Source organism: Onychomys torridus, chromosome 4 (assembly GCF_903995425.1).
Source record: "Onychomys torridus chromosome 4, mOncTor1.1, whole genome shotgun sequence".
Classification (NCBI taxonomy): domain Eukaryota; kingdom Metazoa; phylum Chordata; class Mammalia; order Rodentia; family Cricetidae; genus Onychomys; species Onychomys torridus.
Genome location: NC_050446.1, coordinates 131,650,289 through 131,721,748, shown reverse-complemented (window position 1 = coordinate 131,721,748; position 71,460 = coordinate 131,650,289). Strand labels below are relative to the sequence as shown.

The following is a 71,460-nucleotide window of genomic DNA, read 5'->3' as shown; positions in this document are numbered from 1 at the left end:
GCAGGAGGAGGCTTGCCTACTCCATGAGAGCAGCTAGGTCCCATCAGTGCTGGGGAGGAAGGAGCCACAAGTCACACAAACAATTGCAGAAGAAAACGACACAAAAGCCACCTCGTAAATATCACCAGGCTTGAACGTGACAGCTTGGCAGAGAGTAACTGTTCTGAAAAACAACTCCTGCTGGATGTAAGCCCCATGACAAATGCCCCCCATCCCTGTGCCCTCAGGCTTTATTATCGAGAACAGACATTGGCAGCTGTTACATCTTTAACCCAGGCACCAGAAACGCAAACTCAGAAGTGTTCCATCAAAAGAAGATGAACATTGTGGCGGCACCAGGAACACGCGTCCACGAAGCGCATCCCTTCATCAGTTCTGCTAGCTCAACTGCCATAGCTCACCTCATCTGAACTCCACTCTCAAGCAGGCCCACTCTGCTCGCCGCTGCTTCCCCATTAGCAACACAAGCCACAAGCTAATTGGTTTCTGAGCTGCCAGTCCCTTGTATTCATCACCCAGGCCCCTCAAGAGGCTCCAGACTGCCACACTGTGGACTCGTCTGGGCCCAGGAAAAAACTTTGTCCCCTTTTATTTGACAACCACTGTTAATTAGAAAATTACTTCGAAATTCATCTTTCCAAAACAGCTAAAGTCCAGACTAATTGCTGAAGGGCAGTTTAGTCTACAATGTCCCGACCGATTGCTGGCAAGAAGCCAGAGTACATTCCTCAGAAGGAAGTAGGCCTGATAGAAGGTTCTAGAGTAGGTCAAAGGTGTGTGGGAAGACAATTAGCAATATAGGCCAGAGTCCTCTACCTTCACGTCTGCCCCACAGAGGTTCTGGACCACCCAGTGTCACACAGACCATCAGCCAATGGCTGGGAGGATGCACTAGGAAGCTAGTCATCCATGCGTCACTGTGTGGTTGCCAGATGCTTCTGGTGGTCTTGGCATTTGAACTCTTGAGTCTGCTCCATTGATGAATGTCAGTCATACACCTTTTAAAGCTGGGGTGGGGGTTGACAAGATGACTAGACCTTGTCCCCTTGAGTCTGAACCCCAGGCAAGCTAAGAAGTCAGGCCAAAGACACACAGCACAGGTGAAGTAGAGGTCCCAACGTGGTCCCTGGCCACCATCTGAGGGACGGTAGGTCCCAGAACTGGACTTTACGAGCGGCATCTCTAAGCAAGGGAAAGGGCTGGAAGGTTGCCGTGGGAAGAGGGAGAACGAGACCCATCAGCTGCAGGACAGGCTGCTACTTACACTTGGGAGCTGGTGTAAATAACATGATGGGGAACGGGGGACTTGACATCTGTCCTCCTCACAGGTCAGATTTGCAAATCTGACGTGCAAAGAATGGCTTCCTTCACATCAACTTAGTTATGTCGAACAATAAAGACTGGCTTTGAACTCACTACCTAGGTTAGGCTGGCAGCAAAGTTTTCCTCAGAGAAATTTTAAAAAATTTAGTTTTATTTTTAATTTCATGTGTGTGTGTGTGTGTGTGTGTGTGTGTGTGTGTGTGTGTGTGTATTTACATACCAGTGTCTGTCCTTGAGTACTGGAGAATGGCTACAATCAGTTGTGATAATGTTATAATAGAATTATAATATTATACTTATAATAGGATAGAATATTTCTTGTGAGGTGCTGGGGAGATGGCTCAGTCAATAAAATGCTTATCATGCAAACAGGAGATCCCGAGTTCGAACACATAATCACATTTAAAAAGCCAGGCATGGTAGCATCTTTGTAATCCCAACACAGAGGAAGTAGACAAGTGGATCCCTAGGGCTCTGTAGTTCCTCCAGCCTTCCAAGCCAGCAAGAGTTGTATGTGGAGACTGTTCCTGAGGACATCCAGGGATATGATCTGTCCTACACACACACACACACACACACACACACACACACACACACACACGGCACAACCTGCCACCTAGTACATGGAACTGAAATTACCGGAGACGGTGGTGTTGTTCCTGTCCCCAACTTTGTGCTCTGCTGGGAGTGGACAGTTAGTGGGATAATGACCTAGATCCTTCAAGTCAGGGCCGATCAAGGCGGGTAGAAATCACAAAAGCCAACAGACCATTCCAGATGACTGGACAGGGAGAGGGCTGAGTCGGAGAACACCACACAGAGCCCTGGACCAGGACACAGCTCTGAGGTCACTGTGGATTGAGTCCAGGTAATGTCATCTGCTACCCAGACTCCAGACCTTGACCACACTATGCCCACCCCATACCCCAGGGGTTAAACCAAGGAAGCAGATCCCAGCATCCATTCAGCAAGCTGAAGAACACTGCACAATGTTAATCATTAAGGTTTCCAGAACTCTTACTTGGGAAAAGCAACGATTTAATGAATGACTAAAGTACTTCCAAATCCCACCACCTGGCTTCCTCCAGCTCTTCCTGTTCTGAGATCTAAAAAGACAAAATCTAAGGTCCATGATCAAGTATCCAGAACAGAGGTCACCTGCCGGCTCACACCAGATCTGCTCCGCATCCCTCTTGCTTGGTCGGCAAGAAAATTTGGCATTCTTTGACTTCTTTGCCAGTTTTAAACCACAGTGACTTGACTTCTGCACCCAGAAACACCTGCTGCAGTATACTGGCCCCGAGAACAAGTGTTGTGTGAACAAGACCCTGTCCTTCTCCAACCAAAGGCAGTGACTTGCCTAGACCCTCCAGGGAAGCTAATTGAAACCTTGATCTTGGATTTAGAACTACATCATCTATCCATAGCACAGGCTCCTTGTGGTGCCGCATTTAACCAGGCAGTGCAGCAGAACACTTAGGCCCCTGTTTGCAGTGAGAAGGGGATCAGACCAGAGGGACCGCAGGGCTTCTCTACCTGCGTGAGTGGGCCTCTCCACAGACACCCTGGGCTCTGGCCTTGAAGTGACATCTCAGATGATATTTGTCCCCCCTGCAGAAGCTTGGGCCCCAGTGACTGTGTGGAGCAGGACTTTGGAGTATCCTCAGGATTAAAGTCAGCGCTGTCTCTAGCAGCACCAGCATGAGCCAAGAGTTCTAGCACAGGGGCCCCAGGCCTGATAAGATGAGTGCAGGCCTCCTTGTGACTCTTTGGAAACACCCAGTGTTCTTTGTCAGATCCCAACCAGGTCCAGGGAGGGTCAGGTTTTGTGTCCTTCACTGGGATTGAGGAGGAGAATGGAGGTGGGCAGTGCAGGGCAACATAAGTCACGCTGTGGGGGCTGTTCTAAATTCTGACTGCTGGAGAGCCTTGAACACCCATGCCTCACAGCACTCCCCCAAGCCTATGTGTGCAACAGAGGGCCACTATACTGGGAGGCAGCCAGAGCAACTTTCTAGCTGTTTGCAGAGCTGCCCACCATCCCTTGGCCTGGCCTCTCTCCCTTTTTCTAAGTCAGTGTACACACACACACACACACACACACACACACACACACACACACTCAGAAAGAGAGGGAGGGGGATCTGATAAGTTCCTCTTCCTCATCTTTTTCTTTTTGAAACAGGGTCTCTTGTAGCCCAGGCTGGCCTGAAATTTACTATGTACCAGAGGATGACTGTGAACTTCAGATCCTCCTGTCTCCACCTCCTGAGTGCTGGGATTACAAGTGTGTACTACCACATCTGGCTTGCACAGTGCTAGCAATGGGAGCTGGAGATTTGTGCAAACTAAGCAAACCCTTTAGTAACTGAGCCACATCCCCAAGCCCACCTCTTCTCTAACACATAGTGATACAGCTGTCCAGAATCTCCATCAGGGTCCCCTTCCATCTGCCAGGAGCTCCTCAGGGCAGTTCCCTAAATTGGCACAGTTACATAGCCAAGGAAAGTTCAGAGGCAAGCCTCAGTGGGCCTCCTCTCTCCCTAAGAGGCATGGTCAGGCTCAGCAACACAGAGCCAGTTCCATGGCCTCTCCACCTCCCCTGTGGGCTTCCATCTTCCTGGCTGCTAGCCTCTTGCTCTTCCTTTTCTTCCCAACTTCCTGGCAAGGGTCTTGAAGAGACTCTAATCAGCCTGAGCATGGCAAACATGGCTCTGGCAGGCCTTGTCCTTCCTTCCCCTCCACTCTGCCTTGCTAAAAACAGATTACATTCCTAAAGCTAGCCACCTGTGGGAGCCCGTTTTCAGGTTCCTCATGGCTTTACCCAGCAGGTCCGCATAGAGGATGATTAGGGCCACAGGCCTGAGTGCAGGTGTCTGAAATGGTCTGCACTTGGCTGTGCTGGGCGAGGAAGTCTTTTGCTCCACTCCTTGGCGTCTCTTTAAATACCCTGGGGCAGAGACAGTCGGCCCCGTTGGAAAAGGTTCCAGGCCCTTTCGAGGCTATCCTTTATTTTCTATCTGTTTATCTTTGCAATATAAATCCTACTTAATATTTCCTACTGCTCACACCTCAAGAAAACTCTGGGGAGCTGTGGGGTTGGTGGGTAAACGCCCCACAGCCACCAAGCTCTGTTTCCTTATTTGGCCACTTCCTCCTCCTGAGGCTGACAACCAAGGTCCAGCTACCAAAATATTGAAGTCCAGCAATCAAAAACCTCTCTGCGGCTTACCCAGTTAACAAGCCCAGCTAAAATTAAACACCTCATCCTAGCATGGTGCTTCCCCCCACTTTTCCTTTTTTTTTTTTTTTTTTTTTTTTTTTTGGTTTTTCGAGACAGGGTTTCTCTGTAGCTTTGAAGCCTGTCCTGGATTAGCTCTGTAGACCAGGCTGGCCTCGAACTCACAAAGATCCACCTGCCTCTGCCTCCCGAGTGCTGGGATTACAGGCGTGTGCTATCACCGCCTGGCAGCCCCTTTTACCTTTACAAACTGCCATTTGCCTATGTCCCACATCTGTCTTCTATCCAGTTCTTTGTCGCCCCCTGCAACCAAAAATACCCTGCCCCTTCTCCCTCATCCTCTCTCTCCTGTCTTTGTCTCTTATTCCCTGCCCTTTGTCCCTCTGGGGCAAATACATCTCCTTTGTGCTGAGAACTTGGTCTTGGGGTGTCTTGAGCCTGTGCTGGTCCCTCAGGGTCTCATGAAAGAAAGCAGACAAAAGGCTATTTGCTGTCAGAAAGAATGTTGTTCCACAACCCTTATCCACCTGAATGTGTCCTGTGCAAGAGGTGAATTCTCTTCCCCCCTACCAAACTGGGGCTTGGGATTCTCCTCTACAACTGACTTTGGAACTCATGCCTATAAAAAGCCAAGAGTGCTTTCAAGAACTGGAGAGCTGGTTCAGTGGTTAAGAGCACTGGCTGCTCTTCCAAGGAATCTGTTCTTCCAAGGGATCTGCGATTGATTCCCAGGGCCCACACGGCTGCTCATAACTGTCCGTAACATTTCCATGGGATCCCTGCCCTCTTCTGGCCTCCACGGGCAGGCCCACACATGGCACACAGACATACATGCAGCCAAAACAGAGTGTGCTTTCAGCAGGAGAGGTTTGCCAAAAGCATGCTGGCAGCTTCTCCTTGGGAACCGGATTTTGCTCTGTTTGATTATGGCATACAGTCTTGTAACTTTTACAAGTCTGGAAGTTAAGATGCATATTACAATCAACTAACATAATATGCCCAACTAAGAGTACAGATAAGCCAGACCACCACACAGTCCAAGCCTCAGAGCCAGGATAGGCAGTGGAGTAGTTCGTGGTAGAGCACTTATGTATCATGTGTAAAGTTCTGACTCGATCCCTCATACTGAGAGACTGGAGTAGGAAAGCCACAGAGAACCAGGTTAAATGATTGCAGATGGCTGGGTATATACCTGTGATCTCAGCATGAGGGAGGCTGGGGCAGATGGATTAGAGGTGCGAGGGCGGCCTGGACTACAGAGCAAAATCCTGTCCCAAAACAAAACAACACAAAAGGTGATTGTGCCGCCCATGCCAGTGCTAACTCACTCAAACATCTGAGGACTGTCTCCTGTGCTTGGGCACTGACCTCGCACAGGAATGGCACACATGTCATCCAGATGTTACTGCCAGCAGAGTAGGAAGATTCCACCTTTTTGAGAAATGCCACTCGCTGCCCCTTAAGCACTGGCACTGTCCAAAACATAATGGAGGTTCCAGCTTCACTTCAGGGGGTTTGAGAAGGCCTTGGGAGGAGACGGGTGGCAAAAGATTTGCAGAAAATCAAAGAGCCAGTCTTGATACTCCGGGGACCACACCTTCCTGGATTGGAAGGAAAATCCAGAGCAGAGTTCCCCAGGGGACAGCAGGCCCGGGGGGTTCGGGAGAAACAAGGAGCCATGTGGAAGGGCAGGGCTGACCATGTGGACAATCATAAAGTCCAAAGGGAGAAGGGCGCTCCTTCAGCTCTCATGAGTTCTGCAGACTGCTAGGGGCCTCTACCTAGTGCATAACCGGAATGCAAAGGTGTGGCATGGTGCTGGCCAGATCTGGGTAGGAGCTGAGGAGTTAGGGTTAGGGTCCCAGATTCTGGGGAGATTTTTGTGAGATAGGTCCATTTGCTGCTGTAAGAGAAGGAAGAGTCTATAAGGTGTTTTCCAGAAGCATCTAGAAACATCTGAAAGGATCTTCACTGAGTACAATAGAAACCTGAAGAAGGCAGGATTTGGGGTGGGGCTGAAGAACTCTGCTAGACAGGCTACATTTGTACATTAAAGGACTTGAGCAAACCAAAGGGGTTAGCAGCCCCAACAGAAGCCACCCACATGGTTCACTGAAAGTACCAAGATGTGAGATCCCCAAGGGAAAAGCTGCAGAGGTTCAATCCAAGGAGCAAATCATGGGCCCTGCCTGGTGCATGCTAGGATGCTGGGAAGGAAAGCAGAAAGCAGGTGGGAGGCTGAGATAGCTCCCAAGGAGAGAACCAGGGGCATCAGGCTTTCAGATGCAAGTTGTACATGCGGTGTCTTCCTGCTCAGATTGGGTGGCTCTGGGACACACACACATAACCTCTACTGGTTCTGGACATCAACATTATAGAGTTGGTGAGCTGCATCCTTTCTCCAGGCTCTGGGGGCAGTCCCTTCCTTTGACTTTGTAAAAAAAAAAAAAAAAGAAGCTTCTAGAGTCTTCCCCTTCCTTGCTTGTAGCCCATCCCTCCATCTCCAAAGCCCAGAGCACATTACTCTTGAATCTCTTCCTCCATTTCCTCAGCTACATCTCCTTCTGACCATGACCATCCCCACCCCCACCCTGTCTCCCTCTTAAGGTCCTCTCAGTGACATCAGATCCGTTCAGGATAGTCTCATTTCAACGTCCTTACAGCACATCCATTTTTTTCCTTTGCACCAATCTATGCAAAGGAGAATGGGGACTCTGTCAGTATCAACATGAGCCCCTTGAGCACCTCGATACTGGAACTGTCTACCCGGTGTGGTCTGGAGAGTCCCTTTTAAAGCTACTTGTCATCAGGGTCCATTGGACTGAAGGAACAAGGCCTTCCCTCATTTACTAGATGTTTCTCCAACTGTCAGCAGGATAACAGAGGCTTTACTAATAAAGTTCTGGAGAGTTCTGGAAACCAAGGACATTTTTATGTAACAGTTCCTCTCTTGTGTACCGCCTCTGTGACTCATGATCTTTCCGGCTTTGAGAATCCTTTGCCTCGTTTGTCCCCAAACTCCCAATGAGCAGCCAAGTCCAAGGCAGTGCTGAGCTGCTCATGAAGTCAGTACATTCTTTCCATGATCATGTCAAAGTTCAAAGTATAATGATGGGTATAAAAACAATGCTTACCCAACAGGCCACTGACACGTGACAACACAGACATTCCTAGGCCACCTATTGGCTGAAATCAAGTGACCTCAGGAACATTTTGAACAAAAGCTATTTACTTTTTGTACAAATTATCTTCAACTCTTAGAAGGACCAAATTTTCCATGTAAATGTAAATTAAAAACAATCTACATGCCCATTGCTAACTCAGCTTCAGAGCAACAAGAAGTGGGTATAGCAGTGTCTAAAAATCGGGGCGCTTGACCTCCGGTTTTCATGTGTGATAAAGTGGCAGTCTGTCCATGCCAGCTCTTTCTGTAGATGCCAGCAGGTGACGAAGGCTGCATGCAGTATAGGCAGCACGAGCAAACTCCAGCCCAGACAGCTGCCTCCTCGTGTGTTAAATTCTTTCTACTTTGTATATATCCCAAGTACATCTTGGGGAATGGCACACACACAGGCCCAAGTTGAAAATTCTGGATGCCAGAGCTTACCTCATAAAAGACTTCTAGGTACCACTTTCCAATGATAAAAACTCTTAAAGCACACCCCAGGGTCATTGCAAACACCTAGAGTTGGACAAAGTCAAAAGCACTAGAAGGTTTCACCACTGTATGGCTTTTTTAGTTTTTGTTTGTTTCTTGGGTTTTTTTTTTTTTTTTTTTTTTGTGAGACAGGGTTTCTCTGTGAAGCTTTGCGCCTTTCCTGGACTCACTCTGTAGCCCAGGCGGGCCTCAAACTCACAGAGATTCATCAGGCTCTGCCTCCCGAGTGCCACCACTGCCTGGCTTTCACCACTGTATGGTAATAAGCGCATACCCACCATGACATCCTGTAAGCTTGTAGGATATGCAGATCACATGTTCTCTTCATGCATGTTAGCAAGGTGGCAAGGAAGAACCACCAGAGGACTGACTCTGGTGCCAAGCTTCTCCACCGACAACTCTCGGGGCAGTCCAGTAAGTGACAGACCCGCCCACCTGCAGCTTTCCACCCATCCTATGGCATAAACAGGGACCGTGCACAAATGCATACACATGACTATCACATGCAAATGTATTTACACATCATATGCAAATACAGACTTGAATTACCACATACAGGTATACATTTGCATATCATGTGCAGCTGTGTTTGTGTATCATGTGTATGAGTGTGCTAAATTATTTGTTTGTTTGTTTATTATGTATACAGTATTCTGCCTGCATGTGTCCCTACAGGCCAGAAGAGGGCACCAGATCTCATTACAGATGGTTGTGAGCCACCATGTGGTTACTGGGAATTGAACTCAGGACCTCTAGAAGAGCAGTTGGTGCTCTTAACCACTCAGTGGTACCTAGAAGTCTTTTAATCACTCTCCAGCCCGAGTGTGTTAAATTAAATATATAATGTTTAAACATTAAAAATACTTTTCTATAATATTCTTGGCAGTAAAAACAAGAAACAACTGAACATTACCCAGTGTTTAAGACAAAGATGCTGTGTCTGAAGGAGGCAGTAAGAGAGAATGGGGGTGCTGATTATAAACTGGGCTCACACCTCACTGTGCTAAGCTGTGTCTTGAGTTCTCAAGCCCTCCAGCAGGACACCAGCACAGCTTCAAGAGGGACCTCCCTCCAAATATCATCTCCACGACCACAAACAAAATCAGAACAGGGAAGTCTTACGACCACCTCCTCCCTGGGGGCCTCTTCACGTTCCTCTCCTGGGCCCAGCTTTCTCCTTTTATAAAACTCCCTCTCTACCCCTCCAAGTCTACCTCAGTTTCCCCTCCAGGTCCCTTCTTTCACTGGCCTGTTTCTCACTCATATATCTATGTCATCTGCACTTGAGCTGGGAATACTGGCACAAATGGGTGGTTTCAGCACTCAAGAAGTGGAGACAGGAGAATCAGCAGTTCAGGTCGTCCTCAAGTACATGGCCAATCTGGGCTACATGAAACTTATCTCCAAAAGGTGGCTCTGTGGCTAAGAACACTTGTTGCTGTTGCATTGGACCCAGGTTCAGTTTCCAGCACCCATATGGCAGCTCACAACTGTAACTCCAGTTCCAGGGATTCTGAAGCCCCACTCTGACCTCCTCAGGCACCAGGCACCCACAGGTACATATACATACATGCAGACGACACATGCACACATAAAATAAAATAAATAAATCCTTTTAAAAACAGGAAGAATTGTGGTGCTCCTGGCTGCAGGAGCAGGGCGGTCCCCCAAGCTTTGGCTGGTTCTTGGGAACCATTCCTCATGCTGGACCACCTTGCCCAGCCTGAGCACAGGGGGATGCTTGGTCTTATGGCAGCCTGATATGCCGTACTTTGCTGATGCCCATGGGAGGCCTGCCCCTTTCTGAGCGAATACAGAGGTGGGGTGGGTTAAGAGGGGGAGGGTAGAGGAGAAGAGGGCGGGGAAGCTGTGGTCAGGATGTAAAAGGAATACATTAATAATTCAAAAAACAAGGAGAAGAAAGGCAAGAAGAAAAAAGCTATTTTCTCTTCACTGTGTAGGTTTCAGGGATCAAAACTTCCCGGGCTGGCTTGGTGGCCAGCACCTTTACCTGCTGGGCCATTTTGCTGCCCCCCTGGAGCCACTTAAAAGAACAGAAGACCAGCCAGGCCACGTGGCAAATTCCTGTAATCCTAGCACCAGGACACTGAGACAGGAAGCTAGTGAAATCAAGCTAGCCTAGGCTACAAAGCAAGAGCCAGCTGAAAAGAAAACAAATCAGCTTTGAGCATAGCTCACTGGTGGACCATTTGCTTACCATGAACTGGTACCTGGATTCCATTGCCCTAAAACCTCAAAAATGTGAGTTTTCTGGATCCAGGGAGATTGAAGAAGGATTAGCACTTTAGGCCAGCCTGGGCTATATGAGACTGTTTCAAAACAACAAACAGAGCCGGGCGGTGGTGGCGCATGCCTTTAATCCCAGCACTTGGGAGGCAGAGCCAGGTGGATCTCTGTGAGTTCGAGGCCAGCCTGGTCTTCAGAGTGAGATCCAGGATAGGCATCAAAACTAGACAGAGAATCCCTGTCTCAAAAAACAAAAAAAAAAAAAAAAAAAAAAAAAAAAGAAAGGAAGGAAGGAAGGAAGGAAGGAAGGAAGGAAGAAAGGAAGGAAGAAAGGAAGGAAGGAAGAAAGGAAGAAAGAAAGGAAAGAAGAAAGGAAGAAAGAAAGGAAGGAAGGAAGAAAGAAAGAAGGAGTAATAATTAAAATAATTATGTTGGGGGCTGGAGAGATGGCTCAGTGGTTAGGAGCTCTGGCTGTTCTTGCAGAGGACCTGAGTTCAATTCCCAGCAACCACATGGGGGCTCACAACCATCAGTAATGAGATCTGGTCCCCTCTTCTGGCCTGCAGGCAGAACACTGTATACATAATAAATAAATCTTTAAAAACAACAACAACAACAACAAACAGACAAAGAGAAAACCCTGAGTGAACCACAGAGAGAAAGGGAGAGGCCACTGCAGGCCCTTCCCTCCACTAGGAGACCCTGTCTTAAAATAAATAAATAAAAATTTATAAACCTTAATGATATTTAAAAAATTAGAAAGAATGAAAAGAAAAACTAGTTCAGCCTGGACTACATAGTGGGCTCCAGGCTTGCCAGCCTGGGCTACCATCTCAAAACACAAGAGAAAGGTGCAGTGGGGAGTTTTAGAAGTTTTCCAACACCAATCTATAATATCTATCCGGAGAAAATCCTCTAGCTGCAAAATTACCCATGAAGATACTGGAAGGTGGCTATTGCTCAAGCAGAAAAATGTCATTTAAGTAATTTTTAAAATTCTAGTGGCTGGAGAGATGGCTCAAAGGTTAAGCACTGGCTGCTCTTCCAGAGGTCCTGAGTTCAATTCCCAGCACCCACATGGTGGCTCACAACCATCTGTAATGAGATCTGATGCCCTCTTCTGGCATTCAGGCATACATGCAGGAAGAACACTGTATACATAATAAATACATCTTTTTTAAAATAAAAGTTATATCATTGTTTTCACGGGGAACTCCAAATATTTATCTTCCCAGCTCAATCCCAGCTCGCTCTCTTTCTCTCTCTCTTTCACACACACACACACACACACACACACACACACACACACGCACATACACATGCACGTACACACACACAGAAATCTCAGGCATGAGGAGAAAGCCAGTGACCCAAGAATCTAATTCATGAATGGTGTGAGAGCTTCTGCTAGAACTGACGAGTTCCATCTGTTGCACTATTGAAATAAAAACCTGAGTTATACTATATGCAAATAAAAGACAAATAACTATGAGAAAGTGTGGAGAGAAAAGGCTAGCACAGCAAAGCCTTATGTGTGGACGTGGAAAATCCCGTGGCTACAGGTAGAAGGGAGTCCACACTGTGGTTCCTCAAGACTGCATAAAACGTAAGCTCACTTTCTCTTTTTAGAAGCCTGTTCCTCAAACTGTGTGCTCTCCTCCCAGACTTACCCCAACACACAAATGTGTTTATTCACAACTAGCTAACAAGATTACATTACACTTTTGAAATGTGTTAAATGCGGAGCACCATAAGCCAAACATTTAAAGAGGCAAAAGAAACACCTAGTTGTGGAAAAGCAAAGAACTCCAGGGAGTGGGAGGGGCGCCCAGGGAAGAAAGTGTCCCTCTGACCTTCTGGTTTTCCACTGTGCCCCCTTTCCACTCCTCTCCATCCACTTCCCTGCCCACCTGCCCACAAAGGATGCTCCTGTTGAGAACCTTATCGAGTGGAGAGAGCTGGAAGAGACCCACATCCCTCAGAGGTCCGGCCGCCTGCCTTCCATCATGGTACCTCTGCCCTGCCTCCACTCACTGGTTGAAGACAAGACAACACCTTAGAGACTCACATTTGACTTTTTTTTTAAGGTATGTTTTACAACTTTACAATGTTCCAAAATTTCAACAGAATGTTCTCGTTTTCTTCCAGCTCCCTGTGGCCTCCCGAGTCCTCTGCCTCCTCCTTTACACACCCCTGTGCTCCTTTACCACCCCTGTGCCCACATGGTTTGTGGCCCTCCATCTTACAACGCAAACCTCCCCCAAGCCCCATTCCACCACCCAGCGCCCTGCGCACGCACGCACGCACGCACGCACACGCGCCTCTGCCCTGCCAGGACCTTCCTCTTCAGCTCTCCGATGGTCCTCCCGCAGTCTTTCTCCCTTGCTTCAGCGCTCCCTCTCGACCCCTCTTCCACCTCCACCTGCCATGCCTCCAGCACCCGCTTCAGACCCTCCTCCTGTTCATCCTCACACCCTAGGCTTCAGCACCCTCCTCAGGAGGCTATTTATCACCCCACCCCAGCTCTCCAGCGCCCCCCTCAGGACTCCACCTCTCCCTCTCTGCCCATCACCCCACCCCGGCTCTCCAGCGCCCCCCTCAGGACTCCACCTCTCCCTCTCTGCCCATCACCGCCCCCCCGGCTCTCCAGCGCCCCCCTCAGGACTCCACCTCTCCCTCTCTGCCCATCACCGCCCCCCGGCTCTCCAGCGCCCCCCTCAGGACTCCACCTCTCCCTCTCTGCCCATCACCGCCCCCCGGCTCTCCAGCGCCCCCCTCAGGACTCCACCTCTCCCTCTCTGCCCATCACCGCCCCCCCGGCTCTCCAGCGCCCCCCTCAGGACTCCACCTCTCCCTCTCTGCCCATCACCGCCCCCCCGGCTCTCCAGCGCCCCCTTGGGGTCCTGTGCCCCCTTACTCCACTTCCCCATTTCCACGCTCTCCCTCTCCTAGGCTCCACCCCTTTCCCGCGGGCGTCTGCACACGGCCCGCTTCGGGGAGGTGGTGGCAGTGGCTGCGCACAAAGAGCCGCATAGCACGAGGTGACAAGGTGGCAGCCACGCGGTAGCCTGCCCAGGCTCCGCCTCCGTGGTAAGGCCCCGGGGTGCCTAGGCCTCCTGGGGAGCACCAGGGGGCATGGGTATGAGTGGGATGGGGTGGGGTGAGGCAAGCCGGAGCAGGACTGGCAGGTGCGAGCGTGGGTGGTGGGCATGGAGCCAGATGGGCCTTGTGCACGTGGCTGCTGAGAGCCACGAGGTCCAAAGAGAGGTTGCTCTACCCTGCAGATCTCGAATGTTGCACCAGGTTGGGGAGTGGGTGAGCCTTTGGAGACCTGTACACTGACCCAGGTCTTGCTCAGCCCTTGGCCATGCCAGCTCAGACCACCATCCTTAACCTTCGGGCACTCAGCCTGGGACTTCGAATGTTGGACTGTTGCCTAAGCCCGCTAGAGACTTTTGCAGGGGGTGGGGGGATGTTGAGACATGGCCTCACTACAGAGCCCAGACTGGCCTAGAATGTTGGCTCTGTCTTTTGCACCTTGATGAAAGCCTCTAGGCCTCAGCCCCTCTGCACCCCATAAAGATTGCATGCTCTCTTTCCTTTAGGGGACTTCACCATGGCTGCCGCTGAGGTCCCTGTCCCTTCTGAACACTTCACCCAAATCAAAGAGCAGAAGTTGAAACCTGGAGACCTGGAAAAGGAGGAGGGTGGGGTACAAAGAATGGAAGCCCAGGAGGGTGCTGTCGAGGCAGAGGCTGCACCTTGCCAGCTTCAGGGTGCCGGGCCTCAGAAAGATCAGCCTGAGCTGCCTTTGTGGGTCCCGTTGGAGAGCGATAGGCGGATCCTGACCCTGCAGGCAGTGCACCTGACCTCCCAGGAAGTGCACCTCCAGGGCCTCGGATGGCTGAGTGTGCCACACGCGGAGGAGTTTCCAGTGATGATGCCACAGGCAGAAAGCTTACTTCCATTGCCTTCTGTGCTGTGGCTGGAACAAGAGCCCCAGCCCAGCCTTCAGCACTGTGTGGCCATCAGCATCCCAGAAGAGCTGTACCCACCTGAGGAGGTGGAGCTGACGCATTTTCACCTGCTGCGGGACAGCGCCCCGGTGGCTGAGGAGGACCAAGAATTGACGCCAAACTTGGGTGAAAGCACAGCCCTGACCAAGGTATGGTTCATTCTTACAAACCGATGCCTCATGGGAGAGAGCAAAGAAAAACTGGTTTTTCTTAGATCAAGGCTTTGTGTGCTAGTATGTATGGACAAGATATTTTGAAGTTGGAAAATAAAGCACAGTAAAAATAATGAGAGACTATGCCATATAGTGTGTGTGTGTGTGTGTGTGTGTGTGTGTGTGTGTGTGTGTGTGTGTGAGAACCTTACTATGTATAAACACACACAAGTAGCTAGAAGTTTTCTCTGGTCTTGCCTGGCACCGCAGTCCCACAGCCGCTTATAAAATAATCACCCAGAGGCTTAATTACCAACTGTATGGCCTATGGCAGCCCTCTTGCTAACTATCTATTATATCTTAAATTAACACATTTCTATTAATCTCTAAATTGCGGGGGATTTAGCTCAGTGGTAGAGTGCTCACCTAGCAAGCGCAAGGCCCTGGGTTCGATCCCCAGCTTCAAAAAAAAAAAAAAGGAATCTCTAAGTTGCCTTTACCGGACTGCTGGCATCTTGCTGCTTCTTCAGTGGTGGCTGCATCTCTCCAGACTTCACCTTTCTGTTCTCTGTCTCCCTCCTTGGATTTCCTGCCTACCTCTCATCTGCATTGCCATAGGCCAAAGCAGCTTATTTATTAACCAATGGGAACAGCATATATTCACAGACAGAAAGACATCCCCCAGCACTTCCCCTTTTCTATCTAATCAAAAAGGAAGGTTTTATGCTGGATGGTGGTGGCACATGCCTTCAATCCCAGCACTCAGGAGGCAGAGCCAGGTGGATCTCTGTGAGTTCAAGGCCAGCCTGGTCTACAGACCAGGAGTCAGGACAGGCACCAAAACAACACAGAGAAACACTGTCTTGAAAAAAAAAAAAAAAAAGAAAGGGTTTAGCTTTAATATAGTAAAATTATATATAAAAAACAGTTATCAAGCAAGAAATAATGTTATAATATCTAGTCTATTTGTATTTGGCAAAATTAAAGAAAATATTTTATCATCTATCTATATTTGTGAATCTAAAGTTTCATATCTAATTTACCTTTTATCAACCAATGAAAACTATAATTATAACTATTTAGTCTTCAAGTCCATCAAAGACCTCAGAAGGATATAATATCTAAGTAAACAGGAAGTGAGTGCATTGTAAGCAATTTCCAAAAATCTAGAATGACAGAGACATCTGGCTGCCTGGACAGTCATCTAAAGTTCCTCTGCAACATTGGGGCATCCATCTTCAGCCTGTATGCCTAGAGTGTTTTAATCACTTCTCTCTGTGTCCTGTAGAGTGTCTGGCAGTCTCCTCTGCAAAGCAGGAACGTGACGGACCATCTTGCCTTACTTTGGCAAAATACAGTGGTCATTTTGCCATGGGTCCTGTATGTCCAGTCTATAAAACACACTGACAAGCAGACCAGCCAAGATCAGTTCTTTGTCCAGCAGGTCATTTTGTGCCAAGAAAAAGATAAATTCCATATGGAATGTTTTCAATGCCCATCTTCCTCTTTGAAGTAAATCGGTGCTGCCAGGAGCAGACATGTCTCACTGTCCAGAAAAGTCTAAGTTTTTAAAACATTTTAAATGTCATATTCTGTAAGTCTTTGAAGTGTTTAAGATTACCTACCTAATTGAAATATACCTTTATATGCCTAAAAAACTTAACTAACATGACTATAAATTTGATTATCCTAGCCTGGCTAATCTGTATTTCTTAATTATGCACTACAATTTTAAATGAGCTACATAAACATAATACCTTAAACAAGAGTAGAAATATACGTACAAAATTAACTTTAAATTTGTAATAAACTAAAATCTGTAGCAATGTAAAACATTTTAAACAAGTTGTTCTTTAAAAGTAGATTCAATGCCAGGCAGTGGTGGTGTACGCCTTTAATCCCAGCACTTGGAAGGCAGAAGAAGGCAGATGTCCGTGAGTTCGAGGCCAGTCTGGTCTATATAGTGAGTTCTAGGACAGGCTCCAAAACTACACAGAGAAACCCTGTCTTGACAAATAAAATAAATAAATAAATAAATAATAAAAGTAGATTCAATAACTTACCCTTTCATCCTATCATATCTATAATATTCCCTTTTCTTCTTTATAAAGAGATTGCATTTATAATCAACCCCCTTTAAATAAAAATAAACATTTATAAACAACATTTTGGGAATTTGGGTGTAACTTCTCCTACTATTTCCTGCTGAATGAGAGTGCTGGCAATCTTATGGAGATCCTAAGAAAATTAAGAATTATAATTAAATCTTGGCTGTAGTCTGTGAGGATGGATCATCTCAGCCAGTTGCTTTAAAGATGATTCTGGATGTTGGATCATCTGGGCCATGGTGTCACTGGAGACCTTTCAGGAGGTCTTGGCTGATCAAACCATAGTAGCCTGGAAGTAATCCACAGGTTCTCATCTTCTGTGGAAACAAAAGCAGAACCTCTTTTCCAAAGTAACATATCCTTAGATATGAATTTCGAAGTCAAGATACCTTTAAAGTACATATATTGGTTTAATTCAGCAGCCTTTACGATCCAATGTCTCTCTCCAGTTAAAAATCCCAAAGACAATATAATAATCTGCAGTATCCAGATTCTTTGTGTAATTTTCATCTTTATGTGGCTTAACTTTTATATTATTCTTATTGTCTCTTTAAATACTTTATTTTTTAAAACTATTTCTTTATATAACTGTCTATCCTCCTTTTCCTCTCTCTTCCAAGCCTACATACATTTTTACACATAATATAAACCATTTAGAGGTTCACTGCATCTGATCTGTCTTTTGTGTGTCTATAATCCTTTTCTAATCATCGCTTTAAACTGCAGCCTGGTTACGACTGAAGCTCTGCCCATCTCAGCTTTCCAACATGGTGGGAGTACCTCCTGCCAACTCTGAGAGTTATGCTCACCCTCAGCTCTGGAAAGCAGTGGGTCTGTGTCCCCAACAAGCAGCATATAGCCCAGAAATCTTTTTTTTTTTTTTTTTCTGTACTAGCAAAAGCTAAATTCACCATTCAGTGTGCTGCATGGCTTGGAAATACCTTTGTGTACTATTGGTGGATTTATTAAAGCAACTCCACATAGTTAAAACGGAGGTTTATTTTGGGGTAACTTAAAGCAAGTAAGGGGATAAGTTACAGGATCCGGGAGAGATGAAGTGCAGTCCAGCGGTGTTCTCTGGAGAATTCCACTTGGTCTACCATCCGGTGTCTAGGAGCGCCTGCACATCCGGATCTCTGGTCTTAAGGGCTCCTGTCTTGGCCCCACCTCTGGGGCAGGTCATAGGTAGGTGTGACAGTTACTGGAAGCCTCACTGGGGGTAGTACTTCCAGGTCAAAGCTAACAGTGACCCCCTACAGTGTACTGTGGTGGGAATCTGCCGTGTTGTAGGTCAAGCCTGCAGGCCATGGCTGGCCTGAGAGACACAACTAGGAAGCTGGTTTAGCCCCATTTTAAAATCTTTTTTTAAAGCTTGCTCAGGTTTTAGGTGGAAATTCTTGCTACCACATCTGGGCACCAAATGTAGCCAGAAGGTTTCTCTGATCCTGCCTGGCCCCGTGGTCCTGAAGCCACTTATAAAATAATCACTCAGGCCAGGCAGTAGTGGCACAAGCCTTTAATTCCAACACTCAGGCGAGGGGAGCAGAGCCAGACAGATCTCTGTGAGTTCGAGGCCAGCCTAGTCTACAGAGCGAGATCCAGGACAGGCACCAAAACTACACAGAGAAACCCTGTCTCAGAAAAAAAAAGATCACTCAAAGGCTTAATATCATTTACAAACTGTATGGCCTATGGCAGGCCTTTTGCTAGCTACCTCTTATATCTTAAATTAGCCTGTTTCTATTAATCTATAAGTTGCCTTGTGGCTTTGGTATTACCGGACTGCTGGTATCTTGCTGCTCATTTGGCAGCAGCTGGCATCTCTCCAGACTTCACCTTTCTCTTTTCTGTCTCTCTCCTTGGATTTCCTGCCTGTCTCTAAGCTGCCTTGCCATAGGCCAAAGCAGCTTACTTGTTAACCAATGGAAACAACATATATTCACAGACAGAAAGATATCCCCCAGCACCCTGTAATATATAATATAAATTATATATATGAATATAAAATACTATATATGTAGTATTTTTAAAGTTACAGGAAACAATACTATTAATATAAGGTACGTTGTATTTGAAAAAAAGAAATCTTATGGCCTGGCTCAGTTGGTACAATACTTGCCTGCATGCATGAAGCCTGGGTTTCATCCCTAGAACCTTATAAACCTGCCTTGGTGGTAGCCAGTGGAGCATTCATGGGGTGGAGGCCGGAGGAGTAGAGGGTTGGGGTAATGCTCAGGTAGTTAGTGTGTTTGAAGCTGGCTCCACTACAGACCCAGAAAGAGCCCAAAAGAAAAACACCACCAACAAAAAAGATGGAGTCACCACAGAAACCCTGATGCTAAATTAACGATGGCTTAATTGCAAGCATTTGGTGGCCATGAGTGAGCAGCCTTATGTGTTTGCTGTTCCTTCTGTGATCTCTGGTTTGCCAAAATGAAGAATTCTATGCGACAGTAACTAACAGTGTTGCCTCTAATTGCCCGTTTTTATTTACCAGTTGGAAGACAGTGAGAAGGGCCAACTGTTACCAGAGGGAGGGCCAGATGAGGAAGGAGACGAAAGATTCCTTTCTGTGGAAATGGCACCAGAAGATGAAGGGAAAGATGGATTCGTTGTGACCATTTCCCACCTCAGCCTAGAGGAACAGCAAGATCAGCCAGCGCCAAAGCAGACAAGTGTGCCGGAAGCTGAGACCACAAAACCTCCGCAGAAAGCCAAGGGTAGGCTGGCCAGATCACATGAGACACTGAAGACCCTTGTTTCTCTTGTGGGAAGGTGGGGGTTCTCAAAGTGTAAGGTGTTGACTTTTAAAAGCTCCTTCCAGCATATCAGGAAAAGGAAGAAATTTTAAACTGATGTTCTATATTATAAATCAAATCCAAAAGTTTTTTTTTTTTTCATTTTGCACACAGACATTTTAAAAGTGGTTTTTAAATGTTCCAAAAAGCAATATGCACATAAATCTCAGGCCAGGAACTGGGCTCTGCTTTCTTGAAGTTCCTTGGGAGTGTCAGGTGGTGGTAGGTAATTACAGTGCAGAGCAGCAGCAAGCCCTGCCCGATAGAAGAACAAAGACCAAAGGGAATGGGACTGGGGAGCCCGTCCTGCAGAAGGCTAGAGGCTAGGAAAGGGGACAAGCAAAGTTGGGGGCCAGGAAGAAGGACTGAGCCAGGCTGGGGACTATTGTGGAGAATGAAGCCAGCCTAGGAGCTGGGACCAAGGGTCAACCCCGCAGAAAGAGTGGCCTTCCTGTGTGGCCATCCATGGCTCTGTCGGGGCATCTCAGTGATGAGCACTCAGAGGCAGGGGCCTGTGAAACTCTGTGGAGGTCTCATAATAATAGCCTAATAGATGACATGCTAACAGCCCACAGGAAGAATTTGACTCTCACAGTGGTTTAATGGGCTGCTGTTTTAAAGTAATTTCTCCCTTATTTCAATCAAGACATTTTATCCCATTATCTCAATTTCTAGATGATTTTTAAAAGTTCTGACTGGAATTGTAGCTCAGCGGCTCCAGCACTTCCTTAGCATACATGAGACCTTGGGCTCCATTCCCCCGTCCAGCAAGAAAAACAAGCAAGCAGACAAACTGTCACTAAAAAGTCATCCTGTGACAGCACACAGTGTCTTCCTCTTCTATGACCATGGCCAGGTTGGGAAGGAATTGACTCAGTTTACAGAGGGACCAGCCACCCTGCCAACACTTGGATCCCCTTATATGTGGCCACAGCACTCCTGTAGGTTTCTGCCTCTGGGGGTGGAGTTTCAGCTCTTTGTCTTATGGCAGCTTCTCATACAGTTGGTCATGAGCTGTAGCCCCAAATTCCTCCCCTAGCTTGTTTTCCAGTTTTTAATGTATTTGTAATCCCACACCACCATCACCTCTCTAACTCCAGAACATGTTCTATCACCCCCATGAATGCACAGAATGTCTGCTCTATCACTGTCTACTCTCTTGAGACTGTCTGTCTCACTGAACCTGAAGCTAGGATGGAGGCCAGTAAGCTCCAGCAATCCTGCTGTCTCCAACTCCCACAGCACTAGAGTTAAAGGCATTTGAGACCACACCTGGCTTTTTACAGGGGTGCTGGGGATTTGAACTCGGGTCCTTGTGCTTGCATGGAAAGCACTCTTCCACACTAAGCCATCTCTCCTGCCCCACATTTAACGTTCTGAGAAACTGCCAAACTCTCTCCTTCCCCCGCACCCTCACCCAGCTGATTTCCGTGGCTTGTCCTGTGGTTCTGGTGGTGGTTCTGATGGTACTGGGTGTGAGAAGGAACCTTGCTTTCATTCACATCTTTCTAGTGGCTGTTTCTGCAAACCCATCTTGGCCTTCTGTGTGTTGTCTGTAGAGGAACGCCTTCACAGCCTCGTCTGTGTGTGTGTTCCTGGTGGTTGTCACCAAGCACCAGTTGCTCAGTGTCTTAAAACAGCAGATGTGATCGTCCACAGTGCTGGAAGCTAGAAACCGCCCTCAGTCAGATCCTCGAGAGCTTTGTCGGAAATGTTAACGGAGGCTGCATCCCTCCTTCACAGCTGTCTCCTGGCGGAGGATGCCCTCACGTGTCTGTATGACCTGGCACTGCCAAGGGGAACATCTGAGGTACTGGAAAGGATTGTATCCAGTACCGGAGCCACCACCCATGTGGCTGGTGGGCGCTAAAATGAGGCTTACAACAGAGGAGCTGCATTTTGTTTTCATTTCAGTGATTTTAGATACAAACTTAAACAGCCACGTGTGGCTGTTGGCTATGGTTCCGTTCAGCTTCATGCCAGTTTGCCAGAGCTCCCTGGCTTGGGTGGAGGATGCTAGGAAGCCATGCGGGAGTCTTCACTTCACTCAACAGAGAACATATGCACTTGGGTCCATGTTTTTGGGAGATTTGCTTCTGGGGCCTCCTGCTTTGAGCAGACATTTTGTCTTCTGTCCTCTCTGCTCTCCACCACTCTCTAAATATTGTGATATTTCTGTAAGACTGAGTTTTTATTTTTGTTTTATTGTTATTTGAGACAGGGTTTCTTTGTGTAGCCCTGGCTATCCTGGATCTCGTTCTGTAGACCAGGCTGCCTCAAACTCACAGAGATCCACTTGTCTCTGCCTATTAAGTGCTGGAATTAAAGGTGTGCACCACCACTGCCCAGCTAAGATGGATTTATTTTTAATTTGTGTGTGTGTGTGTATGAATGTGTTTCTGAGCACTATCTGTGTGCAGTGCCCATGGAGGCTAGAAGAGGGCACCCAATCCTCTGGAATGGGATTTACAGATGTTTTGTGAGCCCCACTGGTACCCCCTGGTTCTGCACAACAGGGAAGATGGGTTAAGGACCTAGACAGATACCTATCTCCTGACAAGATGCTCCTCGTGGAGAATGCTGTGTCCTGAGACCTCTCCTGATCCCGGCCTTCACTGGAGCTGCTCAGGGGAGATCTTTTCAGATGTGCCGCGGTGTCTTCTCCCCACAGGAAAACCCCGAACTTTCCACTGCGAGGCCTGCCGATTCACATCTTCCAAATTCTCAACTTTCGCTCGTCACATGAAAGTTCACAGTGAAGAGAGACCTCACCTGTGCCACCTGTGCCTGAAGGCTTTCCGCACCGTCACCCTCCTTCGGAACCATGTCAACACCCACACAGGTGAGGCGCCCCGGTGGCCTTCCTTCACAGAGGCCCTAAGTCTCAGTGAGCGTGCAGAGGAAACCCGGTGAGTTCTTCCTTTGCCTGGGGCATCACTGCGGTTTCTGTTACTGTCTTCAACCTCAGTCTAAATAGAACATTCCAGCAGCCGGGAGCGGAACTCAGTGTAGAGCACTGGCCTAGCACATGCAGGGCCCTGGGTTCTGTCCCCAACAAAAATAAAGGAAAATTACAGAAGAATTATTTAAAATAATTTTTAAACTTTCAATTTAAACAATTTAATAATATTTAGTGTGTAGTTTAAAAGGTTTCATCAGTATTCTCCTGGTATCTGCTAAACTCAATTTCATTGTGTGTTCTTTGTAAAATGAGAACTCAAGCATGCCAGGCAAGTTCTCTACTACTAGGCTACATCCCCAGCCCTTCTCTTTCTATTTTGAGACAGGTCTAAGTTGGAATTTGTGATCCTCCTGTCTCAGCCCCTGAGCAGCTAGGATGAAGAACCTGGGCCACCAGCCCAGCTCATTGGTCTGCCAGTTTCTTATTGCTGTTCGTTCTGGTTTTTAGTATCTAGTTTATTAATTAAACCTTATCATAAGCATCCAGGGACCATAGGTACCTTGCTCCCCAGCAAGAAGGTGGGTTCCCACTGTGCAAATATTTATGCTTAGTTTTGCCTCTTTTTTTTCTGTTTTGTTTTAGAAATAGGGACTCACTTGCAGTTCAAGCTGATCTCTAACACCCATCCCCCTACCTCAGCCTTCTGAGTGTTGGGGTTATAAGCCTGCCACACCATTCCAGCTTAGTTTTGCCTGCAGTACCCCCCCAGTTCCCACGCCTTCTTGAATTTCAGTTAAAAGCACTAACTGTTACCCAGAACACTGTCTCATACATCTGTGATATTTATAGTTCAAAGAACTTCTTAATTGCTGAAGCCTTTTCAGACTGCCATTTCAAAACTAAAAAGTCACTGGAAGTTTTGCAGTTAAGTCTTGTTTGAAAAGTGTAAACCACGTGATTTTCCAGGAACCAGGCCCTACAAGTGCGGGGACTGTGACATGGCGTTTGTCACCAGCGGAGAACTGGTCCGGCACAGACGTTACAAACACACTCATGAGAAGCCTTTCAAGTGTTCCATGTGCAAGTATGCCAGTGTCGAGGTGAGGTCCCTTGCAGTCCGCCTTGTACAAGAGTGACAAATTGCCACCCCAGAGAGACACTAACCTGTTACTCCACTACTCACCAAAGACACATTTTAAAATCTGTGCCAGAAGCCACAGGCATTATTGTCCAAATTGAATATGGAAAACTGGAGCTGGTTATGGTGGCTCACACCTTTAATCCCAGCACTGTGGCCAGAGGATTGCTGTGAGTTCAAGGCCAATCTGGTCTACATACTGACCAATTTGATGGGGTCAGTTCTCTCCTCTTGGAGGACTGAACTTGGACCATCAGACTTGGCAGCAAGCACCTTTACCAGCCAGGCATCTCACCACCCCCCACACGGTATTTATCTATATTTATTTTTATTATTTTTTAACAGGGAGGGGTGGTATTGCGTGTGAGCTCTTTTGGTCTCCTCAGGAACCTGCACTAACATGTTTCCTGGAGCTGGAGTTATAGTGCTTGGGAGCCCTTTGGCAGCATCCCAAGAACAGGACCTGGGTCCTCTGCAAGGCTGCTGAGCCAGCTCTTTACCCATCCCCCAACAAGACTATAAAGTATAGAGATCATAGATATTGGCTATGGTTGAGAAGTAACCCTGGGGCTGGAGAGGCAGTCAGCGGTTACCTGCACCGGCTTCTCTTGCGGAGGACCTGGTTTGATTCCCAGCACCCACGTGGTGGCTCACAATGAGACATCTGTAACTCCAGTTCCAAGAGATCTGATGCCCTCTCAGGCCTCTGGGCACCAGGCACACCTGTGGCACAGAGACATGCATGTGGGCAAAACACTCGTGCACAAAATGAAAGTTTGAGAACTAAAGAGAGACCCCTCCCCTGCACCCTGGACTTGTTGAAAAGACCTTTTCAGGATTTTATGTCACCATCAGGGTCACAAACCAGAATGTCTCCTCCAGCATACAACTTGAGAATTTGGGCTGAAGTTTTGAGCTGTGCCCCAACACCACCTGGACAGACACAGCGCTGCTGTCTTGAAGATGTAACCCTGTCCCCACACACTGCACCACCAGAGACTGATGGAATTTATCTGCATGCTCTGCTCATGGCAACTAGGTGTTGTGTGTGTGTGTGTGTGTGTGTGTGTGTGTGTGTGTGTGTGTGTGTGTGTGTGTTGTATGTGGTACTAAGGTTTGGACCCAACATGCTAGGGAACCTCTCTACCACAGCTATGTCTTCTTTTTTGAGACAGGGTCACACTAAGTTGCCCATGCTGGCTTTGAACTCACTCTTCAGTTTAGGCAGTTCTTGAACTTGAAGTCCTCCTACCTCAGCTTCCTGAGTTACTGGGATGACGGGCCTTTGCTGCCTGCCATCGGGACCCTCAGTGAAACAAAAGCTGTGTGTGGTCTCTCCTTTTCAGGTCCATTTTCTAGCGCTCTGTGTCCAAGGTTCCATTTCATGTGAAGAAGATGGCGGTATCCTGGTGGAGAGCCTGGCAGAGGAGAGTTAGGCAGGGACTTCTCACAGGAACTAAGCTAAAGGGGACAGCAAAAGCTTCAACACGGCCATGACGCAAGTGTGTTTCATAAATTGGGGGATTTCACAGACAGGTCAGAATTCAATTCCAAGAACCTCCTTCCGCTGAGGCTATTTTTAAAAAGAGCTTTCCTATCGGAGGCAAAGGTTGTAGCAGCAACACGAGGGGTCAGCAGGAGCCTGAGGCTCCTCACAGGAAGGATGTACTGTGGGTGTCCCACCATTCTTTCCAAGAACTTGCAGGCTCTGAGACCCTGCCTAGTAGCAGAGCGTCCAGGCAGCCCATGGTGTTAAAAATTTGTTTTCTCGAGCTAGGTGGTGGTGGCGGCAGCGGCGGCAGTGCACGCCTTTAATCCCAGCACTTGGGAGGCATAGACAGGTAAATCTCTGTGAGTTCAAGGCTAGCCTGGCCTACAACTTGAGTTCAAGGACAGCCAGGGCTGTTACACAGAGAAACCCTGTCTGGGGTGGGGGGGGGATTGTTTTTTTCCTATGATACAGGAAAGGTGATCCCCATATTTCTTCTTAAAAAAAAAAAATTCAAGCCGAGGCGTTCATCTTGGGTCTCGCTTTGCACTCTAGGCCTTCCTCTGTTCTTGAATGTTCTTCCAGCCTAGGTGTGCCTCCTACATTCCAGGGAAGTACGTGCATGGCCCCTTTCTGAGTGTCAGCAGGGATGATGTGGGTGTGGCCCTGCTTCCCATGAAACACCACACAGGGTTTGCAGCAAGAAGGGTAGTAGTAGAGAAGGCTGCTGGGCCGAACGAGAAGTCTCACACTGTTTCCTGTTCAGTGGCCTTCGGTACCTAAGAGAGTTCATTTTCTTCCGCTGAAAAGTTCCCTCTCTATTATGTTTGTATGTGAGATGGTGGCTCATCATGTGGCCCTGGTTGCTCTAGCTCTCACTCTGTAGACCAGGCTGGCCTGGGACTCACTCTGTAGACCAGGCTGGCCTGGGACTCACTCTGTAGACCAGGCTGGCCTGGGACTCACTCTGTACACCAGGCTGGCCTGGGACTCACTCTGTACACCAGGCTGGCCTGGGACTCACTCTGTACACCAGGCTGGCCTGGGACTCACTCTGTACACCAGGCTGGCCTGGGACTCACTCTGTACACCAGGCTGGCCTGGGACTCACAGAGATCCCCTTGCCTCTGCCTCTCGAATAAGTACATGAAGACCAGCATACAGGAGGCTGAGGCAGCTGTGTGTCTGAGGCCAGTCTGAACTACAAAGGGAGTCCCTGTCTCAAAAACATCTTTAAAAGAAGCCAGTAGCTAGGTGTGGTGGCACGTACCTTTAATCCCAGCACTCAGGAGGCAGAAGCAGGCGGATCTATGTGAGTTCCAGGCCATCCTGGTCTACAAAGCAAGATCCAGGACAGCCAGAGCTTTTACGCAGAGAAACCCTGTCTTGGAAAACAAACAAAAACAAAAGAAGAAGCCAGTAGCACACAGAACCACACTTTAGGGCAACAGCGCTGTCTCTGTCTTGAACTTGGTTAGCAGAGGGCCCGTAAGGACTCTGAACCCCAGGCACCTCACAGGTGGCTCTCCATTTATCTAATGATTCAGCTTTCCTACTTGAGAAAGCTTTTCCAGCTTGCGTCTTTTCAGAGATTTAAACTTTACTGCTGTAAGTGGACAGGGACTTGGAAAGAAAGAAAGAAATATTCAGAGCCCTGAGCCACAAGCTCTGTTTCTGTTTATAAAGTGAAGGTTAGTGTGGAAGTCTTCAAACTGCTGCTCATTACTTAACCCCAAAGGACCTTGTGCATATAGCCAGCGGCAAAATTAAGAATCATCAGCAGATTGGACAGTTCTGTTTCATGGGATACTCCAATACTGCAGTCTAGTTAACTTAAAATTTTCCTTTTTGCTTTTTGGAGACAGGGTCTCTGTAGTCCAGGTTAGCTTTGGGTTCACTGTATGACCCAGGCTGTTCTCGAACTTGCAGCAATCCTCCTGTCTCAGCTTCCCCAAAGTTGGAAATTACAGACAGATACTACCTCACTAGGTTTCCTTCCCCGGCTTTCCTGGGGTTTTTTGGGGGGAGGGGCAGGGGTTTGAGACAAGGTCTCCTGATAACTACAGCAATCCTCCTGCCTCAGTTTCCTGGTTTCTGGAGTTGCTCATATCTCATAGGAAGTTGGTTAACTGAAGCCTTGACCATCCTCAGGTTGCCATCACAATGACCCTCTCCCACATGTCCTAGGCAAGCAAGCTGAAGCGCCACATCCGCTCACACACAGGCGAGCGTCCCTTCCAGTGCTGCCAGTGTGCTTATGCCAGCAAGGACACCTACAAGCTGAAACGCCATATGCGTACCCACTCAGGTGAGAGCCATGCACTGCTCAGTTGGTTTATCATATAAAGATTATGCATGCCCAGGTCTCCTCTCTATACACAATCTCATGCACCCCGGTGAGGGGCTGCCAGTGTCAGGGAATTTCACATCTGGGCCCTGGGACCCTGTCGGGCTTGCCTTCCCGGTCCTACGCCATTGAGGCTACACCTACAGAAAGGGGAAGCCCCAGCACAGGCCTCCTTTGGGAAGGTTCCCGGGAAGCCATGCCCTAAGAGTCATTTGCTGTTCACGTCACAGGTGAGAAGCCTTATGAATGCCCCACCTGCCATGCCCGGTTCACACAGAGTGGGACCATGAAAATCCACATGGCACAAAAGCACGGAGAGAATGTGCCCAAACACGAGTGTCCTCACTGTGCTACCATCATTGCAAGGAAGAGCGACCTGCGTGAGTTTCTGGTTTAATGGTGTCCCCTTGGCCACAGTACAGGACTTCCTCCTGGACTCCCAAGGTCTGCAAGCCTGCAGAGCCTGCCCAACTCTGGAAGGCTTTGCTGAGCTTGGGAAACTTTTCTAGAAATGTTTTTACAGAGGTCCTGTCCCGCCCTCTGGTGGCTGAACTGAGTAAGTGCAGTTCAGGAGCCGCCAGCCCAGTCTACATACCTGCTGGATCAAACCCACAGGTATTGTAAGGACACTGAGACTGAAGGACATGGACAATTTTTCTGCAGAGACAGTGGTCCTGATGACCTGGGTGTCAAAAGGCAATGGTGTCAGAAGTTTAGCCCCGTCCACGTTCCCTCCTCAGCCCACCCTCTGCACACTCGGAGCTTGATGAGGTTTTAGAGGAGAAACTGAGGCAGGGTTCTCCCTAAGGAACTTGCTTCATAAGAGGCGGCCTGTGACAGAGTCTACATTCTCCTGTGGTGAGCCTAGGGACGCAGGGCACCGTAGGACAAGACCAGGCTTGCAGGGGGCGGGAGGGCAGGCAGCCTTTGGCATAGGAGTGTGGAGGACAGGGAGCTGGGGGGAGAGCCCTTAGATCTCCACAACACCCTACTCATCCTCTTTCCCCCTCTCTTTCCCAAAAGTATGATGTCGCAGGGACAGCAAGAGTGTCAGTGAAAATAACAGCTCTCTCAGTGCCTTGGAAAATTTAGGGATTTTAGAACTATCCCTGCAGGGGTAAAGGCATTTGACCAACCTTTAACTTTTGCCTTTCATCTGGAACAATCTGTCAGTGCTACTGTGGTTCCCAAGGCACCACCAAGCACTGCCCAGTGGGACCTGTTAGGACAAAAGGATCACTAGCTAGTTGTCACATGCCAGAGGGAACGGCTCTGCGGCCCCCGTAGGGGTGCTGGAGAGACACTAGCTCTTCACCTCCCTGTAAGAATGAGGTGGCCTGTCCATCTGAGTCGGGAACTCCTCCATCATTCTGGTATCTTTTGTTCAGCCTCTCATAGTGCCGCCACATGGCCACCAGGCCTGAAGCTTGGCTGAGTAAAGAGTTTCCTCGATGGTGTTCACCCAGTGTGCACCTCTCTCAGGTCGTGGGGACAAAGGGGCCTAGACTCCCAGCAGGACAACAGTCATGGTTTTGTTACAGGAGACCCCTAGCCTTGCTCTGAAACCCTGCACTCTGCTAAGGGTCTCAGCGTTAATGGCCGACCTCTAGCCATGATCTCCCTGTTGAACAGGTCTTAGACTGAGGCCTCTAATTAGTTCCTTCATGGCGATGGTGCTCAGGTGGGACATTTGTGCCCTGGGGACACGCACCTGGATGTGGAGGTGGGAGCCTGTCATCTCTGAGAGAGGCAAGCTAATGTGTGGCAAAGGAGCCCCGAGGTACCAGAGAGAGTCTATAGTGCCCAGAACTGCCTACCCCACCCAAGGAGCCCCTAGGCATTCACCGTGCCACAGGTCAGTGGTGTCTCCTGTGACCCTAACAGGTGTCCATCTGCGCAACCTGCACACCCATAGCCCTGTGGAGGTCAAGTGCCGATACTGCCCCGCTGGCTTCCACGAGCGCTATGCCCTCATTCAGCACCAGAGGACCCATAAGAACGAGAAGAAATTCAAGTGCAAACAGTGTGATTACGCATGCAAGCAGGTACTGTGTGTGAGTCAGTGTGAACACTGTACCAGCAGGTACTGTGTGTCCGTGTGAACGCTGACTGTGTGCAGGTAGGTACTGTGTGTGAGTCAGTGTGAACACTGTACCAGCAGGTACTGGTGTGTGAGTCAGTGTGAACACTGCCAGCAGGTACTGCGTGTGAGTCCGTGTGAACACTGTGCCAGCAGGTACTGCGTGTGAGTCAGTGTGAACACTGTGCCAGCAGGTACTGGTGTGTGAGTCAGTGTGAACACTGCCAGCAGGTACTGCGTGTGAGTCAGTGTGAACACTGTGCCAGCAGGTACTGCGTGTGAGTCAGTGTGAACACTGTGCCAGCAGGTACTGAGTGTGAGTCAGTGTGAACACTGTGCCAGCAGGTACTGAGTGTGAGTCCGTGTGAACACTGTGCCAGCAGGTACTGCGTGTGAGTCCGTGTGAACACTGTGCCAGCAGGTACTGTGTGTGAGTCCATGTGAACACTGTGCCAGCAGGTACTGCGTGTGAGTCCGTGTGAACACTGTGCCAGCAGGTACTGCGTGTGAGTCCGTGTGAACACTGTGCCAGCAGGTACTGAGTGTGAGTCAGTGTGAACACTGTGCCAGCAGGTACTGCATGTGAGTCAGTGTGAACACTGTGCCAGCAGGTACTGAGTGTGAGTCCGTGTGAACACTGTGCCAGCAGGTACTGCGTGTGAGTCCGTGTGAACACTGTGCCAGCAGGTACTGCGTGTGAGTCCGTGTGAACACTGTGCCAGCAGGTACTGCGTGTGAGTCAGTGTGAACACTGCCAGCAGGTACCGCGTGTGAGTCCATGTGAACACTGTGCCAGCAGGTACCGCGTGTGAGTCCATGTGAACACTGTGCCAGCAGGTACCGCGTGTGAGTGGAGAAGAGCCTGGGAAGCAGTTGTTCTTTCTTAGGAAGGAGGCTGGGGTTGGAGAGGTGGCTCAGCTCTTAGGAACAGCTGTTACTGTTGCAGAGGACCTGAGTTTGATTCCCGGAACCCACAAGGTGCTTCACAACTATCCATAACTCCAGGGGATCTGACACCCTCTTCTGACTTTCCTGGGTACCAGGCACACACATGATACATGTACATACAAGCCAGAAAAGTACTCCTACACATCAATAAATGAACATAAACTTAAAGGAAGGAAGCCAGAGGCTGGAGTGGACCACGCGTTTTCTTCTGAGTCACCCACCAGCTCCCAAATCATGGCACAGAGACTTCTTACTTTGGAATGCTCAGCCTAGCTTAGCTCATTTCTAACTAGCTTTTTTAACTTAACCTGTTTGTCTTTACCTACCTTTTGTCTTGGGATTTATTACCTTCCTTCTGTATATCTTACTTTCACTGTGTCTTTTGTCTGCTGGCAGGCTCGGGGCTCTCTCTCTCTCTCTCTCTCTCTCTCTCTCTCTCTCTCTCTCTCTCTCTCTCTCCTCTCTTCTTCTGTCTCATTCTTCTCTTCTTCTTCCCCTCAGCCCAGAATTCTCCTATTTCTTCTCTCTGCCTGGCTATTGGCTATTCAGCTTTTTATTAGACCAATCAGGTGCCTTAGGCAGGCAAGGTGAACCGGATGCAACACATCTTTACATAGTTAAACACATGCAGCATAAACGAGCAACACACCTTTACACCACTCAAGTAATATTCTGCAGCATCAATAAATGTTTAACACATCTTCACCTAACTAAAATGATATTCCACAACACTCAGCAGTTAAGAGCTGTTCTGTCATGAGGAGTGGAGTGCAAATCCCAGCACCCACATTGGGGGGCAGACAGCTACCTATCACTCCAGCTCCAGGGGCTCCAGTGTTTCTTCAGAACTCTGCGCACTTACACACATACAGACGCATACATAAAGAAAAAGAAAAGGGGCCAGTGTGGTAGTGCACAACATTAGTCCCAGCTCAGAGGCAGGTGGATCTCTGAGTTTGAGGTCAGTCTGGTTTACAAGCAAGTTCCAGGACAGCCACGGCCACATAATGAGAGCCTGTCTCAAAAAACAATGGAAGAAAGAAAAGAGACCTCTCACCACTGACCTTGGAAGAGCTGGGCTTGACCAGAGCAGCCAGCTCAGAGTAGCCAGAGCAGCCACAGGCCATCGACTACAGCTACCAAGAGAGCTTACACACCTGCTGAGGTCCTCACCACACTCAGGGCCCATCATCAGAGTGACGTTGGAGTGACCCACCTCCTCCCTGCGCGGACATCCAATGTCAGAGCCGTGGTGTGTCTTCACCCTAACTGCAGCAGTTACATACAAAACTGAACTGGCTGCAGCTTTCATCTTCCTACCTCGAAGCCAAAACAAAGGGCTTGTCACTCAGGAATAGCTAAAGGGCCCCTGAGATGGCTCAGCAGGTGAGTGCTCCCTTGGCCAGTAAACTGTTCCAGAAAGCTTGAGGAACCGAGTTCCACCCTCAGAACCCAAGAAAAGAGGGAAGGAGAGAACCAGTTCCATGAAGATGTCCCCTGATCACCACACATGCACTGCCCCCACACACCACATACATACAAAAGTCAATCATTTCAAATGTCCTCAGAAATGCTGTCAAGGTTGTTTCCTTAGTAAATCTTCCCCGGACACAGTCTTTAATGCTCTGTGGAGGAGAAGGATGCTGTCAACAGCAAGCCCCTGCCTTCTGCAGTCCGGGGAGTGGGGGAGTATGAGTTACCAGTTTAACTAGCCACTTTCCCATGGTGGTTGTTTTCATTTGAACACGTGCTCAGCAAACAGACTGTGCATGTGCTGACAAGCACGTGGGGGACATTCTCTTGACAAATGGATGGCCTGGTGGGAAATTCAGGGGAGTCATGTTGCCATTGATAAAACTTCATCTTTCAAAAGAAAATTAGAATTCAGATTTTGGAGACATTGTCATCACAAACGTTGCACTTTCTGATCCTTGAAGACTCCTCTGACAGGATTGGGAATCTCTGGGAAGCAGGCTTTCGTTTGACCACGGGATGAACCATACCCATGTTTTACACAGACTACCGCGCTGCACTCAGGTGCTCTCCACATGACTGCCCCGTGATGCAGAAGAACCACACCTGGGCAAGAGGTCTGTCCAGCATAGGACACAGAAGGTTGATCGTCACAGCTCTACGCACAGTGTTGCGCTGCACTTTAAAGAGATTGGTGCTCACTGAGTTTGGGTATAATAGCAGAAACTGTGTCCACAGTTCCTTCTGAGTGGGGGTGCCTGCCCATGCACACAGGGAATCCAGAGCCCAGCACTGGGTATCCTTCTCATCACTTTCTGCCTTACATTTTGAGACAGTCTTACCAGTCCTGGAACTGAGTGATCAGATTGGCTGGACAGAGAGCCCCAGGCTCTCCTCTCAGAGCTGAGATTACAGGGAAACACCACCACACCTCACTTTTACAGGGGTTTTGGGGATCCAAACTCAAGGTCCTTGTGCTGGTACAGGAAACAGTTTACCCACTGAGCCTTCTCCCTAGCTCCCTCTGGTTCTTTTTAAAAACGGTGCCTGCACTCCTGGGTTCTCCTCAACAAACACCCCACAGATGCGGAAGAAACAGAGGCAGACATCTCCTGAATCCCTGAAAGGATTTTCAGACTCTGCAGGAAAAGTACAGAGCCAATAATTCTGAATTTCACATAATCTGTTAATGATTTTGCCTATGTGTGAGCCCCGAACACTTTGGCCCACATTGTAACATTAGCATGTTGTGTTATTTTTTAACGTACTGCTTTTCTTTTAACTTTTCAAAATGTTTGCCAGTTCCTCACTTCGTGTTTCTCATAGTGAATATGGCTGTGCCTCATCCACAACACAAAAGCACTTTGGAGCGTGTGGTGATCCTGAGTGTGCCTTGGTGCTTGGTATCACTAGTGGACACGGGAATCAGGCTTTCACAATCATCATCGTTCAGAGTGTAGGCTAGATTGGGGCTGGAGAGATGAGCCATAATTAAGAGTGCTTGCTGTGCTGGAGGCGGTGGTGCACGCTTTTAATCCCAGCACTCTGAAGGCAGAGCCCGGGAGATCTCTGTGAGTTCGAGGCCAGCCTGGTCTACAGAGTGAAATCCAGGACAGACACCAAAATGACACAGAGAAACCCTGTCTCAAAAAAAAGAGTGCTTTCTGCTATAGAGGACCAGAATTTGATTCCCAACAACTATATAACTCTAGCTCCAAGGGATCTGATACCCTCTAGCCTCTGGTAGCCCCACCCAGGTGTACATGTACACAAATACACACTCCATAATCATCTTCTCTTCCTCCTTCTCCTCCTCCTCCAAGTGTGGGCCTTAGAGAATTTTTGGTTTTGTTTGTTTTTCTTTTGTTTTGGGGGCCGGTCTCTGGTAACCCAGGCTGACTTAGAACTCCACACCCTGATCCCCTAGCACACAGCAGGCCCTGGCTCTGATGAGGGCCACACCACTCTTGAGGAAGGAAAGCACGGTGATGATGGACAGTTCTAAGGAACACACACACACACATACACACACACACACACACACACACACACACACACACACACACACACACGTCAGCTGAATCCCTGATCCCTGCTTTCTCCCAGGAGCGGTGCCTGACGGCGCACGTGCGAACCCACACTGGAGAGAAGCCCTTCTCGTGTCTCGACTGCAACAAACACTTCCGGCAGAAGCAGCTGCTTACTGTGCACCAGAGGAAGTACCATGATCCGAGCTTCGTCCCCGTTGTTCATCTATGCTTCAAGTGTGGCAAAAGCTTTTCCCGCTGGGTAAGCACTCCCTGTTTCCAAACAGTGACCATCTCTGGGGAAGGCTCCCAGCAGTTTTTGGATTCAGAAAAGTCAAGCATTTATAAACACATGCTCTCTCTCTCGTCAGGCAAAAGGGAAGCCCGGGCACTTTGGGGGATGGAATCTGGGCCAGATGTGTGCCAGGCAAGCACGCCACTGGGCCTCCTATGTATTTTGGAGGGTGTGGGGGGGACCAGCTCTAGCTGAATAGTCCATTCTGGACTTGAACCTGTGCTCTTCCTGGCCCAGTCTCCTGAGCAGGTGGGACAGCCTACATCACCAGGCCAGGGTCATACAGTCTGTTCGTCGTGTTCTTTGATGGATAAGAAGTTGACCCATGGTTTCCTATTAGTGTTATTTTGGTAAAACTATTGTGTTCCACCAGGCCCAGGAATGGGCAACATCAGGGCAGATTGCCCACAAACTATGCTGAAAACAGTTTGGGGAATTCTCTGACTCTGGAGAGAACCTAGTTTTTTTGTTTTCATTTTTGAGACAGGGTCTCACTATGTAGCCCTGGCAAGCCTGGAACTCTGTATGCAGACCAGGCTGGCCTCAAATGCATAGAGATCCACCTGCTTCTGCCTCCTGAGTGCAGGGATTAATGGTTTGTGTGCCACATGCTGGGCTTAAAAACCCAGTTTTTATAGTGTAATAGTTGACAGTTATTCTGTGAACTAAATGCAGGCGTCTTCCCAGAGTGATTTCCGTTCTCAAGCGTTTCCAAGGTGTGAAATCAGGCAGTGGATTCACATTCATTTTCTGTCAGTTGGTGTATTCATTTTCTATTTCTGAATAACAAATTACCTCAGAATGTCAGCACTTAACAAATATGTATCACACTATGGTATACATGAGTCGGAATCAGGGAGCAGTGTGGCTATGTAGTTCCGGTTATTAAATAAAAGCACAGCTGGACACTTGGAATCCAACTTACCTTTTTAGAAGGTTAAGAGAAAGGTCTCATGTGTGGGGCTCAGGAGGATGCAGGAGCAGACTGACCTTCGGATTATTAGAAGAGTTAGTAACACCATGGATGGACAGACAGACAGCATGGTAGGACTCTGATAAGACAGTGTGGGATCCCTTCCTACAAATCTCACAGGAAGGGGAGGTTCCAGCGGGAGTCTGTGGGCCAGATTTCTCTAATGCGGAGGAGGAACACATATAACTGAGGGGTCCCACCCACCGGTGGCCTTTGGCATCAGGCTGTCTATAGGGTGTCTGCCTCTGTACAGCAGTGAGTCTCAGGGTCAGCTACAGGGATGCAGGACTGATCCGGGATTCTTACACTTCTGGAGTCCTGGCACTAGGAGCCTGTTCCAGACTTGCAGGTCTGCTCTCTAGTAGGAGGCTGGTCCGGGGCTGGGACACGGCAGGCAAGTATACCCTGATTTGTCCCAAGCTCAAATCTAAAGGTAATCACAAATTTCTGCTCACTAGCATACACATCAGTTTGTCTCTGGATCAGAATGTCCCCAGTCAGCAGCATGGCTCCCCTTCCTGTGATGACCCTGCCCCTGACCCAGGTGACATCTCTGATGTTCCTTCTCTCTGGGCTCAGGGATTTGTCACGTGCCACTGTCTCTGTGTCCAGAAGAGTGTAAATATGCCACACTTAGCATCCTTGGCCTGCTTTTAAAAGGCTGACACATCTGTATTCATGTGTATTAACTCAGCTTATACCAGGAGTTCTCAGCTCTAATCTCCATGCACAGCAGACACTTCAGTTGCTGCTTCCTGCTGGGGCAACAGCCCATAGCTTATCTGGGATGCTCAGAGGACTCCTGACCCCACCACCAACACAACTGAAAACAAGCTTCATTTTATACCTAACCATACAAAACCAGAACCAGCACATTTTCTTTGTAAATAGAATAAACACTCCCAGCTTCTTGGGCAGCTTCTGCTGCAGCTTGATAGCAGACGTGGACAGGCCACTTATGAGCGGCTGTTGGGAGAAGAATGATCCTCCCCAAAGAACACAGGGACAAAGCTAAAGTAACTGGGCAAGGCAGTCTCTTTATAAAAAGAATATGCCAGAACCCAAATTGAGCTAGTGAGCATGGTCATCCAAAGTAGCCTCTGTCTTTTATCCCTGACACAGGTGGTGATCACAGCTCAACCCATTGGTGGGAGATGTGCCCTAAAGGCCACACTCAACAACCTCATCATCTCATCCCACTGGGGAGAGATGTGTCCTAAGGGCCACACTTAATGCCCCCATCCAGCTGGAAGGAGCTTGGTTGTTGCCCCAATTCCATAATGGCATTTAGGGTTATCTCTTCAGTGAACCTATCTAAAAAAGTGCATCAGGAGGTTTGTTTGTTGGGCATCCAGTTGTAGGGAGGAAAGGATGTCCTGACTGGTGCCTAGAAACAGATGAGGAACAAGTTAGGGCAAAAGTTATCAGCAGTACATTTAGCAGAAGTCAGGATAGAGGATAATTACTAAATATCTAAAATTGCTTCTCATCTACTGAGCTTCTCCTCGTGTTCCCTGGCCTAGAGACCACTCACACGGAGGCTGCTTTCAGACTCTTGGATAGCTGATGGGATGGCTGTCAGTGTGAGGTCCCAACCTAGAAAAGAAGAGAAAAGAAATCTATGTTGCAGTAACGCCCACCCGCCCGCCCGCACTACCACCAACGTTCACCATATCCAAATGAGGGGCTATGAATTAAAAAACAGAGACAAGAGACAGCGGGTCATTCGCCCCAGCAAAATGCCAGTGCGGTTTATTGAAGGAGGGAGGAAACCTTAAAAACAGGCTTACAGCACAATGGGAGAACCCCGGAGGCAGAAGTTTGCTACCATGTTCTACATTCTTGCATCTAAGATGTTTACACCAATGTAGGATGCACGAACAAAGAACCTCCAGGGAGCTGGGAGCATTCAGTAAGAAGGAAACCAGCAGGGAATCAGCACAGGGAGGACATCTGGTTAGGGTCAGCAAGCAAGACAGCAGCTACCCAAAATGGGGGGCCAGGGCAGCATTAAATTCAGGATAAAATAGAGGGCTGTCTCTCTTGCCTGTGGGTGGATGCTGCCATGAGCCAAGGTCTCAAGTATGATATCTGGCAGCATTTTCTTATCAAGAAGAAAATCATTAGTGAGAAACAGTTGTCTAAACAGCATCATGTCTGGATTTGCGCCTGATGCCTAGGGAATGTGATAACGGGACTGGTGAGGAAGCAGGGCAGGCATTTCAGTCTTGGTTATCCTTTTCCTTCTTTCTTTCTTTCTTTTTTTTTTTTTTTTTTTTTTTTTTGAGACAGGGTTTCTCTGTCACCCTGGATGTCCTGGAGCTAGCTCTGTAGACCAGGCTGACCTTGAACTCACAAAGATGTTCCTGCCTCTGCCTCCCAAGTGTGCCACCACTGCCCAACCTGGTTATACTTTTCTTATGGGTGTTTAAGATCACGAAGGTGACCAAAAATTCACCACTTTCTTTTTATTGTTACGGCCCATTGAGGCTTTGGTCCTCAGGAGTCTCATGGGTTTGAGAGACATCTCTGGCTTCTCCAGCCTCCATTTTCCAATTGTTCCATCCATGTGGAGGTAAGTCTCTGAATCTTGCGTTTCCACGATTTATTCCATTAGGCATCTCAGCCTAAAGATGGAAAAACAGGAGGATTGGGATGTATGACTGAATGCCTGTGGTGCAGGGATTTCTGGGGATGGAGTGTTCTCCTAGTGCCCAGTGGATCGGGGAAGGTTTATGGATACCACCACCATTTTGTTTCATACCATGTGGCAGAGTAATTAAGATGGTGGTGAGGTCAAATGGTCGTCACACTCTTGATCTTGATGTTGTTCAAGACAGTGGCCAAGTCACACAGCTATCTCCATCTTGATGAGGTCACCAGCCAAGATGATGACAAAGAATCATAGTTATTTTTACTTCTGGTGTGCTCAATTCCATGATAACATTAGCCATCCCTCATCTGGGCACAAGTCTCTGTGGGATCCAAGACCCCCTCCCAAAAAAAGGCACTGTTGGTTTTTTTCACTTCGTCAACTTGACACAAACTAGGGTCATGTAGGAAAATGAGCTGTAGTTGAGAAAACGCCTCCATCTGATTGCCTGAAGGACAGTCTGGAGGCCATTTTCTTACTGATTGATATGGGCGGGCTGAGCAGGTGGTCCCGGTTGTATAAGAAAGCAGACCGAACAAACCAGTAAGCAGCACTCCTCCATTGCCTCGGCATCAGCTCCTGCCTCCAGGTCCTTGCTTGAGTTCCTGTCCTGGCCTCTTTCAGTGATGGACTGTGACCTAAGAGCTATAAGCTGGAGTCAGCCCTTCCCTCCCCAAGCTGTTTTTTTTTGGTCATGTTATTTATTACAGCAATAGAAACCCTAAGACAGGTACCAAGTTAGGTCAGCACAGGTAGAGGAGGAGGCAGTACGTGTGGCCCAGGCATATAGGCCTTAAAGCAAACAAACACAAAACAAAAACAGTCAAACAAAGGAAAACATTCCATGTTCGCACTGCAAGAAATGGGGTCCATTTGTCTTAGCACAACTGTGACTGAATGCCCAGCAGTGTTCTCTGGCCCTTGTTTTGATCTCCCATCAGCTCTTAGACATAAGATGGTGCTGGGAAAGGAACCCACGAAGAAGTGGGACCACAGGAAATGTGCCCCAGAGTCCGTAGGTGCCACTGTTATTTGGGGAGCACATAGAGAAACTGGGAAAGGAAAGTGACCTTGATGTGGATCTGATCAGATGGCTCTGTGAATATTGAAGGCCCCCTGGGCCTACCAGAGGAGCTGGTTACCCACTATCTGGAGGAATCTGCTTCCTTTGAGCCTTGTTACCTAGTTGTTTCCCATCCTGGATTCATGTGAGTTTCTCTTCAGAGTTTCAACCCCACATACAGAGGTGTCTTGAATCTGAGCCTCTGGTAATGGAGGCTTCTTGCATTCTGCTTCTGACTTCTTCATCCCTCCTCAGCCGACTCCCCCATGGGGCGGTGTCCTGTGTTAGGTCTTCTTAGCAATCAGAAGTCACCAAGGACACATGCAGCATGTGGATCCAGACTTCACGTTCACTTCAGGTCAGCGACATGTCTCATTCACTCTCTTGCTCAACCTCCAGAATGACCCAACCACCAAGAGTACTTTGCCAGGGAGATTTGGATCCTGCAGAGTATCTGACTTTGGTTCCCAGCACCCACATCAGATGACTCACCACCATCTACAACTTCAGCTACAGGGCATCTGACGCCCCCTTCTGGCCTCCAGAGTCTCTGTCTCTCTCTCTCTGTCTCTCTCTCTCTCTGTCTCTCTCTCTCTCTGTCTCTCTCTGTCTCTCTCTGTCTCTCTCTCTCTCTCTCTCTCTCTCTCTTTCTGTCTCTCTCTCTCTCTGTCTCTCTCTCTCTCTCTCTCACACACACACACACACACACTCACACACACACACACACACACACACACATTTTGAGGTCATTTTTATTTGGGTTTATTCTTTGGTTTTGGTCCAAAATCTAAAAGGTGCCCATTACTTGCTGCCTTCCTGAAACCCACCTTTAAGAAATATATGTAATTACTGATATATGGTATATCAGTGGGTGTAGTGTGTGCCACAGCATACATGCAGAGCTCAGAGCACAACTTACAGGAGTCAGTTCTCTCCACCCATCACATGGGTCCACAGGCTCCAACGTGACAAATTCCTCTACCTGTTGAGTCGTCTCCAAGTCCTTGAAGCCCACCTCTTAACCATGGGTTGCTAGCTGCACCTGAGGACACTGATGTTCACTGGTGGTCTGTGTCATCTCCCTTAGAGTAACCTGCAGAGACACAGGAAGAAGTGTGACCCAGAGCATGCAAAGTTGGCCGCCTCCAAAAAAGGAAAACCAGAGCAGAGGAAGCAGGCCATGGAGGAAGGACTGGCGTGGGACAACAAAAGTATGCGCTTTCTGATCACTTTGTTTTAATCTGGAAGTGGTTTTCCCATTGCTAACGCATCTAGAAAGTCGGGGGGGGGGGGGGGCATTGAAGCCCTGTCACTGAGAGGCTCGGCAACTGTATCAAAGTGGCTGCATTACAGCCACACCTCTGCAAGGTTACCCAAACTCAACCCCCAAACTCAGATCATCAGGCTTAGCAGTGGGCACTTACCTGCTCAGCTGTTTGTGTCTAGTGACATTTTTGATTGTCACAATGAAGTGGATGTGCCACAGGCATCTCACGCGTGAGCTGCTAGCCTCCTGTAGTGCCCGCAGTACCCCATAAAGGAGTCCCTGTCCCCATTGTCCAGGTTGAGCAACCCTGCCTCAAAGCAGGAGACCTGACAGCCCGTGTTCCAGAAGCAGGTGGTTTTCCACATGCCTACTGCTAGGTTCAGACTACAGCAACTGTTTCAAAAGATACTTTCTGGTTCCCCTGTCCGGATGTCTTGGCTTTCTCTCACATTTTCTCACTCTGTATACTTTCTCCTAGATACTGCTGCCCAGGAGAGCAATACTGCGAAGGAGGCACAGTGCCCTGGGGAGCTGATTCTGAGCCACGGTGGCAAAAATGCAGCCAGGAGCGAGAGCCTGGATGAGGGCCTGACCTGCGAGATGATCTTTGACATGATGGATAAGTAACAGGCTGCTCCATGCTGTGGCCTCTAGAGAAGAAACAAGTTAGAAACAAGGTCACCATGGTGATAGCCATGTTCCCAGAGTTTGATGTAGTGTGTAGAAATGTTTGAAGAAGAAAAACCTGCAACTTTTTCCTGAAGACCAGAGTCAGAGCTTGGAGTGGAGGGCACACCTCAGTCCCATGGGCTCACTCTCTAGTGATGGCAGAGTGGCCCACCATGAGCCAGGGACAGTTTTTAGGAAAGACTTATTTCCACAGGAGCTCAGCCCAGCTAGCATGTTGGTGGTTTGAAAGGGGACTCTTTTGTGTTGTTTGTCCGCCCTTGATATTTCCGGTACTATGATTTCCAAACACTGAGCATGAATTGTATACCTTTTTTATACCGATGAATTTTCTGTAATGTTTAAAACTACCAAGATGCTTTGAATGAATTCTAAATTCAACTCAAAGATCTTAATACTATAAAAAGATGGAATAGTAAAAGGCAGTAAGTAGCCCACTTGATTAGAAAAAAATCATATATATATATATATAAAATTGATTTTACTTTGACACTGAGCAAGCCTCACCTTCACATGTTTGCCCCCCACCCTGCTTTTACAGACCTGTGGATTGAACCCAGGACCTGGAACAAGCTAGGCAAGTACTCCACCACCAAGCTACCCCAGCCACACTGAACTGCCCATCCTCTTCCTCAGGCTTCCAGGTAGCCAGAAGGACCGGCCTTTGCTGCCAGGCCCAGCTTGCGTTTTCTTTTAATTCCGTCCTTTGTCAGCTATGAAACTGCACTGGCATTGCTGCTGACATTCTTTTTAACTTAGCCAGGTATGACAGTGTGCACCTGTCTTCCCAGCACTCAGAAGGTAGAGGCAGGAGGAGGGTAGCTTTAAGGTTATCCTCAGCTACATATCAAACCCCAGGCCAGCCTGGGCTACATGAGGTTCTCTCTCAAAAACCAGATCTAGATCCTTTTGTTTTTCTAGAAGAATTTTATTTACATTTTTAAATGATTGGCTGTGAGAAGAAACCTGATAATGAAATGAGTGTTTGTGAAGAATTTGAACTTCTTGTAATTCTCACTAGTTAGGGAGAGTATCTGTTTCCAGCCCTCCCTCTGGCTCTCAGTGTCTGAGGCTCTCGGTATCTGGGGCACTCGGTGTCTGGGGCACTCGGTGTCTGGGGTCTTTCTGTTCAGGATCTGCAGCAGCCAGGCCTTATCTTCACCTCGTGTTCTTCTGCTGTGGAGCCCCACACTGCCATGTCTCCACATCACCCGTAGGCCCCAAGTCCAAATTCTTAAAATGTTGATCTGTTCAAAACCCCCCACGTGTGGTAACAGGAGCAGTCCTCAGCAGTGGGGCCACTTGGAATCCCACTCATGTGACACACAACAGGATTTACACTCTAGTCTGCTGTATGCTGTCGCTGAGACTCAAGTTTTATAGTTTCTTACTTGTGACTGTTGTAAAGATTTTTATTCAATAAAATGAAATGGTTTTTTAAAACTGTCTTTGTTATATGCAAATGGTTGTCCTTTTCATTTGTGTTGTGCTAGAGATTAAATCCAGGGCCTCAGGCATGCTAGGCAAGGCTCTACCACCAAATACACCACAACCATCTTTATACTTTCTATTTTGAGAAAGTTCTCCAGGGTGACCTTGACCTCACTCTGTGTAGCCCAGGAAGACCTTGAATTCTCAGTCCTAAGCCTCCCAGGTACCTGGGGTTATACCTCCAGAAAGCCTGGCTAATAACGGTCTTTAAAATGTCCTTGGGGGCTGGAAAGATGGCTCAGCAGTCCTGAATTAGGTTCCCAGCACACATGCTAGGCAGCTCACAACCACCTATAACTCCAGCTCCAGGGAATCTGACGCCCTCTTCTGGTCTCTTCATGTACATGTACCGCATGTACAATCCATCTCCCACCCCCGCCCCTTCCACATACACACACATACATATAGTTTAAATTGTTTGTTTTTGTTTTTTGAGATAGGGTTTCTCTGTGTAGACCCAGTCAGTGGTCGTGGATCTTACTCTGTAGACCAGGCTGGCCTTGAACTCACAGAGAGTTCTCTGCCTCCCAAGTACGGGGATTAAAGGCATGAGCCACCACTGCTGGGCTTGGTTTTGTTTTTCATGTCTTGTTGGGCCAGAGAGATGACTCAGTCTTGCCACCAAGCCTGATAAATTCAATCCCCAGGACCCACATTGTAGAAGAATACCAACTTCTGATACATTGTCCTTTAACTTCCACATGACAGTGTGGCACACACAGACAGACAGACAGACACACATGACTTTTTAGAAAACTTTAATGTCTTCTTGAGTGACGGGTTGGAGGAATTGGCTCAGTAGGTAAAATGTTTTCTGTGTAAGCATGGGGACCTCGACTCCCCAGTGCCTGAGTAAAGCAAGGTGTGACAACACATGTCTGTAATCCCAGTGCTTTGAGCCAGAGACAGTTGGATCCAACACAGCTGAATCAGTGGGTCCTGCGTTCAGTAAAAGGTGTAGAGAGATTGAGTAAGGCACTCAGTGTGGACCTCTGTCCTCCACGCTCACGCACACGCAGAAGCACACACAAAGTATCGTCTGTAGTGAGGATTTGGAGGATCAGTCCTGTGCTCTGTGGGTGGAGATAGGACAATGAGCAGTTCCTCAGAACATCTAAAGTAAAATTCCCATGTGGTTCAGCAGCTAGGCTGCTACCCAAATGAACTGGAATTGGGGTTCCTGAGAGAAATTTGTACACCCACATTCAGACAGTATCCTGACAGCCAAAGATGGAAGCCAAACTCCATCCGTGGGTGAAGAGAAAAACAGAGTGAGGTCTGTGTGTACGTGCAATGGATCACTATGCAGTCCTAAAAGGTAAGTAGGCTCCATCCTCGGTGAAGTTCTGCCTGGCTGTGTGATGGGAGTTCCCCAGGGGAGTCAGCATCCTGGAGAGGCACAGGAGAACTGTGGTCAGCTGAGCCCGGGAGCATAGCGGGATGTTCTATGGGGACATTCAAACACCACTAAACAGTTTTTCACTATGAGGAGTGTTAGAATGGGCAAGATGGTTACACAACAGTGTGGCTCTCCAAACATCTCCGAACTGTCCATTTAAAATAGCCATTATGGGGCCAGCAAGATGGTTCAGCAGATAAAGGTGCTTGCTGCCAAGCCTGATGCCTAAGCTCAATCCCCAGAAGAGAACCAAGGCCATCCTGCAAGTTGTCCTCTGAGCACGGTGTGTGCATCATGACACACATGAATATGTGTGCATACATACAAATAATTGTAGTTTTAAAGAAGTACCCACAACAGGAACCCTTCTGTGCACTTCACGGCAATTTAATGTTTTTAGTGTAAGAACAGATAATGCTGGAGAGATGCTCAGTGGTTAGAGCACCAGCTGCTCATGCAGAGGGCCCAGGTTCCCAGCACTCACATGGCAGCTCACAACTGTTAGTAACTCCGGTTCCAGAGGTTCTCACATCCTCTTCTTGCCTCCAGGGATATTGTACACACATGGTGCACAGGCATACATCCAGGCAAAACATTCTCACATAAATAAAAATAAACCTTGTTAAAGAACATGCAAGACAAAGAACGTGTTCTTAAGATGCTAGCCTGTGATGCTGGGGCTGGGGCTGTCACTCAGTTGTAGAGTGGTTGCCTAGCATGAAGCCCAGAGCTTTACCCCATCACAGAATAAACGGGTGCAGGCTGTGGGCTTGTAATCCCAGCATTGTGGAGACAAGAGACTGGAGTCCAAGGTCATCCTCAGAGTGAGCTTGAGGCCAGATTGGACTACATGGGGCCCTGTTTCAAATAAATTAAAAGAAAAGAAAATTCAAAAACAAAAACAAAACAAAAACAAGCCTAGTAGGTCTCCAAAGAGCTGTCCAAAAATCTCCTTAAAAACAAACTTTTAAATCAGGCAGCAAAGTTCCACTTAGGTGGCTGGCGTTGACTCTGTTCTGTGCCGAATGCTGCCACACACCTGGAGCTCACACAGGTGCCTCCGGGTGTGGAGGATTGCAGCCCATTGGGCTCTAAGGTAAGTAGGAGTGCCCACAGTGTCCGCCAGAGGGCAGGCGTCTCCTTCTCAAGCATCTATACAGGCAATTCAAAGCTTTTCGATAAGCACATGCAGTCCTAAGTCTCGGCAGCTTACTTTGTACAGTACCCAAAAAGAGAGCAAAAGAGAAACGGGGATGTGGCTGTTTAATTAGGGATGTTTGGAGAACCTGCCGGCGAAGGGAGAGGAACTGGGAAGGCTTGCTTCGCTTAAGACAGTTTGGAGCCAGGCAGTGGTGATGCACGCCTTTAATCCCAGCACTCGAAGGCAGAGGCAGGCGGATCTCTGTGAGTTCTAGGCCAGCCTGGTCTACAGAGAGAGATCCAGGACAGACACCAAAACTACACAGGGAAACCCTGTCTCAAAAAAACAAAAAAAACACAAACAAAACAAACAAACAAAAAAGACAGTTTGGAAACTTGGAGATGCAGCAGGAACAACCTCTGACCCACTTAATGCCTATTTTGTCAGGAAACTACCTAAATTGCAACTTGAGTTGGCCGTGGCTCTCTTCTATAAAGACCATTTTACAAAAACAAACAAACAAACAAACAAACAAACAAAATAACTTGAGACCTAGAAGAAGCACAGTTACATGGTAACAACTCATGCCTGAGATCGAGGATCCATCAGTGACAGGGGATGCTGCAGACATCCATGCCCGCCCTGATGGCCCACTTTTAGAAAGTACAAGAATGGCTTCATTCCTGGATCTCATCTCCAGGGTAAACGGCTCTTCTGATGCCCTTGAAAGTCCTGGGGGGCAGCCTCTATCAGGGTGGTCCTGCGTTGCCTCTGAAGGCCACTGACACTGCTAGTTAAACCTACTGACAAACGTCTTGGGGCGTGGTGCTTGTCTTGGCTCTCACTCCCTCTCCCTGGCCTTTCATGGGAGCTGTTTTGTAGCTGAGTGCCTGGTGTGAGATGGTTGCAGCAGCTACCCCATCATTTCCAAGGCGTGGCTGTCATTAGACCTGGGCACCTCCAATCCTCTTTGAAACCCTCACAACCTAGTATTTCGAAAGATATGCTTGCCAGCCTGGCTCGGTGGCGCACGCCTTTAATCCCAGCACTTAGAGGCAGAGTCAGGCAGGCCTCTGTGAATTCGAGGCCAGCCTGGGTTACAAAGTGAGTTCCAGGACAGCCAAGGCTACGCTGAGAAACCCTGTCTCAAAACAAACAAGCAAAACCAAAAACAAAAAAAACAAAAAAAAAAAGTTTTTTCTCTGCTTCCTCCCAGTGCAGAGGACAGAGCAGGAGGCCACAACAGAAAGTGTCACCAAAATCTACTGTGGACAGACTGGCCAAGAGACATCATACAAACAGCTCTAGTGAAGCAGCTGTCTTGGGGCTGGAAAGATGCCCCATGGTTACCAACAGTGGCTGCTCCACCAGAGGACCCAAAGTCCAGCACCCACATGGCAGCTCACAACTCCAGTTCCAGGGCACCTGATGCCCTCCTCTGGCCTCCACAGGCACCAGGCACACACGAGGTGCACAGATATACAGGCAGTCCAAACAATCACATAAAATAAAAATAAATGTAAAAAAAAAACTTTAAAAAATAGTTCTCTTAGGGGCAACTGAATGAGCTTAGAGTGGGGTCTGCCATGGATGCCATTTCTTGTTAAGGATGTAAGCATGCCATCCAAAAGTGATTAAAAGGCTGTTCAGACAATGACTATGATTATATTCTAAGGCCCAAACCATGAAAAGCAGTAAAGTAGGTCTGGGGTGTGGATAGCTCAGTGGTAGAGAGCACGCCCACTGAACTTAGCATATGCTATGCTGGGAATCCCATCCTCAACACCAATGATGGTAGTAACAACCAAGGCAGTGAGCAATGGGAGAGCCTAGGCCTTCAATGGGCTTCTTGAACCTTGAATCTCACACCTGGCGGGAAGCCCCTCTCCTAACTGAAAGCTGTGTCATCTGGGGACAAAAGTAACTGGCCTGCCTGTGACCATGGACCACGTGGAGGTTAAGGTATCTCATAGGTGGAAAAGAATCATTTAGTCAGTAGATAATTTGTCTTAAGCAGGGGCGGGTATGTGGTGATATATTTGTAATCTAAGAAATAAAGCTTGCCTGAATATCAAAGGACAGAGCAAGGCACAGAGTTAGCCACAAGGTCAGGCAGTGGTGGCACACACCTTTAATCCTAGCACTGGGAGGCAGAGGCAGAGGCAGAGATCCATCTGGATTTCAGTGAATTCAAGGCCACACTGGGCTACATGAGATTAATCCAGTCTAAAAGAGAAACAGCCAGGCAGTGGTGGCACTCACCTTTAATCCCAGCACTAGGAAGGTTGAGACAGGAAGTGATGTGACTGGGCAGAGAAAGGAATATAAGGCGGGAGGAGACAGGAATCCTCTCTCTTGCAGAGGCTCTGTCAGGCTGAGGAGTTGGTGAGGTAAGAGGTGGTGGCTGTGTCTTGCTCTGCTTCTCTGATCTTTCAGCTTTCATCCTGATATCTGGCTCCAGGCTTTTATTATAAGACGTTTAGGATTCATGCAGCACGGAGTCATGGGATAGTTAAAGCTTTTCTGTCTCAAGTTTCCTAACTTCAGATGAAATATACACTAAGCTAACACAAACTGTGGCATGAGGGTTGAATGTCGCATGTCCGGCCATCCTCGGCACACTGTCCTGCAGCCTCGCCCTCCCCCGTGCCCTGTCAAGTCACCTCTCACATCTCTACCCCTGCCAGGCTCTGGTGCACGTGTATGTGGGGCTATCTTTGCTGTTCCCAAGGCTACCTGGACCACAGAAGTGATGCTGACCTGACTCTTTCCTGGCTGTTTATGACCTCCAGGCTTCCCCTCCATCAGCAATCCTGCAGGCTGCAGCTCACTCACTGGGGCCTGTTCATTCATCGCGCCTGACTCTTGAGATTTCTAAATTTGGTCAGTGTACAGGGCTGTGCAGGGTGCCTGTGAGCTAAAAATACCAGGCAGGTCTGGGGCAGAGGCTGCACACAGGACGGGTGGGGGCAGTGAGGGGAATCTCTGGTATCCAAAGTGTCCTGTTCTCTTCCACAGCCTGGTCTGTCTAGATGGCATCCACACTGTGGAACGGGCAGCCAAGACTGTCCTAAGTGAGTTATAGAAGATCCCTTTCCTAATGAGCAGGTATCAGCTCAGTTATTCCCAGATCTGGACTGCATCTGGGTGTCACTAGCTCTGAGATTTGCCTTCAATTCATTTATTTAAGAAAATCAGTAGCTTGTATCACAGCCCAAGAGCCAATGCTGAAGAAAATGAGGCCGGAGGACCATGAGTTTGAGGGCAGCCTGAGCTACACTTAGCAGTTGACAGACTGCTTGCCTGGTATGCACAAAGTCCCTGGTTCCACCCCATCATCGGATAAACCAAATGTCATGGCCTGACCTGTAATCTCAGCCCTTGGGAGGAAGCGGCAGCAAAGCCAGGAGTTCAAGGTCATCCTTGGCTACATAGTAAGTTCAAAGCCAGCCTGGGAAACTCAAGATCCTGTTTCAAAAAAGAAAGACAGAAGAAAAGTTCATTTTAAAAATAAAATGGCACAATCCAAGACTGCTTGGAAAGCCAACATCCCTTGTTTGTAGGAACGGCAGCTGAGTAGATAACGCCTTGAACAACAGGGCAGATAAATGTCATCACTGGTAGGGACCACGACAGGACCAAGCGTTTCTCTAGGCCAGGTGTTTTCACAGAACTGTCACCTCGATGACCTAGAGGCACAATAGTGTCCCTACCTCCTGTGAGCCTTGTGCCCTCTCAATTTGTCCAGGTGTGGATGTGGGGGGGGGGGTACACATGGAGGAGGTCAACCTCATGAGTTTCCTCATGTGCTGTCCACCTTGTTTGGTTGGTTCTTTTTAAATGGTTCACAAACTATTATTATTTTTTAAGATTTACTTATTCTTATTTGTGTGTGTGTGTGTGTGTGTGTGTGTGTGTGTGTGTGTGTGTGTGATGTAAAAATTTCTCAGGCAAAAAGCTGTCTTGAGCAGAAAAGATTAAGGAACCTCACTGTACAGAATGAGAAAACACAATCACTGCCAGGTGACCTGGGGGCTGTATGGAGGGAGCATGACACTGTTCATGAGGCCCCAGACATGACAGTTCTGGAAGGAGATCTTCTGTCTCCACAGGATCTACAGTAGCATCAGGTAACCACCCTTCAGGTAACCGCTGTTTTAGTTACTTCTCTACTGCCCTGACAAAACACCACGGCCAAAGCAACATATAAAAGTAAGCATTTAATTTGGGGGCTCATGTTCAAGAGGGTTAGAGTCCATGGAGAATGAAGCAGGCTGACAGACGTGGCGCTGAAGCAGGAGGGGAGGGGGAGAGAGGGAGAGAGAGAGAGAGACTGAGGATGGCATGAGCCTTTGAAACCTCAAAGTCTACACCCAATGACACACGTCCTCCAACAGGGCCACACCTACTCCAACGAGGCCACACCCACTCCAACAAGGCCACACCCACTCCAACGAGGCCACACCCACTCCAACGAGGCCACACCTCCTAACCTTTAAAAGGTTCTCCTACCTGGGGACCAAGAACTCACACATAGGAGTCTATGGGACCCATTCTCATTCACATCAATGAATCTGAGCAGAGACAGCAGGCAGTGCACAGGGTCAGGGGAGCTGCGGAATGGAGAAGACAATTCCCCCTCTGAAGGGCTCTCTGGTTCTGCGGTTTCCTTTTTTCTCTTCCTCTGTTGTCAGTGACCTGCCCTTCCTGGCCCCTGGAGGGAGCTCCTAGCCAGTAAAAGATGCCTGATAATGGGCTCCTGAGTATGTCAGAACTCCAAGAGGCCACAGTATCTATTAGCAGCAGTGATTCGAAAGCTTGGCTAGGTGTTAGGTAGAATTCCCCAGGAAAGGTTAAAGAGAAATTCATTCATTCTCTCTCTCTCTCTCTCTCTCTCTCTCTCTCTCTCTGTCTCTCTCTCTCTCTCTCTCCCTCTCTTTCTCCTTCTCTCTCTCTCCCTCACTCTCTCTCCTCCCCCCCCACACCCATGTCCGTGTCCCGTCCCGTGTCGTCCCCCCCCCCCCCCCCCCGTGTGCAGGTCAGAAGAGAATGGATTCTCTTTTCTTTTTTTCCCTTTGAGACCAAGTCACACTATGTAGCTTTGGCTGTCCTGGAACTTACTATGTAGACCAGACTGGCCTCGAACTCATGGAGATCCACCTGCCCCTGTCTCCTCTGAACTGGGATTAAAGGTGTGTGCCTCTTCTTCCACCATACGGGTCCCAAGGATAGAACTCAGGTCATTAGTCTTGGCACCAAGGGCCTTTACCTGCTGAACCATCTTGCCAGCCCATGTTTTTGGTTTTCTGAGACAGGGTCTCACATAGTTCAGGCTGGCCTCAAACTTTCTATGTAGCCAAGGCTGTCCTTGAACTCCTAATCTTCTTACCTCCATCTTCTGAGTGTTGGGATTACAGGTGAGTGCCCCTCAGGGACCTTGGAAGAATCCTAGTGTTCAGCTGCTCCTGGATCAGCTATTCAGAAGGTGAGGTGGGACCTAGCTCAGGGCTACCAGAAATCCCAAGAAAAGGGGAGAGGGGGAAGGAAAGAGAGAGAGGGAGGGAGGGGAGGAGGGAGGGAGAGAGGGAACAGGAAAGAGAGAAAGGGATATAGATAGACAGACAGACTGACTGACATCAGGCTGTGAGCTCAGCTCCCCTCAACAGAGGAAGACAGGCAAATCCGGACATTGCAAAACCATCCATGAAACTTGGTGGTAAGAGTGCACACATCTGCTTCCTGCTGCAGAAGATGGCTAGACCCTTCCGGGAGCTTTCAGCACCCGGGACAGGCTCTTTGGTAACAAGCAAGGGCTTCCTCAGCCTCTGTGGGAACATACAGCACCCTCCTCTCTGTAGACTCTCAGCTTCGCAGAGCAAAGGGACACATAGGAGACTGTCTGGGGGCTTTCGGAGTGGCCTCATTCCTTTCTGTTCTTTGTCGGAAAGCTGTAGAACTTGAGTAGGTAGCATCACTTGTGATGAGCACTCAGTCATGTAGCCAGTGAAGGCGTGCATGGATTCAACGGATGCAGATGAGACAGAAACGGCGTAAGTGGCATTCTAAGGGGAGTGTGAGTAGGACACAGAGCTGACCTTTGGTCCAGCCCAGTCTCCTGACAGAAACAGGACCTAAAGATGTACACAGAGTGCTGGTGGGCAGATGGTGCACGCGCTTCAGAGGAAAATAAGAATAGTTGACTGAGCCCGATGTGCCCAGTGTGGTGGCACACTCCTGAAATCCCAGCACTCGGGAGGCAGAGGCAGGCAGATGTAGGGGAATTTGAGGCCAGCCTGGTCTACAAAGCGAGTTCCAGGACAGCCAGAGCTACACAAAGAAACCCTGTCTCGAAAAACAAACAGAATTGGTGACTGCAGAAAAGGCAGAATCAGGAGATGGGAGGACCAGCAGGGGAACAGCAGGCGCAAAGGCCCTGAGGTGTGCATGGGAATGGGCGGGATGCTCACAGTACCACAACGCCCTGAGTCGGAGAGTGGGTGAAGGATGGCCTCGTGAATGATGGGCTCAGGGGGCTGAGTAACTCACAGTGTCCAGGAGGTTGCCATCTGGAACAGGACCAAAGCCTAGGCGTGATGGCTTCATCTCATCCCTCCTGCGTGTTGCCAGTCCCATCCACAGTTACAGTACTCCCACCCTCAGTTAGATCCCTGCTTCCCATGGGAGAGGTGGATCAGAGCCACTGGCTGGGAGAAGGGACTAGGGGCCTGGCTAGGCCACCAGGCTTTCCTTCATTGTCTGTCAGGAGGGACAGACAGCTGGACTCCCCACTGTCCAGTCGCCACCAGGCCCAGAGCCTCCCACAGGCCCAGAATATTATCAGAAGTGGGATGTATGGGTGTTGTTCTCTTCTGCCTCAAAATCTGATGGTTGACTTTAGTGGGAACCTGAGGTGTCCCCTCTCACTCCATCCTGGAGTCTGTCTGGTGATAGATAGGGGGCCTGGGAGATGGGTGGCCACAGCCAGGTTCCAAAGGACAGTCATGCCCACTGAACCTCATCACCAGCCCTGGCCACTAACTGACTGTGAAAATAATGGAGACCACAGTCAGCTCCAAATGTAAGTCTTTGTCACAGCACCATTCAGGTGCAGGATAGCCCTGTACCCCCACACCCCCTGTGGGACAGAGTCCACACTCTCCCGCTCCACCTGTGCATGAGGGTTCAGGTTCCTGAACTCCCCCTGTGGGGCAGAGTCCAAGGATGCCCACTATAGCCCCTCTGGGCACTGTCAGCAGCAACTGCCCTATAGTTGACAGCAGGTAGATGGAGCCAGGTGGAAGAGAGAGAAAGAAGGAAAGAAGGATCTAAGAAAGGAGAAAGAGAGAGGAACAGGGAGGGGGAGGTTGGGGCAGAGTTGCATGGCCCTCACCATTACAGAGCACTATTTAAAAGAATCTCAACAGTTAGTGTCTTGGAGTTGGGGGTGTGGGTTGCTTGTGGAGTGCTTGCCTAGAATACAAAAGGCCCTGGGTTCTATCCACCATACAGTGTTAACATATGTGATGGGCTCCCGGGAGGAGGAGTTCAAGGTCATCCCTGGCTACATAGGACGTTCTAGGCCTGTAGCACGAATTGTTAGAAGGTCTTATTAATAAAAACAAACCCGGAGCCAGGTAATGGGGTGAACGCTGGAAGATCAGAGAAACAGAACAGGACACAGCTACCTCACCTCACCAATTCCTCAGCTGATCTTGTTTCCTCAGGCTGGAAGCCTCTGAGACCTCATCCCAATGGATCTCAGCTGAACTGCTGCTAAAAGCCTAAAAGCTTACAAGCCAAATGCTTCTAGTTCCCGGTCCTCTCGCCTTATATCCCTTTCTGCTTCTTGGTATTAAAGGTGTGTGTCATCATGCCTGGCTGTTTCCAGTGTGGCTTTGAACTCACAGAGATCCAGATGGATCTCTGACTCTGGAATGCTAGGATTAAAGACATGTGCTACCACTGCCTGACCTCTATGTTTAATAATGTGGCTGTTCTGTTCTCTGGCCCCTAGATAAGTTTATTGGGGCACACAATATATCAACCACATAGGCCAGCCTGGGACACAGGAAACCCTGCTCTATCTGGTTTTGTTTTTAAGGTGAGCTGCTTTGGATGGGAAGATAAGGAAGAGGAGAAGGGAGCAGGGCTCTGCCCAGCCCTTCAGTCTCTTCTAATAGAATTTGCCCTGCCACCTGGAAGGGAGGCCACCATCCTGGTCCACAGACGGAGAACTGAGACTCTCGGGCAGGAAGGGGACGTGACCCAGCATGCAGTCCTGTCATCCTGCCCCCCATCCCTCAACCCCCCATCCCCCTACCCTGCACCTCCAGTCATCAAAGCCAAGGGGCATTGAGAATCCAGTGGGGCTGCCATATGCCGCTCAGGCCTGCGCCTATCTAGATACTGGGGAATCCTGGGCAACCCAGAGCAGTGAGCACAATATTGTGTGGGAATGGCCTCCTCCCTTAAAAATGAAAAATGGGAGCTGGGTGATGGTGGTGCATGCCCTTAGTCCTAGCACTTGGGAGTCAGAAGCAGATGAATCTCTGAATTCAAGGCCAGCCTGGTCTACAGAGTGAGTTCCAGGTAGCCAGGGATACACAGAGAAACCTTGTCTCAGAAAAAGAAAAAAAGAGAAGAAAAGAAAGAAGAACAAGGCTGAGACCAAGGAAACTCAGGGATGGCCTGCCACTCAGCCTCAAACCTCTTCATCCCACATGGGAGATATCTGGTCACCTGGAACCACATGCCTCTGCCAAGACATTCCCCACAAACCACTGACCCCTGGCAGAGGTCAAGTCATCCAGGGCCACAATTCCACTGCTCAGCCTTTGGGATCAAGCAGGTGCCTACACTGAGCCAGGGAGCCCGATGATGGACCAAGGTGGGGCTGGGGACTGCATTGGCGTATACTGGTACCTGCTACCCTAACAGGAATGCCTGGGCTGTTGGTATGGAATGTTAGCAGGAATGCCATGCTTACTGGAAGCCCCTTCTGTGGCTGCTCAGTCCTCAGTCCCCCTGGACTATCTGCTCTGGGCCTCTCTTCACCTCCTTTAGGACAATCGGTCTCTTGTGACTGCCTGAGATACAGGACCGCCAGGAGCCTTCTATTCTTGTAGGCTTCTGACAGCGAGGCCTGAGGAGCCAGAACAGTCCTGGAATCCTTCAGCAGCCAGACAGAGCCCTGGGGAAAATGGAGAAGCCCCAGGAATGTCCTTGCTGGCAACTGAATGGGAACAGTCAGGGCAGCCTGGGCAGCTATAAATAGCACGTCCCATGCAGGTGATGGGCAGGGCAGGCACCCTGCAGGGAGGAAGCAACCCATCCCACCCTCCCCCACCAATGGCTTGGTCCTCCTCCAGAGCCAAGAGCCCATTTCCCTGACATTTGCCTGGCTGTTGCTGGAGTCTTAGCCAAAGTACATGCAAAGCCAAGTTCTATACCTGGGATTAACCCTTGATGGCATGGACAGGAGAGAGAGCTCTGGTCCTTTTCCCTCTCAGAAGTATATGACTCTCTACTGTCTGCTGGCAATGTTAAGGGCGGGTCCCTAGTTGATAGAAGCACAGTCTTTTTTGTTTGTTTGGTTGGTTGGTTTTAGTTTTTTGAGACAGGGTTTCTCTGGGTAACAGAGTCCTGGCTGTCCTGGAACTCACTTCGTAGACCAGGCTGTCCTCAAACTCAGAGATCCTCCTGCTTCTGCTTCCCAGGTGCTGGGACTAAAGGCGTGCACCACCACTGCCTGGTTTAGAACCTAGGTCTTAAACCTGCTCTCAGAGCCAAGCTTATGTTAAATATCTAAATGTCTGTCCACAATGACAAGAACATTAAGTGTGGGGTAGTGCTTAAAGGTGGGTTGTTCCAGAATGTTCTTACTGGTATGTTCGGCATAGCCTGGATCAAATGTTCACCAACAAAGTCTGCATGAGAACCCATGAGCATGAAGAATGGGAGGAATGGGACTTCACAGTTGTGTGACCACAGAATGTCCCATGAGCATTTGAAGTCAATGTAGGGACTCCAAAGGAGGTTCATGGCTGCCCTCGAGTGGATGGTAATGGGCAACAGGGTGTGATGGTTTCTGGTCACAGTTTGTCTCTGTCTTTCAGTTTGGGCCTTGGTTACCTGGGCATGTTCACTTTGTGGAAATTTATGCAAGCTGGCACTAAGATTTACATACTTTTCTATATGTCTGATTTGCACTTCAGTAGACTGGATATAAAGCCTAAGGTTAGGGTGCTTGCTGCCAAGCCTGCGGACCAAGGTTTGACATCAAGATACACAAGGTAGGAGAGAACAGACTTCCTCTCGTTGTTCTCTGACCTCCATACGTGTGCTAGGGTGCATACAGTGGCCTGCATATGCTCACACACATTCACTTGAATACACAATACACAGACAGACAGACAGACAGACAGACACACACACACACACACACACACACACACACATACAGGAAGAAAGAGAATAAACGTAACAAAAAGTTAATTTTAAAGCAATAAGGCAGGGGATAGAGGAGTGTGTCCAAGAAGCAGGCTATAGGTTGTAAGTAACATGGGGCCCACCCAGTTAAACTTGATTTAAAAAAATTGTTGGGCTAAGCATGTGATTCAGTTGGTGGAATGCTTGCCTAGTATACACAAGGTTTGATTTATGTCCTTGGGTTTGATCTTGAGTCCTACATGAAACTAGGAGTGTGGCACATACCTGTAATCCCAGCTCACTGGATCAGGAGTTCAAGGTTAGTCTCAGTTACATAGTGAGTTTAAGGCTATTCTGGGCTAACACAAGACCTTGTTTCAGTAAAAAAAAGAAAAAGAAAACATTGCATTTCACATAGACATTGAATATTTTCTTAGTGGAAGTGTGTCCCAAATATTACTGGGGCTACCAAGTGTCCCCTGGAAAACAAAACCAGTCACTAATAGACACCACTGGGCTGTCAAAGAATTGAATGAAATCCCTGTGTGAACTTAAAGACTGTCAGCATGCAGTTTGGGGATTTAGCTCAGCGGTAGAGTGCTCAGAGGAGAGAGAGACAGAGGAGAGAGAGAGAGGAGAGGGGGGGAGGAGAGAGAGAGAGAGAGAGAGAGAGAGTCAGCACTGAATGCTCACTGATGAGCACTCAAGGCTCAGAATGTGAGCCAGCTGATGGATGGTGAGGCCAGGCTCAGACTTGGCTGCTCCTGGGAATGTGCAGGGGGCATTGTATGTGTGGTTTGTCCTGTAGGCCAAGGAGCAATGCCCTGTGGTCCCCCCTCTGTCCTTGCTGAGCTCCAGAGACAGGTGTGCGCTCTCCTGTCTGTCACCTTTCCTGCACATCTGGAGCTTGGGGAGAGCAGTGTATACCTTGGATTTGAAAGTCAAATCACTGAACTTCCAGCCTGGAGCAGCCATCTGTTCGATCGACAGCATTCTGTAGGAGCCAGGCTGCACTGAGCAACACTGTCTTTAACATCTGCTGTTTTGTGTTCAGGAACTTTTGAAAATTTCATTTCAGCATTTTATGTATTTGTCTGATTTGGTCTGGTTTGTAGAGACAAGATCTTACTAAGCAGTCCAAACTGACCTTAAACTCACAACAATCCTCCTGCCTCAGCCTTCCAAGTGTGGGGGTTACAGCCTGCACCACCATACCCTGCTTTATTATTGTTATTATTATTATTATTATTATTATTATTATTATTATTATTATATCCTCAGGTGTTGAGGACAGCTTTCAGGAGTCCATTTTTCCCTCCTACTCTGGGTTGTCAGGGGATCAAACAGAACTTGAGCACAGGCAATTTTACCTGATGAGCCATCTTGCCAAGCTGCTATTGGCTTTGTTTCATTTAAATGGTGTTTATCTTGAGCTATAGCAACTGAGGAAATGACCTCACCTTCCCCCAGCCCCTCCTTATGGGTTCAAGAAAGGTTGTGTGATCTGACGTAACTGTCTTATATCAAAACCCCATTTCTGGCCTGGGATTTTGATATGGATGCTTGCTCAGCATCCATAAAATCCTAGGTGTGCTCTCCACCACCACACACACCAGCCATGGTAGCACAATGTCATCCTAGCACTCAGAGGAGAGGCAGAAGGATTTGAAGTTCATGATCATCTTCAGTTACTTACTAGTCTAAGGCCAGCCTGAGATACCCAAGACCTTGTCTGGGTTGGCGGGGTGTGTGTGTGTGTGTGTGTGTGTGTGTGTGTGTGTGTGTGTGTGTGTGTGTGACTCAACCCAACTGTGATGGTTCCAGCGGGGCATGCTGAGGAGGAAGAAGCAGAACAGCCGAGGCTTTGATTTCAGTATTGGTCATATGTGAGACATCTGTTTCACCTCCCCACCGCCAGAAGGCTCAAGGGGACATCTGGAAGAGGGAGCAGAAAGACAAGAACCGAGACTGGGAAGGACAAGGACGACAGCGCTGTCTTCTGAACATGACAGGCCCTCTGCCCTCGTGAACTCACCACAGCTGTGAATGCCTGCCCAAGATCAAGGCAGTCCCTTAGAGTGCCAAGCTCAAGGGAAGCCTGGCAGAGGCAGCTGAGCCCCAGACCAGTGTACCGAGGCAGGGGGAGAACTCACACCTGGAGCTCAATGTGTGCCAAGTAGAGTATCACTGCGACCCAGGTGGGCACCTTCGAGTAGCACTGACCCCTAGGGGCAGTGACTCCATGTGTCACACCCAAGGTAGAGGAAGGGAGCATTCTGAACATGATCTGCTCACACTGACACTGTGCAACACTTGGAGGGGAGAACATGAGCTTCCAAGGGACATGCAGCTCAGGGTGGCCTTCCTACAAGACACCCAGAGGAAAGTGCCACGCACCAGATCTGGCTGCAGGCACAGGGAGACAGCTCTCGTGGTGGGTGACTGAGGAAGCTTCAGCTCCTGATAGTCTTCAGAGGCCGGGAGCAGGGAGGGGGGTGCTCTCCTGGGATGGCTCTGCAAACGGATCTCTGGATGGGACAGACAGCTACAGATTCCTCCAGGAGGAGTAGGGAGCCTTAGGAGGTGCCCCTTTTCAAGTCAGTCTCCCTCATTGGCACAGGCTTGTCTGGAGAAACAGCTCCAGGGCCCCAACATTGGTGTCTCCACACCATCAGCACCCCCCGCCCCCCCGCGTGCACGCAGTGGCTCTTCCCAGTACCCAGTGCACCAGCCGCAACATCGTCCCCTATGCAGTGAGTACAGTGAGACCCAGAGAGGTGGTGCAGGTGGCAGCTTGCTCAAGATCAGTTGTCAGCATACAGAGGGGATTCATACCCAGGTCTGTCGCCGCCCACCAGGCAGCTCCTCACCTGCAGTCTTCCCTCTCAGCTCAATCCCACCGGAACATTCTCTTTCCACACACTCCATGGATTCCTCCTGCCTATGCGGGGATGTTGTCTCCAAGGAAGCACCCTGACCAAATGCTCAGGACAGCACACCCATCCGAACTCTATCTTTCTACATGGCTGGGGGCTGGAAGGGGGGGGGCATCCAGGAGGTCAGACCACAGTGTGCGACTCATGGGTGTGACTAGAGTGGATTTCAGCAAGAAATTGGTTAAGTCAGAGTGCAGATGTTACAAAAGCTTCCTCAAAACCCATGTAGCAATGAAGGCCGAGCTGGGGTGTGGTATCCCTCAAAGACAGGATCCTAAGAGGCACTGGGGACATAAAAGCAGACATACCATCATTCACCTGTGCTGGCTAGTTTTATGTCCACTTGACACAAGCTAGAGTCATTTGAGAGGAGGAGGCCTCCTTAAGGTCCAGCTGTAGGTATTTCCTTAACCAGTGATTGACGGGCAGGGTCTAGCTGGTTGTGGTCAGTGTCACCCCTGGGCTGGTAAGGAAGCAGGCTGAGAAAGCCAGGAAAAGCAAGCCAGTAAGCAGCACCCTCCATGGCCTCTGCATCAGCTCCTGCCTCTGGTTCCTGCCTTGCTTGAGTTCCTGTCCTGACTTCCTGCACTGTGACGTGGAAGTATAAGCCAAATAAATCCTTTCCTCCCCGACTTACTTTTTGGTTCTGGTGTTTCATCACAGCGATAGTACCTTCAGACAACCTAAAATCCACTTGGGAGGTGGAGACAGGAGGACCAGGAGTTCAAAGTCATCCTTGGGTACATAGTAAGTTTGAGGTCAGCCTGGGCTAGAACACGGCCTGTCTTTATATTTATATATATATATATATATAAATAAGGAAGGAAGGAAGGAAGGAAGGAAGGAAGGAAGGAAGGAAGGAAGGAAGGAAGAAGGCAGTGGCGGGGGAGGGGCACAGCTGTGGAGGTGGCTTAGCTGGGGCTTTCCACCAAGTCTGATGACCTGAATATACTGGAATCCTCATTGTGGGAGGAGAGGACTGACTCACAAGTTGTCCTCTGACCTCTACATGTGCCCTGTGGCAGTCACGTACACACACTTAATTCAGGTTTAAAACTACATCAGACAAACCTGGAACCTCACTTTTCCCTGCTTCTTTCTAAATTCCACAGCCTTCTAGGACCCACAAATATCATTAGACAGACCCAGGCTGTAAAGCACACCACAACTCCAAGCTGTGCTCCCCAGAATGGTCAAGATGATCACAAGCAAAGGATGATGGGAAGCCACCACAGACTCAAGGGCCTGAGGAGTCAGGGTGGCAATGGATGGACAGTCTTGTTGGGATTAGTTAGTCACATGTGTTAGTTACCTCCTGGTTGTTACAACAAAACATGTGACCCGGTGACTTGAGGGACGAAGGGTGTGCTGTGGCTCACAGTCCAAGGGTCCAGTCCATCGCGGTGGGGAGGACACAGCCGCAGGAGCAGGCAGCTGGTCACTTCATCCACAGTCTGGGAGCAGAGAGATGAACACTGGTGCTCAGCTCACCTTCTCCTTTTCATCCAGTCGGGAAACCCAGCCCACAGAATAGTGCTGCTGCATTTAGAGTGGGTCTTCCCACCTCAACTAAAACAGTCTAGAAACTCCCTCCCAGACATGCCCAGAACTTGTTCTCTTACATGATTCTAGATCATCAAGTGACCATCAACAATAGCCATCACAGAAATTCATGGAGAACAGCTCTCTATTCCAAGCCTGGAACTTCATCTCTTTTGTCTTTAAATTTTATTATGCTTTGTTGTGTGTGTGATCTGTGGGTGGGTACTGAAGTTCCATGGAACATGTGTGGAGGTCAAAGGACAACTTGTGGGAGTCAGTTCTCTCTTTCCATCAGGTAGGTCCTGGGAACCGAACTCAGGGTGTCAGACTATGGACAAGTGCCCTTATCCACTGAGACATCTTGCTAGCCCTGGAGCTCCACAGCCATTCATGAGCTCATGGTAACTTCTTGGCTGGCACAAATGTACCTGATCACACAGGACGTTAACATTGGAGGGTGACCACCAAACCCAGGGAGGGGCTCTGAGCAGTTTCCTCTGCTAGTGATGAAACTTTCAAAGTTCAAGGGCCCCCAGGAACAACACACACACACACACACACACACACACACACACACACACACACACACGGTGCATCTCCCAGAGATCAGAAGGAAGCTCTTACATTCCATCTGTGAAAACACTTGTACATTTGTTTCCTCCATTGGGGGTCTTTGGGAAGGATCTTCCTAGATGCTGGGAGACCATCTCTGAGGAGTCCTCAGCTGGGGATCCTCCAAAGAGCCCCATGACACCACTGGCCTGAGCACCTTGGCTCTCAGACCCCCTCCTCTCATGCTGTTCCAGTAGGTGGGAACTTACACCGAAGAGGAAACCGAGCCAGCCCTGATGACTTACGCCTGGGATCCCAGAATTGGAGAGGCTGAGACAAGAGAATTGCAGTGAGCTTGAGGCTAGCCTTGGCTATACATGGAACAATCTTGATTCCCTAGCTAGATCCTGTCTCAGGGAGTGTGTGTGTGTGTGTGTGTGTGTGTGTGTGTGTGTGTGTGTAGGGGGTGGGGGTGTCAACAAAGGCTTTGAGGCCCTCAGTGGCAGCCACCGGTATCTGAAACAGGACTCAAAAGCCTTCCTTCTTCATACTGAGTCAACGGTCCTACCCCAGCGCTCCCAAGCTCGGTCACCACAAGGAGACATGGATGATAAGAGTACCTATGGGTGAGCACACAGTCTCAGGAGGATTGCTGGAGGGGTTGGCAGAGCATCTTCCTCAGAGGTCAGGTGCAGTTTGGGAATCTGCCAGAACAAGCCCAGGCTGGCCCAGGCCACTGTCCTCTGAGCCTCCTGTGCAGGACACATGAGCTCTGGTTGGATAGCCTTGTCTCTCAAAGTGCCAAAGTAGCAAGAGTCTCTGGTGCCACCCACCTGGGAGTTGGCAAGGAAAGCACTTCCTGCCAGTAGATGGCCACATGGTCCCGTGACATCTGCATGTCATCAATGAGGGTCCCAGAGACAGGAACAGGCCAGGAAGAACCCATGAGCAGGGACTGTACCAAGGATGCTGAGCCTCTGGCCTCATCCATGTACTTCACAGGCCTCTTTCTCTTGTGGCTTGCAAGTGACTTTAGAAAGACACCTTAGACCCCAGCCTGACCGGAGCAGCTCCTGGAGATCCTGTGAAGCCACTATGCCTGGATGAGGGACATGTGCCTGGCCAGTCCCAGTGCTGACCACAAGTGGTCCCATGGGAGCCCAATTTCCCCATGTTCTTGGGACTTAGGTCTTCTCGGGCACAAAGCAAGCATGAGGCGGCTTGTGCGTGAGGGATCAGGGAGTAGACACAACATGGAAGATTCTTCACCATGGTGGAAGCCGGGGTTGTGGTGAGGATCCAGCTTTGCGGCTGGGGTATGTTTATTTCTGCCTCTTGCAACCTTGGCGTTTGCACATGGCTGCATGAATTTCCCGCCTGAACTCTCCATCTGTATGACAGATCATTGCTGTCAGCCAGGCTGCGCTGAAGAGGCCCCCGAGTGTGAGCCGCGTCATGTGGCTGCATGGGTTACCTTTCTCGTCACTGTGGGACAACTCAAAGAGGAGCGGTTTATTTAGGCTTCTGGCTGCAACAAGTTTAGTCTACGGAGCCTGACATCATGGAGGTGGAAGCTTGTGGCAGGGGTGTCTCTCCATCTCAAGGCAGACAGGAAGCCAAGAGAGAGGGGAAGGGGGCAGGCCAGGCACTTGTGGCAGGCAGGAAATGGGGCGAGTCCACACCTCCAGTAACCTACTTCCTCTAGCCAGGTCCTACAGAAGTTTCCACAACCTCCCAAGATTGTGTCACATCTGGAGACCAAGTGTTTCATGGGTGATCACGCCTGTGGGTGACATTTCAGATTTGAACCACAATGGTGGCAAAATGCATTGATGAGAATTCCAAGGTGGCTCACAGAGGACCAGAGTGAATGAGCTATCCAAGGAACACTGCCTCCCAGGGATGTCTATCGGGAGAGGCAGGGGCTCCTGAATGCCTGCGGGATACCTGTGCTCTTCCCTGCCAGGGTCTGGGGGACAAGCTTGGTGTCAGGACCCCTGCATGGTCTTCAGGGTCTGGTGGGAAGCAAGACTGGAGGACTCTTCTCAATTCACAGTATTCTAGTCAGGGCAGCTGTCCAGAGACTCTTTGGAGGATGAAAACTCCGAGATCAGAGGCCTGCCCCTTCAGAATGGCATCTCCCCTGCAGACACCTTCACCAGCAGCCTGGCTGTCAGTACAGCTCAATCTAGACATCAGAATGGCCCACAGCGTGTGGAAAGAGACGGGGCGGTGGGTGCTCTGGGAACGGTCAAGCTGTCATCGAGCAGCTACTGGAGATAAAGTCATCAGCAGCCAGCAGCCAGCAGCCAGTAGCCAGCAAGCTGCCTGGAGCTCACCATGGGACTCTGTAACACGTCTCTGTTTCCGGTGGCCTGGGAAGAAATTGGGCCCATAATCCAGGGCACAAGGACTATTGGTGAATTGTATGCCTTCTTCACTCACCCAGCTGTGGGGTGAAGCAAGAACAGGGTGGGCACTGGAGGCTTAGGAGAGGGTCCTAGGATCACCCTGGGTGAGTCCCTCCTAACAGAGCAAAGGAAGTCTGTCACAGTAACATGGAGAGGGAAGAAGGTGGGGTGGCAGGAGGACCAGGGAGCAGTAAGCCAGAGCCAACTCCTCACCGCACCCCTGAACTTCCTGAAGTGGCTTATTTGCATAGTGCCCAGATGTGGGGTGACCACAGACAGGCGACTGGCTGGTCACCTGCATTTCACATCATGCAAAACTCTAAAGAGTCGCTGTGGCTAGCCAGGGGCCATCTCCACACCGCTTCACCCAAGCTCACGCCTAGCCTTGGTCCATGACATGCTACATCAGTACCTATGCATCTACAGAGGAGGAGCCTGGGGTGCTGACAGGAACCGTCTTCCTGGGCTCCCACAGCTGATAAATGGAATTTATCAGGTCCCTCAGGTCCCTCAGGTCCCTCAGGCCCTTTAGTCTTGAGGGCTTTGGGTAAGTCAGCTTCTCCTTCTGCCATGGCCAGCCGAGATCATGACCTAGCTGAGGAGATGGGGCACAGACCCCAAAGAAGTACCCAGTAACACAGACCCAGCCGCAGGGTAGAACAAAGCTCCACCACACCGACTAGCTTTTCTATGTCAAAGGAGATTCAGTTTCTCATAGGGGAAAGCAGGTTAGGCCCCCACTGCAGGCCAGCCTCTCATGGTGGTGCATGGCCTGAGCAATCTCACACAAGTGCTGAGCTCAAAGCGACTGCCTTTGCTTAATGCTCTTTGCCCCCATCTTTAAAATAAATAAATAAAGGTGGTGGTGCACACCTTTAATCCCAGCACTCGGGAGGCAGAGCCAGGTGGATCTCTGTGAGTTCGAGGCCAGCCTGGGCTACAGAGCAAGCTCCAGGAAAGGCTCCAAAGCTACACAGAGAAACCTTGTCTCGAAAAAACAAAAAATAAATAAATTAGATAGATAGATGATAGATGATAGATAGATAGATAGATAGATAGATTATAAAGTAAACAAACAAATAATGTCAATGTTAATTTGGATTTTTCATTGTTGTTGTTGTTGTTGTTGGATTGTTTTTTTTGAGACAGAGTCTCAAGTGGCCTAAGTTGCCTTCAAAGTCAATTTGTAGCTGGAAGATGACCTTGAATTTCTAATCCTCCTGCCTCCTCCCAAGTGCTGGGATTACAGGACTGTGACACCATACACTGTTTGCATGATGCTGGGGATCGAACCCAGGGCCTCCTATATCACAGGCAAGCACTCTACCTATGAAGGTTCTGTGGTCTGAGAAGCCATTGAAATTCCTAACTGTCTTGAATTTAGGACTCTACATTTCATTCAACAGTGGGACCACAGGTCACACATGGTGCGGTCCTGTCTTTCCGTCCGTCTGCTCCCAGAGAGTATGAAAGCCCAGACTTCTGCCCCGGGTGGGACATCCCAGGTGTCCTGATCTCCTGAGCATGTCTGTGTGTGCAGGTGTCTCAGCCTTGCCGCAGTTCCTGGCTTATCTGCACTGGGTCAAACAATGCCCCCCAAATTTACGTTCGCCCAGGCCAGAAGGAGACTTTGTATGGGAACAGGATCTTCATGGGTGCAATAAAGGTAACTCAAACTCTGAGAGAGGAATGGGATGTCTGAGACACAGAGACATGGGAGAAACCTGGTGACCACTGAGCTGGAAGACAAGTCATTGAACACCCAGGGCACTAGCAGCCAGCACAACCAGAAGGAGCGGGCTGATTTCCTCCCCACCTCAGAAGGAGCCAGCCCTGTTCACACCTTGACTGCAGACTTCAGTTTCTGTTGTTTGTTTGTTTTTTTATTAACAGTAATCATAATTTGCTCTCAAGGGCTGTGTAATTGGACTCCTGGAGCTCCACAGTTTCTGTTGTTTTAAGCTACATGCTGGTGCTCAGGAATGCGGTCTCTACTCCTTTCCTTCAGTGAGACAATGGACAAGAGTCACCACACCAAAGCTGGACACAGGGGCTCATCACAGACGAATCCAGAACCCAAGAGAGCAGCGCCCAGCACTAATGATGTACACAGCAGCTGTGAGGGGTTGGACAGAGGGTGAGGACAACAGGAAGTCCAGGCTTCATGCAGTTCCCTCCCTGCCCCCAGCTGAAGGATACTGGTCCTTAGACCCTACCTCTGAGTGACACGGGGTTGCCAGAGTCCTCCACAAAGCTGATACCCTTGTGAGGACACATGCCCAGGAAGGACTTGTCACTGGCAGTGGCCAGTGAATCCACATCACATACAAGTGCTAAGGGCTGTCCACTGTGCTGGCCTCTAGGCCCCACAGTCATCACCCATTGAGGGCAAAGCCAGGTAGAGCCCCAGGTTGTAGCTATCCTGGCAGGACTGTAGACATTCTAAAGAGACACTGTCCCTCACTGGGCTTTCAGACTTTTGCAAACAATGCATCCCAAGAAACTAGAATTGCTCCAGGAATCTCATGCTGGAGAAAAGAAAGGCCAAAGCAGGCAGCCAACTAGGAGGAGAACTTGTCTCCCAGGAAGACTCCAAACAGCTCCTCAGACCACCTTGCAGGAGTCACCAGAACCCGTCAGCGATGAGTCAGTGACGGGCAGGACACACCCTGACCAGCCGGCTTAGCTATGCAGACCTCTTGCCCTCTATTTAAACCTAAACCTCATGTCAGGACCTTGAAGATGAACTTACTCTTCCCAATGTGACCATGCTGAATAATTCTCTTCTCTCTGCTTTTTGCTGGCTGTTTCTTTTATTGGTGTATTGAGGATAAGTGGGCTAGCCTGGTTTTGTCAAGGCTGCCAAGGTCCAGATGCTGACTCTAATAACTCCAGCAATAAATCCTGCCTCTCCCTCTCCTGGCTTCAGCCTGAATCTTCTGTGACCATGTCCAAGCCCTTTTGTCCATCCTAAGTCCCTTGCTTGAGGTTGGCTTTCTGTCCCCTTCCCTCTTAGAGTGTCACTGGAAATACAGCCCAACCTCCACTCCTGATTTACCCCTGCTCATGTACAAAGTCAGTACAGAATGTCGGCAGAACCCTGGGCATCACACACACGTCAGCTGCTGCTACCAAAACCAGCTGTGAGGTTTAAAAATAGTCCCCACAGGCTGCCAAAGATACCAGGTCCCTGGCTCAGAGAGGAGAACCCCACACCAAGGTGGGGTCATCATAGTCCCAGAAAGCGGCTGCTATCATGTGCTCAAAGTCCTCTGGTGGGGTAAAGAACTCCTGGCCTGTATGGGGCTGAGTGGCAGCTGCTGAGTCACAAAGAGCCAGGACCCTGGGTAGAAAAGGAGACACAGACCCCCTCCCCACTTCCCCTGGCTCCTATCCCCTCCCAACCATCTCCCATCTGTCACCTATCTTTATTTATTTATTTTATTTTATTTTTGGTTTTTCAAGACAGGGTTTCTCTGTGTAGTTTTTGTGCCTGTCCTGGATCTCTCTGTAAACCATGCTGGCCTCAAACTCACAGAGATCCGCCTGGCTCTGCCTCCCAAGTGCTGGGATTAAAGGCGTGCGCCACCACTGCCCAGCAGTCACCTATCTTTAAAAGGCTGCATGAACACCACAGAGCACTACTCTCATGAGCTGTGACCTTAGGCTAGTTCACCTTCACCCCTGGAGCCTCAGTTTCCCCATCCGTCAAATCACCATGTCTGAGCGAAGGGCTGTGGATCAAAAAAGAGACAAGAACATTCGCCTCAGCAGAATGCTGAATGTCATTTATTGAAGGAGGGAGGAGGCCTTAAATATACAGGCTTTCAGCACAATGGGAGAACCCTGGAGGGCAGAAGTTTTACATTCTAGCATACTAGCTGTTTACACCAAATGCAGGATACACAAACAAAGAACCTCTGGTGAGTGTTCAGGAGGAAGGAAACCAGCAGGGAATCAGCATAGGGAGGACATCTAGTCAAGGTCAGCAAGCAAGGCAACAGCTACCCAAAACTGGGGCCAGGGCCCTACACTCCCCTGTGTTCCCCAGGTGAGTGGGCAACTGGAAACTCAGGGCACTGACACCTGTCCTTTCTTATGCTAGGTCTTAAGCTCTAGGTTAACCAGTACAAACGCACCCGCAGCAGCCCAGCTCTCTTTCGCTCCTCAGCCACTGAAAAGCCTGTTTGGGAACCTCCGACTCTCACAGACTCCCCAGGTGCCTGGATTCCAAGGGGAGGATGAGCAACAGTCTCGCTTGTCTGCGGAACCTCAGGACACAGGGTTCTAGGTGGAGACATCCCTCACCAGGGACACTGGGTGCACCTTTACTAGATGAGATCCTCCTTTCTCACAGGCTCAGAGTGGCACAGACATACCTCAGAATTCCATCTCTTCCTGCCCCGGAATCAGGGATGACCACATGATGTGAACCTCTGAGAGGATAAGAAAGGTCTCCACTCCACCTGGTGGCCCTGAGTCTCCTCAGATTGCCCACCTGCTGCTGTCTGCCTGTCCATGACATTAATAGTTCTTCAAATGAATCTCTTAACTGAAAGGACAGTATCTCAGTGTTCCCACTGAATTCTACACCTGAAACCTCTCATCTTAAAATTCTAATTTGTGGTTAGGGCGGTGGTGGCGCATGCCTTTAATCCCAGCACTCAGGAGGCAGAGCCAGGCGGATCTCTGTGAGTTAGAGGCCATCCTGGGCTACCAAGTGAGTTTCAGGAAAGGCGCAAAGCTATACAGAGAAACCCTGTCTCAAAAAACAAAAGAAGAAATTAATTTGTGCACGTGTGAGTGTGTGCACTCACTTGTGTGCATACATGCATGAGCCAGAATAAATGTGTGTGTGTGTGTGTGTGTGTGTATGTGTGTGTGTGTGTGTGTGTGTGTCACATGCATTAAGGAGCCCACAAAGGCCAAAAGAGGGTGCCAGATCCCCTGGAACTGGGGTTACATACAGTTGTAAATCATCATATGGGTGCTGGGAACTGAACCCTGGTCCTCTGCAAAAGCAGCAAATATTCTTAAGCACTGACTCATTTCTTCATCCCTTTTATCAGTCTCTTTGATTGTGGTTTGTTGTTTCTGGAGCTTTTGAAAAACTTTAAGACAGTCTTATGTAGCCCAGGCTGGCCTTGGAGTGGCAGAGAATGACTTTGAATTTCTGAACCTCCTGCCTCCATCCCCAAAGGTTGGGATTACTGCCGAGTGCCACCAACAACCAGTTTTATGTGGCACTAGGGGTCTGTCTTAGTGTGGTGGTATTGTGTCCCCAAAAATATTGTGTACCCTAATAAACTTATCTGGGGTCAGAGACAGAACAACCACAATATTTAACATAGAGGATAGGCAGTGGTAGCACACACCTTTAATCCTAACATTCCAGAGGCAGAAATCCAAGGTCTGATTTTATTAATAAGACTCTTTAAGATTCCTGCTACATCTTAGTTAAGATTTCTGTTGCTGTGAAGAGACACCATGCCCATGCAACTCTTATAAAGAAAAACATTTAACTGAGGTGGTGGCTTATAGTTCAGAGGTTTAGTTCATTATCATCATGGCGGGACATGGCGGCATGCAGGCAGACATGGTGCTGGAGAAGGAACTGCTACATGTTGATATGCAGGCAACAGGAAGGAGACTGAGTGTCATACTGAGCGAAGCTTGAGCAAAAGAGACCTCAAAGCCCACACTCACAGTGACACACTTCCTCCAACAAGGCCATACCTCCTAATAGTGCCATAGTGCCATTCCCTTTGGGGGCCAATCTTCTTTCAGACCACCACAGCGTCTAACACAGAGCCTTGTACACAATAGCCAAGCACTCTACCAACCAAGCCACTTCATTTCTCCTTTAAAAATAATGGGAGAAGTTGCATGCCTTTAATCCCAGCACTTGGGAGGCAGAGCCAGGTGGATCTCTGTGAGTTCGAGGCCAGCCTAGGCTACAGAGCGAGATCCAGGAGAAAAGGCACAAAGCTACACAGAGAAACCCTGTCTCAAAAAACCATTTAAAAAGAAAAAAAAAGAATGGGAGAGAGGGAATCTCCGCCCTCTCCAACCTGCTCCGCCCGTCCCTCCCTCTGCCCCCTCAGCAGCCCCCACCCCACCCCATCTAAGGGCAGATGGTGGAGACATAGCCAGGGCCTCTGCTCACAGCCTAGCTGACCGAGAACCCTGGTCTGACACACCACTTGCCCCCAACCCAGACTCACCCCGTGGGGAGTGTGTGATGCACAGCCACATGTCAGCACCTAGAACAGTGTGCACACATGTCACAGGACACAGTAGGTGCTTGGCAAATGCAAATGAAAGAGCCGGTGGTAACTGCTCCCATTTGACAGACTTTAAACTGAGGCTAATTGGAGAGGACCAGAGTCCTCTTGGGTCTGTGGGGACCCAGGTTTGGGGGTGAAAGGTCCCCGTGAAGGCTGCAGAGGCAGTGCCTGAACTGAGTTCCACACGGGAATGGCACCATGCTCCTAGCTCCTCACTAGCTTTCATGGGCAGCAGCCTTCAGGTCAAAGGCTTAGCATACGCTCCGCGGTCTCAAATGACCCTCACCGCCGCGCTGAGCCTTGGTTTCCACATCTATAAAACAGAAGGCAGAGCTGTTGGCACTTGGGCACAGGGGCCTGGGCTCATCCAGTCCTCTGCTTCCCCACCCCATAGCTCCCAGCAGCAGCAACTCTGGCTCAAGGCCTTCGGTTAAATACATCCTCTCTGACTCATTAACTGAAAGGACACATTTATTTGAGAGCTCGGAAGTCCGTTAAGAAGCTCTGGGGTGCATGGTCTTGGGAGTCACATTACTTCTCTCCACTTTACAAGATGCTGAGTAGACACTGCAAACACACTGGCCAGACACTGTTTGTTTGTTTGTTTGTTTGAGACAGGGTTTCTTTGTGTAGCCCTGGCTGTCCTAGAACTAACTCTGTAGACCAGGCTGGCCTTGAACTCACAGAGATCCACCTGCCTCAGCCTCCTGAGTGTGGGGTTAAGGTTGTGCACCACCCCCGCCCAGCCTGACCAGGCATCTCTGTAGAGCAGGTCCAGCACCCACAGCTCCCCATGCCCACTCACAGATCTTTCTCCTACTTAAAAACCAAAGTGAATGGCTGCATCCTAGCTTCCTCCAGTGGAACCAGAGGGCAGGGCCCGGCCTCAGTCAGGGACCTGGCAGGACCCACACCCCAGAGCTAGTCCCACTGGTGGGACTGTGTCCTGCCATCCTCCAGCTTCTCCGAGTTTGTGCTCGCCAGCACTAGGACCCTGCAACCCAGCCACACTCTGTCCTGGTATCAGGGAGCAGGCACCATGCTGCCACTTCTAATTAGAAGCCAGGAGGCTCCTAGGGGACAACTCTGTGCTGGAGGAGGAGCTTCTGTCAGTCAGAGGCTTTTAGAAAAAACGCAGGGTCTCCCCCAGTGGAAGGCACTCACTACGGAGCCCCTAAGGTAGGTGTCTAGTAAGCAAGGTCTAGTGGGACTGGCAGGACTGACCGTGTTCTAGAAAGACACAAACCCTCTCCTCTAGGTTACCAGACGATTGAGACAAAACACCCTGAGAAATTGAAATTGTCCCTGGAATCCATGCTGGGGGAAGAGAAAGACTGAAGCCTGGTACAGTCAGAGCAGGAGCTTGTCTCCCAGGAAGAGTCCACCCAGTCTGGCAGCCTGTTAGACCTCCTTACAGGAGATACTAGAGCCGGTCAGCGATGGCTCAGTGGTGGCAGGACACACCCTGACGCACTGCTTAGCTGTGCATCCTCTGCCCTGTGTTAAGCCTAAAGTCTGTGCCAGGACCCTGAAGACAGACTTGGGGGTCACTGGACATCTGTGTTTGTCCTTCCCAGTGTGGCCACATTGAATAAATCTCCTTTCCTGTTTCATTATGATTTGTCTCTTTAATTGTCCTGTTAGGGGCAGGTGGCTGAGCCCCGCTTGTTAGGGCCCCCAGGGCGTCACAATGGTGTGCCCTGCCCCTCCTGGCCTCCAAGACTCAGCTCTGCCCAAGCTGATGTATCAGGATGTGCCAATGTTCCCATTCCCAGATTCCTCACCTACAATATAATGCCCTCCACCCTGGCTGGGGCTGGGACTTGGAAAGACCACTGGCCTCCTGCACTTGGACAGAGTGTCCAGGGACACTCTTAGCAAGGGCTTCTAAGCCAGGTAGGCATGGAGTCATTTTACAGATGCTTGCAGGCCCTACTTGCCATGTGGGAGGCCTGCAGTTGAGTCCATAGTGACCAGCAGGCTTGACACTGATGACCCTAAAGTTCAAGACTAGGGCTAGAGGGTCTAAAGAGCCAGACCAGACCCCCCCACACACACACACGTACAGACACGTACAGACACACACACAGGTTCCCACATACATGCACAGAAACACACAGGTCACACACACAGACACACAGGTCACACACACAGACACAGACACATAGAGGTCACACACATACACACACAGGTTCATACGCATGTACACAGATACACGCAGGTCTAACACACACAGGTCACACAGACATACACAGATACACACAAACACACACACACACAGGTTTACACAGAGAGACATACATAGGTCATACAGATGTATACAGACACACGCAGGTTCTCACATACACACACAGACACAGAAACACACACAAGTTTACACACAAAATG

General features: G+C 49.1%; 1 protein-coding gene across 2 annotated transcripts; it reads left to right on the top strand.

Moving 5' to 3' along the window:
* Window positions 1–14,085: 14,085 nt before the first annotated feature.
* On the top strand, window positions 14,086–40,825 carry Ctcfl (CCCTC-binding factor like). 2 transcript variants are annotated; one of them, XM_036186179.1, is made up of 10 exons: window positions 14,086–14,634; window positions 19,243–19,465; window positions 22,215–22,385; window positions 23,412–23,545; window positions 27,260–27,380; window positions 27,650–27,799; window positions 29,304–29,464; window positions 34,027–34,209; window positions 40,019–40,128; window positions 40,696–40,825. In XM_036186179.1, the coding sequence occupies exons 1-10, from the start codon at window positions 14,086–14,088 to the stop codon at window positions 40,823–40,825; spliced, it is 1,932 nt and encodes a 643-aa protein (XP_036042072.1). The 2 variants fall into 2 exon arrangements, with proteins under 2 accessions (XP_036042072.1, XP_036042071.1); XM_036186178.1 differs by having other exon boundaries at window positions 40,019–40,142; window positions 40,677–40,825.
* Window positions 40,826–71,460: the final 30,635 nt, after the last annotated feature.

Coding starts and splice junctions, on each gene's coding strand:
- Ctcfl (XM_036186178.1), top strand. CDS start 14,086: ATGGCTGCCGCTGAGGTCCCTGTCCCTTCTGAACACTTCACCCAAATC. Junction 27,800..29,303: donor TGCAAGGAAGAGCGACCTGC/GTGAGTTTCTGG, acceptor TGACCCTAACAG/GTGTCCATCTGCGCAACCTG. Junction 34,210..40,018: donor GCAAAAGCTTTTCCCGCTGG/GTAAGCACTCCC, acceptor CATCTCCCTTAG/AGTAACCTGCAGAGACACAG.